This window comes from Ceratotherium simum, chromosome 16 (assembly GCF_057802395.1).
Source record: "Ceratotherium simum simum isolate JZ-2026a chromosome 16, ASM5780239v1, whole genome shotgun sequence".
Classification (NCBI taxonomy): domain Eukaryota; kingdom Metazoa; phylum Chordata; class Mammalia; order Perissodactyla; family Rhinocerotidae; genus Ceratotherium; species Ceratotherium simum.
Genome location: NC_141915.1, coordinates 48595010 through 48655957, shown reverse-complemented (window position 1 = coordinate 48655957; position 60948 = coordinate 48595010). Strand labels below are relative to the sequence as shown.

General features: G+C 49.8%; 1 protein-coding gene across 1 annotated transcript; it reads left to right on the top strand.

Annotated features, from left to right (window-relative positions):
* The first annotated feature begins 2416 nt into the window (after positions 1-2416).
* CACNG5 (calcium voltage-gated channel auxiliary subunit gamma 5) lies at positions 2417-50067 on the top strand. Its single transcript, XM_004432677.3, has 7 exons — positions 2417-2479; positions 38169-38245; positions 40291-40542; positions 41926-42012; positions 42930-43070; positions 46224-46369; positions 46671-50067. Exons 3-7 carry the CDS (start codon positions 40347-40349, stop codon positions 46926-46928), a joined length of 828 nt encoding a protein of 275 aa, XP_004432734.1. The 5' UTR covers positions 2417-2479; positions 38169-38245; positions 40291-40346; the 3' UTR covers positions 46929-50067.
* Positions 50068-60948: the final 10881 nt, after the last annotated feature.

The window sequence follows — 60948 nt, the reverse complement described above, 5'->3', positions numbered from 1 at the left end:
GTCAAGTAACTTGTTCAAGGTCACACAACTAGTTAGGGGCTGAATCAGGTTGAAGACTCCATTTTATCTAATCCAAATTCCTTTTCCCTCAACCACCCACCTTGCCTCAGGCAGAATGACTAGGGAAGAGGCTGTGAGCACCCGTGGAAGCTGGTTTTCCTTTTAAAGGGGGCGTTCTGCAGGCGATGGGTCTGTTACTTCACCTTGGGCATTGCAAGATGACCTGGAGAACAACATCACACAGATGAGAGAGGGGACCGATCTGGGGGTCAAGTGGACATTCTAACCTCTCACAATCCTCCCACGAGGGAGGACACCCACTGCCCCAGCCACTGCGCCCTCAGGCAGTCTGCTCACCTCCCCATCACACACTCTTCAGTTGCCTAAAGACATGGCTGCTGCCCAGCAGAGATGACCCTGCAGGACACGGATCGCAGGGCAACATCTCTGGCCTTTGCTGGAATTATTAAATGCAGACCTGGAGGAAGGCGCATCTCCTGGTTGCTATGCCCGTTTTTCATCTTTTCGTACCACTGAGCCAGCTCTACCAGTGGTTTTGTTTGGTGGTTTTCCCCTTGATTGGACAGCTTTAGTCTTCAGGAAATGCATCTTACTTACATTCGTTCATTCAACAAACATGAACTGTGCACCTACTGTGTGCCAGGCCTTCTGCCTGAAGGAGCTCACAGCACCGTCGGGGAGGCTGACAGTAAACTCACTATTGCTCTACCGGTGAGAGCCGGACAAGAGGCTCCTGGTCCCAGATGAGAGAGGGAGAAATTAATTATTGGGTCAGAGGGAGCAAAGTGAGTAGGACTTAAAGGATTTATAAGAGTTTTCCAAGCAGAAAAGAGGGCAAGCCAAGCAGAAGGAACCAGCACATTTGGAAGAGTTTGGGGGTGCTGGGGGATTGAGAGTTTGAGAGATGTGGGACTCCACCCCAGTTGAGAGATGTGAATACTCGTCAGTGGGGTAAGAGGCTTCTCCATCAAAGGTTTCTGGAGAGTGGGAGGATTCTCTCTTCTCCTGGGGAAGGTAGGAGAAGAGAGAAAAAGCTTGGAATTTTATAGGCTGTGAATGGAAACACAGTGTATCCTTTCCCAAAACCTCAGCCGTTCCAACCCCACGTGGCCCCACTCATGTGTGACAATGTTCTCCCATGAAGCCCAGGACAGGAGGTCTTAGCAGCATTGCGGCTTCTGTGGGGGCTGCTGCATTACAGTTTTCAACAACTATGCTCATTGCTGGTGTCGTGTTATTCGGCAACCTACTTTTTCCCCCAAACATATACACTCTCCGTGTCTTTGAGCACTGCATGATCTGCGGGGACTTTGCAGACCCTCCAGTGGAAGCTCCCATGGCCTGGCTGCTAAGCTTCCATCCTGTAGGCTCGTCCTTGTGGGGCAGCCCTTCTGGTTGATAGTAGAGGACAGCAGCTGCTGGTCCCCAAGCAAGCCACACAAACGTGTGGGTCAGGGCACCATTACAGAGAAATGACATGGGCAAGCATTCAGGCCAAAAAGGGTTAACCGTGGGGTCCCACCATCCAACCTGGCTGGACAGGCCACCCTGACTCCAGCTGCAGCTTTCAAATTAGGCATGGGTGAACAAACGTTTATTGAGCACCTACTGGGTGTCCAGGGCTCAGAGAATAAAGGAGACATATAAACTGAAGACAGAAGAAATTAAAAATGTTGGTTGCTATCATTTATTGCACAGATATTTCCATTTTGTAGTTTAGAGGGACAAACAATTTGTTTGATGACACACAGAAAGAAAGCAGGGCGAGGCTTTAAAAGTGCAGATCCGGGACCCGGACAGACCTGAGCCGCAGTCCTGGCTCTGCCATTTGCCAGCTGTGTGTCCTCAGGCGCGTCACTTCAGTGCTCTGAGCCTCGGTTTTCTCATCTGTAAAAGGGGATCGTTGTGGGAGTCAAATGTGTTGACACACGCAAAGCGCTCTGAACAGCGCCTGGTGCACAGGAAGTGATCTGCGAATACCAGCCGGCGTTGTCCCTGTGTGCTTGTTCTATTATTATTAAGCAGCAACAGCAGCATCAGCTGGAATTTAAAGGTAAGTCTGACCCAAGGCAGGGAGGTCTCGGCCAAGCCCTCTGCGGCCTCCGAAAGCCTTTCCTCCCCTCCCCAGGCCCCAACTCTCCACCTGCAAACCCCACGAAGGTGCTTCCCCCAGAGGTGCTCGCCTCCCGGGGAGGAACCCGGCGTCCGCAGGGTCCCAAAGCCCGCCGGTGGCTGCCAGCGCGGGGGCGGGGAGGCCCCGCCCGCGGCCCCGCCCCCTCCCTCCCCCTCCCTCTCCGAGTTCGGGCTCGAGCGGCGGCGGCGGCGGCGGCGGCCTCGGTCACCGGCGCGGAGCGGTGGGGCCGGACGCGACGGGGCGGGCGCCCGGGGAGCCTGGCGCGGTGCCTCCAGCCCCGCGCGCCGAGCGGGCGACGGACATTCGACCAGGGCGCTCAGCGAGGTAAGAGCCGGGAAGACCGGAGAGACCGGCTCGCCCCTCCGGGTGGGCGACGATCTCCCGCCGAGCCCCGGCCGCTGGCCGGGCTGCCCCCCACGACCGCGCAGCCAGGCGCAGTGGCCCAGGTGCCCCCCGCGTGCACCATCCTGGTCCGGCGCGGTGCAGGAAGGGGCAGCGTGTGTGTGTGTGTGTGTGTGTGTGTGTGTGTGTGTGTCTCGGGGACGTGCGCGGGAGGTGCTGATGCCCCCTCTTTGCGGACGCTGCTGGGCAGTTCTTGTTGCCCACTGCAAAGCTGAGGGCAGACCCCCACGACAGACTGGAACGGGGTGGAAGAAATTATCGGATAATGCGGGAGGGAAAGCCCACCACCACCTGTTGAGCTGGGCTGTCCGTGTACGCGGGTCGAATTCCTCGCTCCTCACAGCCTGCGGGGTGCGCCTGTCAGCCTGCCCCGGGACTCCTCCTGCCTGGCCGCGGGGACGGCAGGGATGCCGGATCCGGCTGGGTAGGAGGAAGTGTCTCTGCCAGATGCCGCGGAGCAGAGATGGACACGCGGGGGAGAAGGGGGTGGCGGCGATGGGCGACCTGCGGGAAGGTGCTCAGCGTGAGATATCAAGCCCCCAGGCGCACGCCAAAAAATTTCCCCAATCACTCCAAAGCCCTCCGTTTTAATTACTTGTTCTGTCTCTTTGCCCTCATCCTAATTTGGCAATTGATGAAGATGCAGTTTGTTAAACATTTTTAAGTGGAGTCAAATTATCACCTCCAGGGACAGAAAGGGATTTAAGAAAATTCCCGGGAACCTGGCTGGGCAGGACAGAGGCTCATATTGTGAGCCCCTCCTCTACTGACCGTGATGCCCACTCACACAGTGCTGGGGCCATGTGGCCTCATCTGCCCCCCAGAGCCTTCCAGGCACATCAGTATCTCCTTGTCTGGTTGAGGAAGCTCTTGTTCAGAGAAGAGAAGCGATTCACCCACTTTGCACTGGATTATCAGCAACTGGATAAGGGCAGGACAGGGTCCCCAACTGGGAGCCTGTCTTGGTTTGACAGATGTCGCTCTCCGGCTGTCACTAGTGCGGCTCCTGCTCTACATCCATCCCAGGGAACACAAGATAGGATCTCCCATCCTGGCCACCTCAGGCCCACCCCTTCATCTCCTCAAACCCCAGGGCTTGATGAATTAACAGCCTGGATTGCACGGGGGTGGGGGGACACGACTTTGGCCTGGATCTGATGTCCTGGTTTCAGGACATCTCAGGAGCACAGGCATTTTGTTGACAGGTTGGTTGCACCTTTCTGCTGACACCACAGCCCGCTCTCACTCCCGGAGCCTCCTGCCTGCCTGAGAAGCCCTAGCTCTGCCTCACTTCTCTGCTAACCTGGCAGCTGGAGGTAGCTGGGGGCATCCCATCTCAGGACCAGGTCCCCAGGGTGCCTAGAAAGGGTGAAATTTATAGCTGTGCTTGAGACACCCCTGCCCGAAACTTCTGCCTCCCTCCTGCGGGGTGAGGTGGAGCCAGGGCTGCCCTGTCCACACATGTCCAATTTGTGGGAAGCCTAGCATCCTGGTGGGCTGCACCTACCGCCCTGCCAGCCAGCAGCAGGCTTGCAAGAGCTCGGCCATTCCCAGGCTGTGTATTGGGGTTCCATGACTTGGGGCTGGTGTGGGGGAGGGGAAAGCAGGGGGGAGGTTGGCTGAATTGTTCACATTTGGCTAGAGGAGGCAGGCCTTATGTCATGGTGGAAAACGTGGGCTCCAACCCCAGCTGGGTCATTGATTAGCAATGTGATGTTGGCCAAGTCATAGAACTGCTTGAAGGCTCAGTTTCCCCACCTGTAGAATGGGGCCAGGGTGTTGTCTAGAGCAAGGACACGGATGTCAATGGAGGTGTTCGGGGATGGCTATCTCTGCTTCCTCCAGCCGCCAGCCTGACTCTCAGACATTGGACTTGAGGGAAGGGCAGTGAGGATCCCTCCTGCCATCCTCCGAGCCGGGGGGAGTGGTGTGAGTTTTTGTGTCAGGGTAGCTCACAGATTGAGCTCAGATTCCCAGAAAGTGAGGATGGAAGATTTGGAACCCAGTCTCCACCAAGCCCTACCTCTGGGGGAGCTGGCGCTTCTGCCTCAGGCTTCTAGCCATCGCGTCCTGGGCCTGCCCCACACAGCCTCCTGGCTCACTTCCAGGTGCTCACTGGAGACGCTCATGCTCTTCATTTCATCCTGGGTTTGGGGTCAGCCTTACTCCCTGGCAGAATGGGAGCCAGCCACATGTGACTTCAGGGGCGCCAGGAAAACCCCTGCCTGACAAATATCGTCCTGCTCCCCCAAACCTAGCTGTCTGCTGCCTGATATTCCACCATTAGAGACTCTTTCCTTTGGCTCATGGCCTTGTACCCAGTTACGTCAGCTAGTAAACCTTAGTATCAATGATTTGTTTAAAAGCTTTCAGGACCTGTGTGCGAGGGGAGAGGGAGATGGCAGAAGAAGAGAGGGGAGGAAGGGGCAGGTGGGGAGAGAGGGAGAGGGAAGATGGTACTCTGCCAGCCTCAGGGTTCTGCAGAGAAAGGCCCAGCCGTGAGCCCAGGAAGACCCCTGGGAGAAGGAAAGGCTCAGGGAGGTGGGGCAGGGGCAGGCAGCAGGCAGGGGAAGTGGTGAACCTTGTGTGGGAATTCTCGGTGAGCCTGCAGGGCAGGTGGCCTGCTGGAGGGGCAGTGTTCGATGGAGGCTTCAGTCCTATGGCTGGGATGGAGCCGCGGCAGCCCGTTCGGAGGTGAAATAGGCCGGATGCAAAAGTATCCTTCCCTTCCACACTGCTCTCCCTTCCCCTTGGAACATGGCCACGTGGTGTTTAATGTATTCTGTAGGTGGTGTTCCCTGCATCTGGAGAGCCTGGGCTAGTCGTGCTGGCTGTTTCAAACTGTCAGTGGTAATTTGTTAGGTCAGCAAAAGGCCTGGGCTGAGCTGGGTGAGGGCAGATTTCAACACCTGTGCCTCCCTCAACATCCCCACATCCCTCCTGTGGCCCTTTCTGGAAAAGAGCAAAAGCAGCATAATTCACTCAGACCTGTGAGTCTCCTGGGCTGCAGGGTGCGGCTGGGATGACCCTGAAAGGCTGGTGGAGGTGGTTCCTTGCCCAGGTGGGCACGTGGTCCTGAGTTTTCCAGCGTGGGGGTGAGTGTTGGGGGTATACGGGGGTGAGAACCGACGGTCCCTGCCGAGGGGACCCCCGGGCAGGCTCATCGCGTGGAGGGGCAGACTGGCATGGGCTCGGGCTCTCAGACCCTGAAACGTGGACCAGTCCTGGCTCGTGATGGCCCAGCAATGAGCAGTTTGCTGCCTGGTCTGGGCGCTGCTTGGGCAGAGCTCAGACCAGAGAGAAGTTACAGGTCACCAGTATGACCTGTTGGCCGTGAACTCCAAAGGACAACCATTCTTTTTTTTATTATTGAGATATAATTGACATATAACATTATACTAGTCTTGATAACCATTTTTAAAGATTATTCTCAACCAGGTCTGTTCTTAAATAATACTAATGATGGCGACAATGATGATAGCAGCTTTGCGTTCTTCATCACAGTGATTTATCAAGCACCTACTGTGTACATGCCGGCTACTGTTCTCAGTAACGGGGATACGACTGTGGCGCTGCTGGCATTTGGGGCCGGGTTATTCTTTGGGGGAGGGGGCTGTCCCGTGCATTGTAGGATGTTTAGCAGCATCCCTGGCCTCTACCCAGTAAATGCCAGTAGCGTCCCTCCTCCATTGTAACAGCCAAAAATGTCTCCAGACATCACCAAATGTCCCTGGAGGGCAAAGTCGCCCCCAGTTGAGAACCACTGGGGACACAGCTATGAACAAAGAAACAAAACTCAATCCTGTCCCTTAGGAGCAAGCATTCTAAAGAGGGAGACAACAGTAAATATGCTCAAGAAGGAAAATAGCAGGCTGCCTGGTGAAAATGCTGGAAAGACAAGGCAGGGTTGGAGGTTTAGAGAGTTGGGATGGGGGTGGGGGTTGCCGTTTTCAGAGGGGGCTCAGAAAAGACCTCACTGGCAGGTGACATTTGAGCAGAGTCTGGAAGGAGGGGAGGGAGTGAGCTGAGCAGAGTTCTGGGGGAAGGGCTTCCAGGCAGCAGGAAGAGAAGGTTAAGGAACAAGGAGGAGACAGGTGTGGCTGGGGGAGGGCAGGCCCATGAGGCCGCCATCAGGACTTTAGCTTCCTCTCTGAGTATAAAGGAGAGCCAGAGAGCACTCACTACCTGCTAGGTGCAAACACCGTCCCCAGTGGTTTTCCACGCATATTCACAGTAACCTGTAAGGTAAGGGTTATTTCCTCACCTCAGGTTTCAAGGCCTAGAAGAGTCAATTAGGCGATTTAGGGGTTACACTTGGGATGTGAACTTAAGCAGTCCATGCTCTACTATCCTACACTGAAACGTGGACTTTGGAGCCACGCGGAAGTGAGTTCAAATCCCAGCTCAGTCACTCACTGGCTGTGTGTGGCCTTGGACTGGTCACAAAATCTCTCCGAGCCTCGGTTTTTGTGGAGTTTTTGTAGGGAGTGGTGTATGGTCCTTCATCCCCTTGTATTGCCTGTGCCATCTCTCGTGCTCCCTCTGTCTCCGTGCACACGCGCCAGCAGGAAGCCAGAGGGCAGGCAGCACCCTCCATCTCTCCCAGCCACAGGCTCTTGTTCTGGATTTGTGCGTCTGTTCGCTGAGCTGCAGCAAGGCCATCTGGTGAGGTCAATGCCAGTATCTCGGGAGGTCAAGGGAAGCTAAATGCTCCTCTCCCTCTCCCTCTTCTCCCTCTCCCTCTCCCTCCCCTGGCCCCTCCCCCTCCCCTCCCCTCCTCCTCCCCCTCCCCCTCCCCCTCCCCCTCTCAGAGAGCTGAGGAGGAGGAACCACCCATGCTGGGTCACCATCTCCCCAGGCCTTTGGGGCCAGGCTCTGCCGGGTTCCTTCAAGGATGCTGCCCTGGCTTCTCCTGGGAGCCAAGCTGAACTGAAGCTGCAGATCCGCCGTGCGGTTAGGCAGGGACTAGGGCAGCCGACACGGTCTCCATTGTCAAGGCTCTGGGACCGCAGAACCCCTAAGACTATAAGTTAGAGTCTCCATTAACCCATTGGCATGTTCTCACTTTTCAAGTGACGCATGTCAGAAATAGGTCCCTAACTGGAAAAGTGAGTTTAAAAATTACTCCAGAGAGTTGAGAGTTGAGAAAAGAGAAACGCTATGGTATCCACAGAAGACCTCCCCAATAATGGCTGCTGTCGAACCCCTGTACCTCTCCCTGTGCAGGGGTGTCTTCCCTGGGGGCAGACTGCAGTGATGGGGAGACCCCACCGGGAGACCGTAGGGCACAAGGTTGTGTTGGTGTGTGCCCCAGGGGGTGTGAGGCCTCTCTCAGGAGGTGTGTGTGTCTGCCCCGCAGTGTGTGGGTGTGTCCCATCTGATACCTAGGCAGGTGGCTATCAGGGGTGGCTCTGTCCTGCCCATGGCCTGTGGGTTCTGGGGATGATGGGATGTCCGAGGTCCTCTGACTTTACTGGGCAGCTCCCATCCAGGAGAGCACCCCACACCCCCACTGCTGGGATCTTTGATTCACCTGGAGACCACGCCCAGTGTGTGGACGGCCCCTTCTGCACCTCCCCCAGACGTCTGCCCAGCTTTCTCCCGGCTGCCCGAGGCAGGAGAATTGTGGAGAACAGCAGCGATGCTTCCTGCCCACAAATCTTCTCGGGGCTGCAGCAGGAAGATCCCTAGCCTGGGGATGGGCGTCAGGAGTACACGGTTCCAGTTCAGTTACTCTTACTGTGTGGCCTTAGGCAAGTCCCCACGCCTCTCTGGGCCGCTAGTTCCCATCTGTTAAAGAATAAGAGGGAGAGAGGATTCATTTTCTCCACACGTGTTCTGGAACACCTACTGTGTGCCAAGGGTCGGGAATGCTTCAGAGAATAACACAGCTGCTCCCTTCAGGAGCCGCCAGCCCTGAAGGCCTCCCAGGTCTGGAGTTCAATGGGGCCGTGACTCTGAGGATAAATCTGGACACAGACACTGTGAGCGGCAGGAGCTGTGGAGACATGCCGAGAAATCAGAGGCTCTCTCTGCACGACAAGCAAAGGCCACTTTCCTGATGTGCTTTAGGGGGGCCCTCCACTCCCCTGACCCCCTCTAACCCCCCACTGCCTGCCATGCCCCCTCCCCACTACCAGATGGGTTAAGCTGGCAGTCTACAGGGGACATCTATAAAATGTACACGTGATTCCGGGCGTGGGGCAGAGGCATACCAGCACAGCAAGGCCAGGACGTGAGATGGTTCCACCACTCTGCCGAGAGAGCCTGACCAAGTTACTTGCTCTCTCTCAGTGTTCCTCACTGGTGAAATGGAGATAATAATCGCGTTGTTGGGAGGGTTTTTTGGTGGGTGTTATTGTTTGTTTTGGATTTGGGGGGGTTACAAATAAAAGAAACTGTACAGATGAGAAGCCCGAGGCTCAGAGAGGCTGAGCAACCACCCATGGTCACGCAGTTAAAAAGTGGCAGAGCTGAGATTTGAACCCAGGTCTCTCAGGGACCGAAGCCTGAGAGTAGGCTCAAGCAGGAAGAATTGATTAGAGAAGCCTCAGGCATGTCTTGGAGCCCAAGGATGGGCCTTGCAGTCCAATTTCACGAGAACCTGGAATCAGGAGCTGCAGAGGAAGCAGGACCCAGGGCTCTCACAGCCCCTCCAGCTCAGGGCCCCCGATGGTGTCCTCTGCAGACCAGGGGCCGCCGGAGCCCCAGGCAGCCAGTTTGACCTTAAAAACAGCATGAGTGTGCCCCAGGAGGAAGAGTCTGATTGGGCCCTCTTAGGTCAGGTGTCCACCTCTGGACCAACCAGCTGTGTGTTACTGTAGGGACCTCTCCAGGGGCAGAGAGGGCAGTGCTTGGAGAATGGGCAGGGGCCCTGGGCGGGCAGACAGGCCAGAGGGTGAGTGGGATAGACGGCCTAACAGTGGGTAGAGTATTTTCTAAAGTACTATCTTCGGTCCCACAAGTCAGGCAAATGGAAAGAGACTAATGTCGGGACATTTCCAGAAGATGGTGGCTAATAACAGCTTCCACCACCTCTGTGGCATCTGGTTTGTCCCTGGTGCTTATTGCACTGTTTCATTAAATCCCCACAATAGTCTTGGGCAGCGGACATTAATGTCCCCATTTGACAGATGAGGAGACCGAGGCTCAGAGACATAAAGTAACTTGCCTCAAATCACGTGGTTGATAAGTGGGAAATCAGGGCTGGAACCTAGGTCTCTGAAGCTAAAGGGGACAGGCCACTCTGTGCCACTCTAAGCCGGCCCCTGAGGAAGTGCAGGCGTTATGCGGGGAGAAAGGGCTTGGAGGGGAATGGGGGGAGAGGACATTCCAAAAGCTGCATTTTGGAAGGAGGGGTACTTACGTTTGAATGACCCTCCTTGTTTGTTGTTTTTACTTTCTTGTTACTGAAGTGGTTCCTGTTTACGGCAGAATGTTGGGAAATGAGACTCATTGTGTGTAATTCCAGAGAGTAGAATCTGAATTGGCAGGAAAAAGAAGTTACCAGGAGTGGCCTTGGTGTAATCTCGGGCAAACTCCTGCTCACTTGGTGTTGTTGCCTGAGGCGGGGCTCCCCATCTCACCAGAGTTCAAGCCTGGGCTGCCTGGACCACAGCCCAGCAGGGATGCTGCAGGTGGCAGTCCTGCTCCAGGGGTCCGGACATCCATGAGCCCTTCCCGGAGGGAGACAGCGTGCCATAGAGTCAGACACGTGGCCAACGGCCGAAACCGCCACAGCTGGCACAGGGCACAGAGGTCGAGTGGAGGGTGCTGCTCTTGCCTGGAAAGGAGCCAGCTACCAGCCTGGCCCTGGTGGGAGGAGGCGGGAGTCCCTGCGATAAGCCGGTGTCAGAATGGCTCTCCCAGTGGGGGTTCTCAAGCAAATGTACAACAGCTGCACCAGGAATTCTCTTCTCTATGGCTTAGCACCAGCGCATGGCTGGGCAGGAAGGAAGGGCCTGACTCAGTGGGAGAGCCGAGGTTGAGGGAGGGGGATGCCCACCCACCCTGGGGTCCTGAGATGATGAGCCAGGCAGCAGATCTGTGCCACCCTCCGAGGGACAGTGTCCTCGGGACCACAGGTCTGGGTAGTTCTCTGGTTAAGAGGAGGCAGCCGGGATGACAGCACAGGTAATAATAGAAGCTAACGTTTTTTGGGTGCTTATCACGTGTGGAGTCTTCCTGCTGCCTAGTCCTTATGAGATGCACCCTACTGTCACGTCCGTTTTGCAGACCAGGAATCAGCCTCACTGGTGAGCTTTGGCCTGGGGACGCAAACCCAGGCTCTTATCAGCAGTCCCCTGTCCCCTGCACTGGGCAGTGGACAGATTGGAGCTCAACCACTCCATGTGACCTTGGGGGAGTTATTTTACCTCTTTGAGCCTCAGTTTCCTTAATTCTAAAATGAAGGGGAGAGCAGTTACCACACAGGGTTGGTGCGATGATAAAATCGAAAGGGAGACAACGTCGTGCAATAACAAGAGGTGCTCAATACGTGGCAGCCACTTGCTTTGTCTTCTTGGCCCTGTGCTCACAGAGCCCATCACACGCTCTCCGTGACCTCTGAAAGAGGTTCTGCCGAAGTCTGTGGCTGGGAAAGAACGGAGCCAGTGGGTCCTTATAGGCCACCTTGTCGGTGAGCCCGGCCCTGAAGCCAGGGTCGAGTGTCAAGGGAGTGGATACAGTGACAGTAGCTCCTCCACACGTCCCCTGCTGGGGTCTCCCGTGCTCACTGACCTTATCTAACTGTAAGGTCATGGTCATTAACCATATTTTGTAGGTGAAGAAACTGAGGCTCAGAGAGGTCAGGTGACTTGCCCAAAGTCACCCAGCTCATAAGTGATAGAGCCAAGATTTGACCCAAGGAGCCCAACTTACTTTCTGAGACCCTTGAAATTTGTAAAAGAAAAATGTAACCAAGTCTCCGGGCACAGGGTCTGACTCTTCCAAAATTCTCTTCTCCTCTTCTTCATTTAAACCCAAAACTTCTCCAGACAGGAACCAGGTGATGTAGTGGACTCAGCTCAGTGTCACCTCCTCCCAGATGTTCACCAGTTTCGGGCCCTTGTTTGTGCTCCCGTGCCGTCGCCTCCATCAGCTGACTGCCCCCAGCGCTGCCAGCATCTGTGCCTTTCCCCTGCCCCACTAGACCAGGGGCTGGCCCGGGGGAGCGCACCACTCTGCTTGTTGAATAGCATTTGCTCCCACTGGTCACTGAAATCAGTGCCCTTTGCTGATCTGCCCTGACCCACGAAGCTCGTGTTTGCCACTGCTGATCACGGCTCCTCCCAGAGGTCAGCTCTCAGGCATTAAAGGCCGGTGCTGGGGTTGTGCCCCTGGGGTCCTGGGCCGCCCCGGGAGGCAGCGGATCATTCATCCATAGTGCGCAGCTGCAGGACCTTAAAAACCCATCCCGCCTGCCTCTCAGGGGTGCAGGACGACGCAGAGTGTGAAAGGGCATGACCGACAGAGGGGAGTTCTCCAACATGAGGGGGCGACTGAGGGAAGCTGCAGTTCACTGAGCAGTTACCGTGTGCCCGGGTCTCTGACGAGCGCTTCGCCTCCCGTCTCCTCTAATACCCTCAGCACCCCCTGTAATTGCTTATATGCATACACTTTCCCTATGCGCTCCTTAAATTGTGGTGAATCGTATTCTGTGATATAAATAGATTCAATCTGTGGGGTTCTCGTTGTGGTAAAACACACGTAACATAAAATCTACCATTCTAACCATCTTAAAGCATACAATTCAGTGGCATTTACATTCAAATGTTGTGCAACCATCACCACTATCTAGTTCCAGAAGATTTCCATCACCCCAAAAGGAAACCTACCCATTAAGCAGTCACCCCCCATTCCCTCCTCCCCAAGTCCTTGGCAACCACTAGTCTGCTTTCTGGGTTTCTCTCTGGATTTACCTATTTTGGACATTTCATATAATGGAATCATACAGTATGTGGCCTTTTGTGTCTGGCTTCTTTCACTTAGCATTGTGTTTTCCACGTTCATCCATGCTGTAGCATGCATCAGTACTTCATTCCTTTTTATGGCTGAATAATATTCCATTGGGTGGCTATATCACTTTTTGTTTATCTGTTCATCAGTTAATGGACATTTGTGTTATTTCACCTTTTGGCGATTAATGCTATGAACATTCGTGTACAAGTATTTGTTTGTTTTCAATTCTTTTAGGTATATCCTTAGGAGTGGGATTGCTGGATGATATGGTGATGGCACCACCAAACTGTTTCCCGCAGCGGCTGCACCATTTTACATTTCCACCAGCAATGGATGAGGTTTCCAATTTCCCCGCATCCTCCCCAAACTTACTTTCCTGAGAACTTTTGAACTATGGTTACCATATTTTATGAGCCCCATGTTGGGGCTCAGAGCAGTTAAGCAAGTTGTCCAAGGCCACACAGCTGCTTGGTGACAGAACCAGAGCTTGAGCTCAGGGACTCTGCACTCTTGACCGCCGACCTCCTCTCTTCCAGTGCTCATGTGAGGCCAGGGTCAGAGGCTTCAGGCTCACAGGAGCTTCGCTGTTCCTGGCTTCTGACCCTGCACCCGGCACTGCACTGCCCGGCACGGCTTGCCCTCCAAACAGAGGCCCCACTGAGTGTGGTGCTGGGAGCACTATCCTGGCATTCGTGGGCAGTAAGTGTTCGTGTGCCAGAAGCAATGCCTTCCCCATGGGGTGATACGTCCAGACACCCCCAGCCGCTGCCTTAGGAGGCAGGTGACTTCTTGCGTGAATCTCACTTGGTCTCAAAGTAGGTGGCTGCTCCCTGGTGGGTGACCTTCACTTGCAGATGCTTAGCCAGCCTCACCTTGCTCTGCAGGAGCATGCCAGGTGCCCTGGGGCTGGCAGATACACAGCACCAAGGCCCGCTTCATCCTTCTGGGGCACGAGGTGCATCTCTGACAGAGCTCAGGGGGTGGGCTGTGAGCGATGTGGTCAGGAGAGCCCCTACCTGTTTCCTGGAAGGGATTGACATCTCCTGGAGAAGGTGGATGGGATTTGCTCTGTGCATGGAAAATGGGGGTTTTTTTTGCCTTCAGCATCAGGACGGTCTGATCACTCTCCTCACCCACCTTCCACTGCAGCTGCACCCTGAGACCACCTCTGGCCTTGCTACTGCCTCATAACAGTAATCTTGACCTTTCTCCTAGATGTTAACCCCGACTGGACCCCACAGCCTGACCCCCCGGACATGCTTCTGTCTAGGTGGTGCTGTGGGGCCGCCGTGAGCTTTGTGGTCTCAGAAGCTGGGCACAGAGCCCACACCCACCTGTCACTGTATGACCTTGGGCCAGTTATGTGTCTGCTCCGAGCCTCAGTTCCGACGTCTGTGAAAGGGGAATGTCACAGAGTAATCTTGGGGACTGAGTGAGATTGTTGTGCAAAGAAGCACCTGGAACCCTGCCGGTCCAGGCAGGGGTTCACATACTGGCTTCCTCCCTCTGTCCCTCCTGGCCTTGCCCAGCTGCTCGGCCTGACCCCCGACACCTGCTGAACTGGGGTGGGAGGGACCCTGGCGCCCAATCCCAGTCTCGTTCTTTCCTCACCTGCCGGGTGTGCTTGCTGCCCAAGCCCCAGGTCTAGATCTGAGCCCCTGTTCCAGGCGAAGCCCTTACCAGCTGTAGACGTTACAGGGGGGGTGGCTGGAGCCCTTTTTGGGCCCCAACAGTCTATAGCATTTGTGGCGGAAATCCTCCCCACCTTCAGATGCAAAACTCTGCAGAGGGAGTTCTTGTGCCTGCCCTTGCCCCAACGCAGCTGTGTGTAGATAGAACCACAGTATCATTATAATCAGAGCAAAGCCGACTGGAGGGCTCCTGCGTGCTGGGCGCAGGGCTCGGTGAGGAACTCACTCAGTCCTCACACAGCTCCATGAAGAGGGTTCCATTTTTATCCTCCCTCTATAGATGCAGAAACTAAGGTACAGAGAGGTGAAGTGACTTGCCCCAGGTCACACAGCTGGTAAGTGATGGAGCAGGGATTTGAACCCAGAGCGAATCTGAAGGAGGCACTGGCTTGTGTAGCTTCTTGGGACAGAGCCCGAGGTATGAACCTGCAGTGGGTAGGTGCTTCCGTCTCTCATGCTTCCTTTACTCTGGGGGCGTTGATTGCCCCCTGAGACACAAAGGAAAGACCCTCTGGGGACTCAGCAACCCTGGACTCAGTTCTCTGAGGGTAGGGGCTGGGCCCGGCATCCACCTGAGTCCCAGCTCTGAGCACAGTGGCAGGCCCGCGGTGGTGTTTGGTGCCTGCTCAGCCCTCTGCACCCTTGGCTGCCGTGTGCTGCCCCTCTCTGAAACCTTCCTCTGGGACATTGCTCCAGATTTCCAGGCACCCCTATGCCCTTCCCTCATCCCACAGGAAACTTCCAGAAGCTTCAGGGAGGAGCAGCTGCCATGTGCCAGAAACCGTGCCAAGCCCCCCACACATCATATTTCATCATCGTAGCCCCTCTACCTGGAAGTATTATCTCAGATTCCAGATGAGAAGATGGAAGGCTTGAGAGATGAACTAGAACATCCAAGTGACAGCACACAGTTGGCAAAACAGTTGTCTGCCAAACAAGTCGGGGGGCTGGAGGGCCAAGGCCAGAGCGTGGCTTTAACAGCAGCTGGTGGCAGTGCCAGGTGTGGGCTGGGCCTGTGCCTGAGTCACCTCACGCACTCCTCACCATGTCCCCGAGACAGGCACTGTTCCCCATAGAGGACAAGGCTCTATAAATTCAGACTAAAGTGTTACTGGCTGATAATGCTAGTTGTACCACTTGGATTTCAGCTCAGCTTTGAAGGTATTTGAGCCCAAGGCAGGTTGGAATTTTTATCTCTGCAGCAGAGATGGGTTTGGGGCTGTGGTAGTGGCCCTGCTTCCCTCCTTTGACCTTCTCCCTCGTCACCCACCCATCTGGTGGCCTGAGTTCAGACCCTGCTGAGCAGGCCCCAGTGCTGCGAGCAGAGATGAGCCAGGACATGCAAGTCAGATTAATGGGCGGCCAGTGGGCATTGATTGAGAACTCGTCAACCCAAGTGCCAGCAGGCGATGGTTGGCCATTAAGGGAGCACCACTGGGTTCACCCAGCTTCAAGATCGATTAATATCAAAACCACAGCCAACATTTTGTTCCACGGGCCTCTGTGGAGGGAGATAAAGCACGGGAAGTACAACATAGAGACATCATTCTCTGTTATTGATTTCCTCTGCTCCTCTCCCTTCCCTCCAGACCAGAACGTCTGTCTCCCTCCTGATGAATGTGTTGTTGTGGGGAGGATGAGAAACACTCATCATCTGAGGGGCCCGGGGGACACCGCACTGGGGACAGGAAGGGCTGTGGAGGGGGGTGAAGTCAGCCAAGGGAGGGAGGCTGGAGGGGCGTGCTGTGCACTTGGGAGGCGGCGAGAAAGCAGTAGCAGGCCTGCGGCCTCGGCTGTTCCTACCCCAGGGAGGAGCAGATCCAGCGTGGATCAGCTCAGGGTGCCCCCGACCCCGAGTCCTGGGCATCACACTGACTGGCCCCAGGGCTCTGTTCTGGGGTCTGCCTGGGGAAAGCACTCTGCCTCTTTGTGGGGAGAATGGGGTGAACACAGGCAGAGGACTGTACCCCAGAAGACACAAGATCAGGTCCCGCCCTAGCCTTCCTGCGTGGCTCATCTCTTTCAGCCTCCGTTTTCTCACTTGCTGAATAGATCAGGCCGTCCATAACGCATCTCCCTAGGCTTGATGGAAGGATCCAGTGAGGTCACAAACCCATATGAAAGCATTTGGTAAAATTTCTTTAATGCCAAGGGTCAAGGTCAATGCAGTCAATCAACAAGCACTCCTGTATCCTGTGATTTCTCCGTTTGCCTGATGACTCACCCGGTTGTTTTCCAGGCTCCTGGGTGTATAACCTTTGTGGAGTCAGATGGTCAGAAGATACCGTTTAGATCACTGTGAAGGTCTAGAAATTAAATAATTAAGAGAAAAGATGAGGAAGAAGAATTAAAACTCCCCCATCCTCCAGGAGTGGGTCTCAGTACAGCTCCCAGCCGGTTTGGCCAGGAGCTGAGTTCAGTGAATTGTAAACAAGCCAGTAGAGGTGAGAAAACAAGTTGATAGCCTTCCTCCAGCCCACAGCCGCTCAGCTCCTGAGAGCAGGCTGCAGGGGGACGCTGCCCACAGGTCTGCGCGTTGTCTTCCCACACCCCCTTCCTGGTGAGTGCTGCTGCTTCACTCCCTCCTGTGTCATCCTTGATGGAATGGGGATGGGGCTGCTCTCTCAGCTTTGGACTGAAATTGACTGGGGAGGGCGCCTGAGGACCCCGTGAATGGCCTGCGGAGCTCCATGTGACTTGGGCATTTGCAGACGGAGGTCAGTTGTCCATTAAGCTTTGGAACTGAGCACTCCACTTAGCCGTATATATGGGACACCGTTAAATAATGAACAAAAATAGAACATTGCAAAAGCCTGGGGCAGGCTAGCTTATGCCCCAGGAAGAAGCGGAGAAGGCCATCCCAGGGAGAGGGGAGGGAATTCACAGTCAGCCTCCCTCTGCCATGAAGCTGCTCTGGTTTAAAATATATATTTTTCTTTATATATAGGTCACCTTTTGTTAATTCTTAAAGTTCCTGGGCACACACACACACTCACACCCCAACTGGAGAAATAATTTGTGCTTGTTACAGCACATTGGGAAATTCAGAAAAGTGAAAGAGGCAGTCTTCTCTCCTCTCCCCAACTCCATAATGTTGGGTGGGCGTGGTAGCGCTCTCTGGTACCACCCCTAGCAAAGAGAAGGGAGTGAAAATTAGGTAGTGAATTAGAGACTTCCAGTTTGGGCAGCACAGTAAACTCAGCTGACGCATACCCATCCAACTACTAGCCCTTCGGTAAATACATAGTTGACTCATAAGAAACACAGAAGTCCTTGAGGAGCTCAAACTCAGAGCATTGAGCATGTGAACTGACACCAAAGAGGACTGGGGGATTTTGTACCCAGATATGGCCATAATAGCTCAAGTCTGGAATCTTAATGCTCGTGAAAGGGACAGGAAGATGTGGCCTTGGGCCCTGGCAAGGCCAGAAGTTGCCACTGAGACCACTCCATGAACAGGCTGCCAACTACCCACCTAAGAAAGCTGCCAGGACATTTAGCTCTGTCCAGATGCTCCAGGTAGGGAGGAAAATGTCTCCCTCAAGAGAAACCAAAGGGCAAAGACTGAGCTACCCACAGGTACAAAGACTAAATTTACAACACCCCCAAGGGGGAGAAATCCTGAGCTAAGAATTTAATGCAGATTAGGTCCTGGACTAATGGAACCCCTAGCTCACCCAGTGGAGTCAAATTCAAAACTGCTTTCCAGGGACTCTTCCAGGACCCGGAGTACAGACGATTCCCACAGGGGAAAAAAGCCCTGCTGAAGATGAGCGCACAATAAAAATTACAAACCACATGAGGACGTGGTTTACCCTGAGGTGAGTTAGCACAGAGCAAATGGGGAAATTAGCACCTCGATTGTAGAACTTGAACTTGATTGTAGAACCATATGAAAAAGTCTATAAAATAAGGCCAGTGTGTTTCAAATAACCAAGGAGATAAAAGAAGGACTAGAAACTGTAATAAAGTAACAGAGCAGATTTCTCTTCCACAACAATGGAATAGAAAGGAACAGCAAAATCCAGAGCTGGTGCTTTTTAAAAGGTGAATAAAATATCTGAAACTATGGCAATATCAGAAAGGAAAAAAGATAAAACACAAAATACTAGGAATGAAAAAGGGACAAAGCTATTTATGCAGTAATAATTGTTTAACACACAAGTATCATGAAAGAGTTTATGTTAATAAGAGTGACTTTCTGGAAGATGGCTCAAGAAGAAATAAAAACTTGAATAGATTGTAGCTGTTAAAGAAATTGAAGCAGAATTAACGTATATCCACAAAAAGAAATAGAGCCACGTGGTTTTACTGGCACGTTTTACCAAACCTATAAGGAATTGATTATTACTGTCCTGTACAAGCTCCTTTAGGAAGCTTTAGGAAGCTAATATAACTTTTAAAAGTATACTTTACGTACAATACAACTTGCCAATTTTGTGTACAATTTGATGAGTGTGTAATCATGGTAGAGAACATTTCCAGCACATCAGAGAGTTCTCTTGTACCCCTCTGCAGCCAATTCTTTGCCCACCACTTATCTGCTTTCTGTTCCTAGAGTTTTTTGCCTTTTCTATAATTTCATGTAAAGGGAATCATACAATATGTAGTCTTTTGTGTCTGGACTCTTTCATTTAGCATAATGCATTTGAGATTCACCCATATCGGATGTATCAGTAGTTTATTCCTTTTTATTACTGAGTAGTATTCTATTGTATGGATAGACCGTGATTTTGTTTATCCATTCACCAGTTATGGACAATGGGTTGGTTCTAGTTTGGGGCTATTATGAATAAAGCTTTTATGAATATTCAAATAAAAGTCTTTATGTGAACATAGTTTTAATTTCTCTTGTAGTCACACCTAGGAGTGGAATTGCTGGGTTGTGTGGCAAGGACATGTTTAACTTTATAAACAGCTGCAAACTGCTTTCTAGAGTAGTTGTATCGTTTTGCATTCCCACCAGCAATGTATGAGAGCTCCAGATGCTCCAAATCTTTGCCAACACTTAGCATTGTCTGCCTTTCTAATTTTAGCCATTCTAGTATGTGTGTGATGGTATTTCATTGTGGTTCTAATATAACTTTGATGATGAAACTAAACAAGACTTTGGGGAAAATTATAAGTCAATCTCACTTATGAATATAAATACAAATATTCTAAATATAATTTTAACATACTATATTATATATAAATATAAATATATGTTATATATATACACATACACACATACATATATACACATATCACAACAAAAGCAAGATTTACCCCAGTAATGCAAGAATAGTTTAACATTAGAAAAATCTGTTAATGTAATTTACCTCACTAACAGATTAAAGGAGGAAAATAAATGTATCTCAATAAATGTAGAAAAGATGATAAAAAGCAATATGATTGTAAAAAATCAAATAACCTCGTAGCAAGCTAGCAATAGAAGAGGACTTCCTTACCCTGATGAGGTATTTTTTCAACAAATATCTGACTTGGTAAAATGTTAGAATCATTCTCTTTCAAATCAGTCCAGCATGTCTCCATTCCCCTTTTCTATGTACTGGAGTTCCTTGACAGTGCACCAAGGTAATAAATGGGAAGTATAAGAATTGGAATGAAAAGCTACAAAACTGTTAATATTCACAGACTATGTGACCATCCATATAGAAAATCCAAGAGTATTTTGTTCAGCAAAGTTGCTAACTATAAGATCAACATACAAAAGTCAATAATAGTGCAATACATTCAAATATATTTAAGAACTTCTCAAAAGATACCATGAAGTGAAAAAAACAAAAAGCTTCAGACTGTGAGAAAATGTTTTAGCACATAAATATGACAGAGGATTAATATCCAGGCTATTTTAAGAGCTCCTATAAATTAATAAGAAAAAAGATGAAGAACCGTAGAAAAATAAATGGGAAGACATGAACAGACATTTCATAGAAAAGGGAACAAGAATGTGACTAGACATGAAAAGATGCTCCATATCACTAGTAGTCGTGGAAATGCAAGTTAAGATGACGTACCCTTTTGTTCCCACCATGACTGACAAAAATTAAGAAATCTGACAATACCAAATGTTGGCCAGAATACGAGGCTATGAGAATTCTTACACACTGCAGGTGGGAGTGTAGGTTGGTACAACCACTTTGGAAAACAATTTGGCATTATGTAGTAAAATAAAACACATCTCCTTGGTCACTGCTCCTATGCCATTTCACTCCTCAATCACCCCTGCTCACAGGCATTATATTATTGTCACCGTTTTATATCTTTACTGAATGAGGCTGAGAAAGCTTAGGTATCTTGCCAGAGTTCATATAAGCTGTGAAGTTTCAGATTCTTCTTTCTACCCTGTTAACAGACAGTGATTCTCTGAGTGGCTTTGGGGCAGGAATGGGACCCTAAATCTGCCCGTAATTGACCCCAAGCCTGTGAGCCCTGTCCCAGCTGTACCTCCACTCCTCAGGGCTGCAGGCTGCACCTCCACAGTCAGCCAGCAGGGGGCAGGTCAGCCACCCACCCTCTTCCCTGGTAGAGCATTGTCCCTCAGCTCCAGGAAGACAACTAATTAAAAATGGGGAAAAGATCATTATGTCAGGGCTGGCTCCATGGCTTAGCGGTTAAGTGCGCGTGCTCCGCTGCTGGCGGCCTGGGTTTGGATCCCGGGCGCGCACCGACACACCACTTCTCCGGCCATGCTGAGGCCGCATCCCACATACAGCAACTGGAAGGCTGTGCAACTATGACATACAACTATCTACTGGAGCTTTGGGGGGAAAAATAAATAAAGTTTAAAAAAAAAAAATTTATGTCATTTAAAGAAAAATAATGTGCACATTTATTAAACAAAATTGGGGAAAAGAAACAGTAGGAAGAATAAACAAATTCATCCATAATCCTACTATCAAAGTACCACTGTTATTATTTTTTTTTTTGGTGAGCAAGATTGGCCCTGCACTAGCATCTGTTGCCAATCTTCCTCTTTTTGCTTGAGGAAGTTGGTCCCTGAGCTAACATCTGTGCCAATTTTCCTCTACTTTGTATATGGTATGCTGCCACAGCATGGCTTGACAAGCGTTGTGTGGGTCTGCCCCCGGGATCTGAACCTGTGAACCCTGGGCCACTGAAGCAGAGCCTGCAAACTTAACCACTACGCCACCAGGGCTGGCCCCTCTAGTAATATTTTTATATTCATCATCCCACATGTTAACAGATTTTTGTATTACGAATTAGCAAACTATTGAAATTTGTATCCTGCTTTTTTTTTGTTTAACGTTATCAGCATTTTCCATTAATAACTACATAATGGTCCATTGAGTGGATAAACCATAGTTCATATAACCCTTCCCTTTCAGAAAGGCATTTTGGTGGTTTTAAACATTTTGCTATCACAAACAACAGTGAATAAACATCTTTGTGCATTTTTGTGCTTATTTATATCTATTTCCTTAGCAGCAATTCCCAGAAGTAGAATTGTTGGGACCAAGAGAAATTAAAATGCTTAACGTGCAATGCATGTTGCCAAAATGCTTTCCTAAAGGGTTGCACCACTTTATAATCTCACCAGCCGAGTATGAAAGATACTGTTTCAGAGGGGAAGTTGTTTTTTCTAATTAAACTTTTTATGTTGAGATAATTGTAGATTCACATGCAGTGGTAAGAAATCATACAGAGAGATCCCATGTAACCTTTACCCAGTTTCCGCCAGTGGTAACATGTTGCAAAATTATAGCACAACCAGGATATTGACATGGACGCAGTCAAGATGCCCGCCATTTCTACACTACAAGGATCCCTCATGTCACTCTTTTATAGCCACACTGGCCTCCTCCCCTCCCCACTCTGGCCCCTGATCCCAGCAGCCACTAACCTTTCTCCATTTCTTTACTTTTGTCATTTCAAAAATGTTATATAGATGGAATCATGAGGTAAAGTTTTAAGGAGAATTATTGTCAAAAAACAAATGAAACAAACTTAGAACTATAGGAAACACATTTTTGAATTGGCTTGTCTCTAGACCAGCACTATGAGAAGTATAATGTGGGGGCTGGCCCGGTGGCGCAAGCAGTTAAGTGCATGCACTCTGCTGTGGTGGCCCCGGGGTTTGCCGGTTCGGATCCCGGGCGTGCACCGACGCACTGCTTGTAGAGCCATGCTGTGGTGGCGTCCCATATAAAGTAGAGGAAGATGGGCACGGATGTTAGCTCAGGGCCAGTCTTCCTCAGAAAAAAGAGGAAGATTGGCATCAGATGTTAGCTCTAGGCTGATCTTCCTCACGAAAAAAAAAAAAAGAAATATAATGCAAACCACATAATGTAATTTGAAATTTTCTATAGCCACATTAAAAAAGCATAAACACATAGGTGAAATTAATGTATTTTATTTAGCCCAATGGACCATTTCAACATGTAATCCATGTTTTAAAAATAATTGATGAGGTATATCACATTCTTTCTTTGTACTAAGTCTTAGAAATCCAGTATTTTGTACTGACAGCATGCCTCAATTTAGACTAGCCACATTCAAGTGTTCAAGAGCCACATGTGGCTAGTGGCTGCCATATTGGATAGCTCAGCTCTAGTCGGAACTGAATGGAAGTCAAACCATGAGTGAGGGGTCTGTACATCTCCAGGTTTGTGAGGATCCCCATGTTGGCTAGTGGCTCTCAACCTTGGCTGCACATTGGAATCACCTGGAATTTTTAAAAAATACTGTTGTCTTGTCCACCCCACTCCTCCCCACCAGAGGGTCGGATGTCATTGGTCTTGGAAGCAACCCAGCATTGGAATTTCTTTAAAGCTCCCCAGGTGATGATACTGGGCAGCAGGGATTGAGGCCCACTGGTATAAGGGCTGGGGTTGTGTCTCATCTGATCCTGTCTGGCTGTGGGATCCTGGGAAAGGTCCTGGGGACGCCATTCCCTTTTCTCCTCTCAGTTCCTGACCTGACCTCTTGAGAGCAGGCACTTTCCTCTCTGGCAATTCCCAGAGCTTTCTGTGCTTGCCCTGCAAAGTCCCACTCCAATCTCTGCCTTGTTCAGTTGGAGACAGTTAGCAAGGCTGGTTTTGAAGTGAGGTGCACACAAGCTCCCTCACCCACTGCTCCCACCCCACCAGCGCCATCTTGTTACCCTGAGTATTTTCCACATTGGGATCAGCCTCCTTGGTGGCCAATCTTGCTTCCTTTCTAGACCAAAGAATGAAGATGAACATTTGCTGAGAGCCCATGACCTACTGTATGTCACAGAATCCTCATGGCCACTCTGTGAGGAAACATTCATTCCTGTATTATTGATAAGACTCTGAGAGGCTGGGTTGCCCAAGGCCCCAGCTCCTCACGGGCAGAGGCAGGACTGGCAGCCACACACCGGGGCCCAGGGCCCCCACTACGCAGCCAGGCCGGCTTGACCAGACAGCCGATGGGATTAGGAACTGAGAGGGAGTAGCGGAGCGACAGCAGGGCCAAGGTTCATGCTTGTCCCGCCTTGGCTGCCTTTTGCAAACGAGTGCTCTTCCGGGTCCAGCGGCTCTGAGGCCTGTGAGGTGGTATCGTTGGCTGAGAAGCAGGGTGGGAAGCAGCCCTTGCCTCCTCCTCCTGTCACCAGCCATCTTGGGGGGGCCTGGTAAACAGTAAACCCCTCCTTCTTGGCCCTGAGTTCCGTTTAGTTGTGTCATCCAGTCGGGAGATATTAAAATCTCTTTAAAAACACCATTAAGTACCTTGACTTCATCTCTAGAGAATTGTGAGGCATCCACTGGGGCACAGACTTGTGGAGTCAGTGTCCACCTTTCAGGGCTGAGAGAGCCCATGGACCTTGGCTCTGCCTCCCATGCGGCCTTGGGTCTCCCTGTCACAGGGAGGGGCCTGCTTAGAACCAGGCCGTGGGGCCTCAGGTTGGCCCAGACGTCATTCCATCTTAAGTCATGGGGACGAGAGGGAGCAGAAGGCATCATGTTGACTAACTCCTCAGAGAAACACATCATCCTCTTTCATGCTTTTCTCTCCTTGTCCATCTAGTTCATGGCTCTCACCCTGAAATGGCAGGCACGTCATCTTCCTTTTTGCACTAACATTGGGAGAACTGGAATTCTGGGCTCGTGGGTGTTGTTCCTGGACCCACAGCAAGCTGTCCAACTCTCTGTATGACCCAGGGCTTGGGACTCAAGGGGACAGGGCTGGGACATGAGGGGGAAGGGCAGGGATACAGCGGGCTGGAGAGAGGGGAGGCTTGGGGGGGTGTGCTACATACCGTTAGAATCCTGAGTTTTGGTAACACATGCTGGAGGCAGGAAAACGGCGCTGGCAGGAGGTATTTATAGAAGAGCATCCGTGCTTTGTAACCTGGCCAGGCCACACCGCCTGTCTGCAGGAGTCCTTGGGCAGCCGCTGCAGCAGTGTTCAGAGGGGCGAGGGGCGTGCCTCCGGCAGGCTCTGAGCTCGCCTCCTTGTGCCGTCTGTGTAGCTTCTCCAAAGCCAGGCTGGGTTTCCTCCCCAGGGTTCCCCCCCCTCCTTCCTCCCTTGTCCCAGAAGGAAGAATCAGCAGAAAAAGAAATGTCTCTCTTGAAACATAAATACTGACTCTAAGCATGGAGGGGGCTGGGCGTAACCAGGATCACTCGGAGTGTCCAGCAGAAACACTCGGTTGCTTTCTTCCCTTCTTCTTCTTCCTCCCCCTCCCTTCCTCCTCCTTCCTCTTCCTCTTCCTCCTTCTCTTTTCAGACTTTTCTTCTCTTCCTCCTCCTCCTTCTCCTCCTCCTCCATAATCACTTTTTTATAAGGAGAACATCTGGTTTCTCCATCCACCCGAGGGATGCAAAGGCCAAGGAGAAAAGGACTTGAAATCCTCAGCCCTCTTATCTTAGGCAAGAGGCTGATAATGTTGAAAAAAAATTAGGACGAAGTTTCCGTTTGACGGTCAAGCATCTCCACTCTTTGGAAGCGAGAATTTCCAAAGTGGGGAGCTGAGCACTCGGTTGACACTCCCTCTGCTGCTCCAGGAGGACCAGGCTGAGAGGACAAGAGGCAGCTGAGCAGAGCAGATACTGGGGCCAGATTGCTGGGTTCAAATCCCAGCTCCCCCACTTTCTAGCTATATGACCTTGGGCAAATGGACTAACCCCCAAACCCCTCATCTGTAAAGTGGGGAGAACGACCATGGTTAAGGTTGACTGTGTGCACTTACTGTGTGCCAGGCTGGAGTTCCTATTTTACGCTGGTTACCTGTGTTAGCTCATTGAATCCTCATACCCCAATGAAGAAGGTGCTGGTATTATCCCCATTTTAATAATAGTGCCTACCACAAAAGGTTGTTTTGAGGATTCAGTGAACCAACGTCTAAATTACTTAGAAGAATGTCTGGCACATAGTCCTGGTCCAAGAGCCTGCAGGAATCGGGGAGGCAGAGTGTCCATAGGTGAGAGAAGCAGCAGACCCTAAATCTGGATCCTGTGGAAAGGAGAAAACCCTGGGTCCAGCTCTCTCCACAGGCTTTTGCAGCCGGGATCTGATAGATGGCCAGTGTCACCAAAATTAGATCAAGTCTGAACATTTTTCCTGTCTACACATATTAAGACACAGGGTAGGAAGCTTTTCTTCATTTCTCACTGGCTGTTATCGTACCCAGTAGCCGCAGAGGCAGTGATGTTACGTGCTCGCCCACGCTGCTGGAGGTGTGGGCTGGAGGAGGTGGCTGCATAAGTGGGCTTTTAATTGCCAACAATTAAGACTTCAAGCCGCTGAAGTAATGTAGTTTGCAGCCCCCATCGCCGTTGTGTTTAAATGGATCTAAAGGAAGCACTAAGTATGCAACTCTGCCTTTTCTAAGGGTGTTTTGGTTTCTGCAAATGCTGCAAGATAAAAATCCCTTTCTGTTGGGTGGAAATTGGGAGGTGGCTCCTCTCATCACGGGACTGGTGTCAAGGCTGGCTGGGACGTCTGCTGGTGAGCTGGAGCGTCTCCTCTGCTGCCGGGGTCCCTGATGTGCCCCATGGCTGGGATGTGACCTGGCGGGGCAGAGGGGAGGGTGTGCCTGTGGTCCGTGGCTGGTGGCGGTGCTAGGAGTGATGGAAGTCACAGGTCATAAGGACAGAAGCTCAAAGGCACAGACACATTTGCTCAAGAACCCACCTCTGTATTGTTGAAGAGTGGAGGCAGAATTTTTTAAATTTGTGGATTAAATGGAGGGGAGGGCTTGACTCCATAGCTGCGTAGGGGGAGAAATGCACAGAGCTTGGGCGCAGGGGGCTGGACACACCTAGGTTTGAATCTAATCTCTGTCACTTACAAGCTGGGTGACCACCATGTCTTCAGCCTCAGGTTCCTCTATGTAAAGAAAGAATAATAATGTGACTTGGCAGGATAGATATCAGAACGAGATTATGGATGCTCAGTAGATAGATGGGCCCCCAAAGTAGCAACTATCATCACTCTCCTCCTCATCATCATCATTGTTTGTCCTGTCCTAACGCTCACGTTCTATGAGTCTTCAATGCATGGTTGTGCCCGGCGTGCATCTGTAATGCTGGCACGTGAAATGCAAATCATAGTTTCTACTACCTGCAGAGCTCCTAAGTCAGTCTTGGTGGTGAGTGTCCTACACACTCCTTCCTTATCAAGCGCTTCCATTCTAAGTGCTTTGTCATGTCTCAGTTCACTGGTCCCCAAAACCACCCTATGAAGAAGCATTACTAGAATCCCATTTTACAGATGAGGAGGCCATTCAAGTGATTCTTTAAGTGAAACCATTTATGAAATCCTCAGACAGCCCACCAAAGTGGCTCTCCCTCCAGCCAGGAGCTGAATCTGAAATCGTTTGATTCATTGAGCCGGGGAGGGAATGGATGGCCAGAAAGAAAAAGGATGGAGGAAATGAAGCCCTTGTTCCATCTCAGCTCCCTGGGGGGCCTCGGCAAGTGGGCTGAGGTGTGGAGCCACTGAGAGGGGGCAGAGACACCCTTAGAGCGGGGGCTTCAAAGAGGAGAGCCCTTTGTGCCCCTGAACCTCCGCTGGTCCGCTCGCCAGCGCAGGCACGACACCCCCCACCCCCCACCTCAGCCCAGCTCCTCTTCTCTTCAGGCTGCATTGAAGGCAGGACCTCAGCCGCTAAACTACCCACGCAGGGAAGCTGTTGTCGTGTTCTCATTTCTGCCACATCGGGTGGTGGATCACGAAGGAGAAACATGCCGATGAGGAAGGAAAGAGGAGGGGCATTTATCTCATTCTCTTCCTCCTCTAAACATTGCCTTGAAATGGGAGTTGCTGCCCTGAACACATATACCTGTGGGATGTAGTCACAAAGGAAGCCCCCCACCTCTCTCACATTGATTCAGTGGGGCAGGTTCTTCTCTCGGCTCTAGATGAACACTCAGACAACCTCTGTGGTTTTCTGGTCTCTCAGTAATGCAAGGTTCTCTGGCCAGTAACTGGACTGTCCAGTCCCAAATGATAGTCAAACCTCTGACCTTATGCAGAATGACAGCAACTCTCTACCCCTAGCTCAGCTCTCTTGTGAAGCCCTGGAAAGAAAAGAGACCTGGCTAGTCTGTCTTCTCCTTTGCTGCCTCCCTCCCCCATGCTGCGGTTTTGGAGGAGGAGCAGGAAGAGGAGTTAGGTGAGGTAGAAGAGTTCTTACTTGACTGGTGTAGTCATGAGATGGCACAGAATCTCTGGGCTTGGGGGGTTGTTAAAGGCTGGGTCTTTCTCCCAGTGTCCATTCCTTGGGTTCTTCAGAGAGACCCCTCCATCCCTAATGTCTTCTAATTTGTAGTTCCTTTCATGTGGGTTTTGCACTCTCCCATGGTTCCTTCCTCAAACTCATGGGAATCCAATGGTTTTCCCCCAGTGTCTCTCTGCTGAGGCTCCTTCACACTTCCTGGCAGCCATCTTGGATAGCAGCCATCTTGGATGGGACCTAAGTCACTTCCATGCCAGTGCTCTCAGGGTTGGCCCACTGGTCCCTGGAAATGCTCCTACATCCCTTGCCTCAAGAAACTCTGGTGGTGCAAGCCAATTGCAAAGCAGCAGCAAACTCTCCTTCACTCCCACAACCAGAGCAAGTAGCCAACATCTCTCTCCTTTTAGATTTTTTAGGCCATAGTCACACACCAGGCCACTGGGCTCCCAGGATGCATTGAATCCTCTCTCACTGAACTGGAGGTTTGGGGCAGGGATTTCCCCCTTCCCCACCCTCTGTGGCATAAGGTATGCTTAACAACTGGGGGCACATCAGTAGCCCTTTCACACATTCCTCTTCACAGATCTCTCACAATCTTCAAGTCAACAGTCTCACCATCAGTGTGGGTGAGCTCTTTAGAAGTCATGAATCCAGTTCACCATCACCTCATTACTCTAAGTCTTACAGGGCGCTCTGCTTGCAATCTTGGAATACTGTATAGTGTCTGCTGTCTTAGGGATCTCTCTCTCTCTTTCTCTCTCTCTCTATATATATGTATATATTTATAGGTAGATATACAGATATATATATATACACACACACACATATATACATATATATAATATATAAAATACTTATATGGTATATATGATTAATTTTTTACCCAAGCGTATCATACTATACTCAATTTCCTAGATTTTTGCATTTATCACTTAATAATTAATCTTGGAGAGCTTTCCATATTGAACATACAGAGCTTCCTCATGCTTAACAGTTACAGAGTATTCATTCTATTTTATGGCTGAATCCTAGTTTATTTACCTAGCCCCCCATTGGTCATTTAGGTTGCTTGTTTCCTCAATTGTATATGGTGCTGCAGGGATCTCCTTCTACATGCATCTTGTTTATTTATTTATTTTTTATTTTTTCCCCCAAAAGCCCCAGTAGATAGTTGTATGTCATAGTTGCACATCCTTCTAGTTGCTGTATGTGGGACGCGGCCTCAGCATGGCCAGAGAAGCGGTGCATCGGTGCACGCCCGGGATCCGAACCCGGGCCGCCAGCAGCAGAGCGCGTGCACTTAACCGCTAAGCCACGGGGCCAGCCCTACATGTATCTTGGTATTGTGTTGTGAATATATCAATACAGTACATTCCTAGCCATGGAATTACTACATCATCATGGAATAGTTGCATTTTTAATTTTGGTGAGTGTCATCAAAAAGATCTGTACACTCGCTTTGGCTAACGGTATTTGAGAATGCCTGTGTCTCACACCTTCACTAGCCCTGGATATTCGTTCTTACTCTCTCTCTCTTTCTAAGTCTGGTGAGGGGTTTACCAATTATACTGGTGGATTTTCTTTATTGTATGCTTGTTGTCTTTTTGTTAATTTCTGCTGTTATCTTATTATTTTCTTCCTCCTATTTGGGGGAGGGGTTTCATCTGCATTCTTCTTCCATCTTCTTGAGATAGGTAGTTAGATCATTTACTTTCAACTTTTCTTTTTTTCCAATATATGCTCTTAAGACTGTAATTTTCCTTCTAAGATAACTTTGCTGTACCCTGACAAGTTTTGATAAGTCAAGTTTTCATCATCATTCAGTTCAATAGACAAGGAGAAAATCTTAAAATTAGTCAGAGAAAGAAAGCCACATTAGCTTCAAAATAATTCTACATATATTTTAAACTCACAAGATAGTATTATTATTCCTTTTTACACTCAGTATTTATTTAGTTTTACCCACATAATTACCCCTTTATTCTTCCTTCTTTTTCGCATTTCTGTGCTTCAGTACTGGATCATTCTGCCTGAAGCATCTCTTTAGAATTTTGTGTGTGTGTGTGTGTGAGGAAGATCAGCCCTGAGCTAACATCCATGCTAATCCTCCTCTTTTTGCTGAGGAAGACTGGCTCTGAGCTAACATTTATCGCCAATCCTCCTCCTTTTTTTCCCCAAAGCCCCATAGATAGTTGTGTGTCATAGTTGCACATCCTTCTAGTTGCTGTATGTGGGACGCAGCCTCAGCATGGCCGGAGAAGCGATGCGTCGGTGCGTGCCCAGATCTGGACCCGGGCTGCCAGCAGCAGAGTGCACACACCTAACCGCTAAGTCACGGGGCCGGCCCCTAGAATTTATTTTGATGCAAGTTTGCTGATGACAGATTTCCTCAGTTTTTGTTTCTCTGAAAATGTTTTTATTTTGCCTTCAATGTTCAGGATATTTTTGCTGGGTATGAAATTCTAAGTTGATTGCTCTCTTCAAGCACTTTTAAAGTGTCGTTGTGTTATGTTCTGACTTTCATCATTCCAGTTTCTAATGTCTTTTTTTTTTTTTTTGTCATAGTCTTATCTCTTGATGTGTCTGGTAACTTTTGGTTGAACACTAGACATTTGTATGGAAAATTTTAGAAGTTCTTGATGGTGTTATCTTCCCCCAAATAGGATTTACTTTTGCTTTTGGCAGTCTGTTAGGTAGCAGAACATGCCTACATCCAGTCGTGAATTGAGCTGATTTGAAGATGGGTTTCAATCTTTGTGAAGTCTGATCTCTTATTGTTCAGCTGAAGTGTGAGACTTCCCAGGTCCTCAGTTTAAAAGGCTGGGATATTTACCAGATCTGTCCTCCTTAGTGTGCTCTAAACTCTATTTTTTTACTCCAGAACATTATGAGTCTTCTGTAAGATCTTCACAGCCTTTTGCTCATCCTCTTGGACCCACACGCCTTATGAACTGGCATATGTTTCAAGTGGAGAAGTTGTACAGAATGTCAGGTTTATGTCAATGCATTTCCTTTAACTTCAGCTCTTGACCTCTAAAATCTTGGTTTCCTTGATTTCTTTGCAAAGTCCTCAGACAGATATTTTACATTTTATCCAGCTGTTCTAGTTGTTTCAGCAGGAGGGTTGGTCTAATACAAGCTAGTTCATCATAACCAGAAATGGAAGTCTAAACTGTCTTTTTATTCCATCGATTGATTTTTTTCATCAGCATCAAACTGTTTTAATTGTTGTAGCTACATAATACACGTAAATATCTGATAGTTCCCACTCAACTATCTCTATTTTAAAAGAATTTTCACGGCTATTCTCAAATGTTGCTTCCTCTAAATGGACCCCAGAATCACATGTCATCTTCTAAAGAGAACTTGTTGCATTGAATTCATAGATTAATTTAGGGGCAGTTGACATTTCTATGGCATTATCTTCCTATCTAAAAACATGATATATTATTTTATTTGTCAGTCTGGTTTTATGTTCATCAGCAGTTTTAAGGTTTTCTTTATATAGCACCAGCACATAACTTAGGTTTATTCCCCTATACTTTACCATTTTGTTGCTGCATAGATAGGAGTTTTTTCCCGGGAATTGTATTTTCCAGCTGGCTACTGTATTATAGTTGTTGATTTTCTTATATGTTATTTTTGTGTCTACCCATTTATCTCAACTCTTGTATTATTTCTAATGGTTTTTTCGGCTGATCTTGATCTAGGCACCCATATGTCTACAGTCTTTCACAAGTGATGATGATGAACCTCAGAAAGTCTCAAATCACCGATGTAAGACATTTTGCTTTAAATAGGAAGCCCTGAAATTTCCTGGAGCATCATCAATAGTCTAGAAACCTTAGTCTTGAAAATCATGTTGATGCAGCAAGGATAGTAATCAGGGATGAGCAGACCCCAGGTTCCAAAGCTTCCTTTATTCTCAGCGGAGATAGGGGAGGGACTCTTTTGACCTGGGGCAATTTGGAATTGTCTGTGTCTATGTAGGGGGGCCTTTGTTGCACTTTAGGTAGCAAGGGTAAAAATGCCTTTGAAACTTTCAGACAAGGCCTGACAATACTTCCAAGAGTGCTAAAATATTTCATTTCCTTTAACCTAGAAATTCTATTTACAGGAATTTATCCTGAGAAAATACTTGCAGATGTTCACAGATATTTAGCTGTAAGGATGTTTATTCATCACCGTTTACGATAGGGAAAATTTCAGAAACAATCTAACTGTTCTGCAGTAAAGAAATGGTTATATCAGTTTTGATATATTCAAATCAGAGAATGTATATTCTGCAGGTGCTAAAAATAGTGCAGAAAATATTGATGACATTAAGGAAAATGAAATCAAGCTATACCATGGAGTTTGCAGTATGGTCACATTTGTAATGCATAGAAAAATTTTAATTTGCATAGAAAAATTCTGCAAAGAAAATAATATTAATGATATAGTTACTATTATCACTACTTGGTTGGTGCTCCCCGGTTAGGTGTTTTCCCACTCGACTTGGTGTGCGTGGCCATGCCTTTGGAGAAACATTGTGGATACTTTACAGGGCATCTTGTTGGACTCTCAACCAAGTCTTGGTCAGCAATTGCTCCAGCTAGACTTCTTTTTCTGGCAAGAGCAGTGGCCCTTGGTGGGTGCCCATGATGCCTCCTGGTCCCCTATGGAGACTGGTCCATCAGTAACCTCCTGCCAAACCAAGAGTGAGAGGAGTTTTCTTCGACACTGGTCTCCACTCCAGGAGGTCTGGGCCCACAGTTTCACAGTCGTGCCCAAGCTCTGCATCCTCAGCTCTGTAGCTTGGACCCCTGGCAGACAGGCTGGCTGTGGCTTTGCTCTTAGTCTTGGGCAAGGAGTGCTTGAAATGCAGAAAGCATACTCCTTTGGTCTTGCTTTGGTCAAAGGACAGCAAATCCTTGCCTGGCAATGCTCACATTCTCCGAAGGGCATCAGTGTTGTGGCTGAGAGAGCTTGGTGGGACCAGCCTGGAAAACAGGCCACTCATCAGCTCCCAGCCAGCAGCTTCTTGACCACTTGCTGGAGTGTCTCCCACTAAAGAGGATTCCCAAATTGGGAGAGCAGGACAGTAATGACACCTAGAGGTCTCCAGGCCTCAGGTGACACACTCCCTTCTGATGCTGAGCCTCTGTTGAGCTCGACACTTAATAAGCACTCGACACACGTTTGCTAATATTATATTTATCTGTGCCTATGGAGATGCCACCGTGCCCACCACGATGATACTGTTTACGTCATTATGCAGAACAGTTCAACTCCTCATATGACCAAAACATAAAATCTCTCCAATCCAAAAGCTTTAGATGATATGGAGGCGAGAGAGGAGATGGGAGAGCTGAAATTTGGCGGAGGTGAAAATGAAGAAAATTTTGCAGGGAGCAACTGCCATGATGAGAGGGAGTTTGGAAAGCTGGAGGAAGATGAGGAAATCTGGGCCATTTTGTCCCTTTTCAGGGACAAATTTACCCTATTAAATCTGCCCTTTGGTTCACTGCTCTGTGAGTGTCAGGCAGTCTCCTTTCTGATTGCAGCATTGTACTGAGATGGCACAAGTTGGCCCAGCCTTATTCAATTACACTTTTATAAATCCTCACCACAACCCTTCTGAAACTCTCCCTGTATTACAGATGAAGAGACTGAGGCTCAGAGTGGTCATGTGACTTGCCCAGGAGTGAAGAGACAACCAGCATTCCAACTCAGATTTGCCTCATCCCAAAGGCCATGTGCCGTTCACTCCCCGACATAGCTGTAAATTCCAGGGATTAAGCTATGATCCTCAGGCCCTCCATCACTAAGTTACATTCTGGAAAATCACACCTGGGATTTATATCATACTTAGGCAGTGAGAAAAAGATGCTAATTAAATGAATAAGAAAATTATTTTGCCAACTTCCACTGCATAACAAATTACCTCAAAACATAATGGTATAAAACAACTATTAAAATTTACTCATAATTTTGTGGGTCAGGAATTTGGGAAGTGCTCAGCTGGGTGGTTCTTGCTTGGTGTTTCTCATGCAGGTGCAGTTAGACGTTGGCTGAGGCTGCAGTCATCCAGAGGCTCAACTGAGGTGGAAGTCAAGGATGGTTTAATCCCATGGCTGGCAGCTGATGCTGACTGTTGGCTGGGAGCTCAGCTGGGCTGTCAACCACAGCACCTTTGCGTGGCCTCCAAAGCAGTGTTCTCCACCAGGGCCAATTTTTCTCCCCAAGGACGTTTTTGTTTATTACAACTGGGGTGCTACTGGCATCTGGTGGATAGAGGCAGGGATGTTGCTGAACATCCTGCAGTACATATGACAGCTCCCCACAACAAAGAATTATCCAGCCCAAAATATCAATAGGGCTGAGGTTGAGAAACCTTGCTGTAAAACATGGTGATCTCAGGGGAGTCAGACTTCTTACATGGGGGCCAGCTTCCCCTGAGTGAGCTCCTAAGAGAACCAGGCAGAAACTGCATCTCCTTTTATGACCCAGCCTCCAAGGTCACATAGCATCACTTATTTCTTCGTTGAAGCAGTCACAAACCTGCCCAGACTCAAGGGGAGGAGACGTGCATGGACCCCACCACTCAATGGGAGGAGTGTTAAAGAATTTGTGGTCACTTTTTAACCACCATAGCATGTAATGGGGATCAGCACAGTGGGAAACAGGCAGAGCCATGGGAGTTGTCCTCTGGTCACCAGCTCATCCTGCTGGGAGCTGGCCACACTGATGCTGAGTCACTAGACCAGCTCACAGGAGCAGCTGCTATAGCTGGCTCAGAAGCCATGTCAAGAACCCCTGCTCCCCAAACCCTTCATCAAGCACTACTGGGGTTTCTCTGGGCTGGTAGGATACTGAGACCAGGGTGTCTGCATTGGACTATCCTTCCACTTTCTTTCTTCTTCTCTCCAGTTAAACCCCGTCCATCCTCCCCAGCCATTCTCTAACTGGGCTCTCACTCACGCCTGTAACCTCACCTACCTCTGAGCACCTAGGCACTTCATTGAAGTCCTTTTATTATTGGCTTGGGCAGGGAAATGTGCCATTAGTGATTTAATCTCCACGAGACATTTCTCCCTAATTGCTAGTCATGGATGATAATTAGTGACGGTTAATTCTGATAATTAACAAGCTAGTACTTAGAGGTCTTGGCACCCGGGTAATCATTTTAAAAGGCTCAAAGCTGCCCTGCTTCAGGGCCCCAAGCCCCAAAGGATAACACTGCACTTTGGCATCTCTAGCCCAGGAGTTAGCTGGGCCCTGCTTTTTTGTTTACAAGAGCAGAGATTGGAGAATTGACAAGTCCAGTCTTTAATTTAGTTTTCTTCTCTGGATATAAAAAAAGGACATGTTCTTTTAGAAGCTTTGTCGAGCACAGACAAGTATAAAGGAAATCAAATATACATAACCTTTTTACCTGGAAGCACCCACCGTCCACATTTTGGTTTATTTCTTCCAGTCTATGAATTTTTTTCACAGTTGAGTTCATGTTAAATAAACATGTGGTTTTACATCCAGCTTTATTCATTTAATATGTTAGCGTAAACACCTTCTCTGGTGGTAGCAACTTATAGAAATGTCTACCTCCCCCATCAGAAAAGTCAAATGAACATTGTAGATGAGGGAAGGGATTTATGGAAAGAAGCAGCAGCCATTTAGAAGCAAAGACTTGGACGAGGGCCTAATTATGTGGGAACCAGGAATTCATTCCCGATCAGTGTGTCTTCAAGGGGACTGCCGTCCCTGCCCCACCAACTGAAGACGCTGGGTGGGAGAAGGTGTACACCCACATGCACAGGTACATAGGAAATAAGACTGGGAGGCAGCGAACTAAGATGTTAATAATGGTGTTGTTTTCAGAGTGGGAAAATACAGGTAATTTCCATCTTCTGCCTTATAATTTTCCATGCAGTACAGAGAAAAAAGCATTGGATCAGCATCAAAAGATTTCCACTTCACACTCTTGTCGGTCCATGGAACTGGCTGGCTTATCTCAGGTCAGTCTCCCCTTTGGACCTTGATTTCCTTATATGTGGTTTGAGGGAGATATTAGTCTTCCTGCTAAAAGGTGGTTGTCAGAATTAGAAATGCTGAGTCAGGGTGCACCTCCACAAAACTGATATGAGAAAATATGCAGGTGACTCCTGATAGTCAGCCCAAGAGGATCAAGAAACAGCACTGATGTAACACCTGGCCATTTACAAAGGCAACCTCCCAAAATATTGTGTCATATGCATTTCTAGGTTCCCTAGTGACCTACTTTGCATGTACCTCTTTACCTCAAGACTTCTTGAACCTGTTTATTTCTTCAGTAGGGAGATGGTGTAGCAGGAGCATGGACTTTGGAATTAGACCTAGGTTTAAAGCCACAGTCTGTCACCCATCTGTGACATCCTATGGGCTACTTAACATCTCTGAGCCTTAGTTTCCCCATCCACAAAATGCAGCTAATACTACCCACTTAAGGGGTTGTTGTGAGGTCCTGATGAGACGCTGTACATAAAGGGCTTTTCAGTGCTCAGTCAATATTATTTATTTATAAATAAGGATGATTTCATAACAGAAGCATACCTACAATTACGTAATGAAGAAGATTGTTATTTTTCTCTCTGTGCAGAGTTCCATAAATTTGTTACGTACTCCGGAAGGGGACTTTTCAGTTTTCCCCAGCTTACTCCAGCCTTCAGCCTCTGCTGTTGTACAGTTGGCAGGCCAGGTCAATTTAAGCCTCTTCTTTTATTTCTTGCTTTTATAGATTCAGATCCAATCTCCTCCCCATTTCATCTTTCCAAACCTCCAAGATCCGAATCTTTTTTGTTTCTCTGCTAAGCTTACCATTGAAATTGGCCGTTCAGCTCCGGCCAGGCATGAACCGTCGTGTTTCAGAAGCCCTGATCCATCTGCTCTGCAGTAAAAGGGGCTTATGTAGCCCATTGTTGCTTAATCATAATTCCTTACATCAGGATCGTGCTTCATATTTTTCAAAGCGCTGTCGTATCTGCTGTTGCGGTTTTTTTTTTTTTTTTGAGGAAGAGTGGCCCTGAGCTAACATCTGTTGCCAATCTTCCTCTTTTTTCTTTTTTCTCCCCAAAGCCCCAGCACATAGTTGTATATCCTAGTTGTTGGTCCTTCTAGTTCTTCTATGTAGGATGCCGCCTCAGCATGGCTTGATGAGCAGTGAGTAGGTCCGCGCCCAGGATCCGAACCTGCGAATCCTGGACCAGCGAAGCAGAACACGCAAACTTAACCCCTATGTCACCGGGCTGGCCCCTGCTATTGCATTTAATCTCCCAGCAGTTCTGTGCAGTAGGCAGGGCAGGTCTTGTAATTCTTCCTGGGGGCAGCATCGTTCCCAAAGTGGATTTCACAGAACAGGACGCCATTTTGTGGACAGATAAGTTTGCAAAATGCTAGAATGACAGAAGCCAAACAGGCTTTTCACATATTCATGTGCAATGTAATTCTTCAAGACCTCGATGCAGTGCTTCCCAAGCTTTTTTTCACCAGAGTCCTTTTTGCTAGAATATTCCATGGAAGTATTGCTCCATGGAACCCACTTTGGAAAACACTGTTTTTGTGCCACTATTTGGCACAAGAAAGGTCTTGAGAATGAGGCAGGGTAAGGTTCAAATGCAGGCACCACCACTTGCTAGCTGAGTGATCTTGGGCAAATTTCTTAACCTCTCTGATCCTTGATTTGCTCACCTGTAAAATGGGGATGGTAATAGAGTTGTAAGGATTAAAAATAGAGAGTAAAGTGCTTAGCAGCATGCCCGACAATGATAAACATTTAATGTGCTTTAGCTTTTATCATTATTCTCTTCCTCCATGTTACCTGGAAGAATAACGGGCCTCAGAAAGCTTAGTGGTTCGACATGACACAGCTTTAGTGACAGAGCTGAGCATAAAGTCTAGGTTTCCTGCCTCTCAGTTCAAGGCTCTTTGCAGCATATGGGGCTGTTACTCATTGGGGCATCTTATCTCTTTGTTCTCCTCTCATTCCCTGACCCCCCCAACCATCCTCAGGGTTCTAATTCCATTCCCTCTGGCAGATGTTGGCGGTTTGCAAACCTCAAATTTAAGTGAAAGTACTTAGTAAACCGCTATAAAATCTTAATTATCATTGTCCACATCACGCCCATCCCACCGATCCATGTAGCCATCTCCCTAGGGCTCCTCCAGGCAGCCTGCCCTGCCAGCCACCTCCTCCTGGGGCCCCAGGTTCCATCTGTTATGACACTGCCCCATCCGTGTGTTATAGTCATGATGCTGCTGTTTCATATTTTTCCAGCTGGTGAACTCTGCAAGCAACAGTGCCTCTGATTCCTCTGCCTCTTCTGCGGCAGTGAGCCCAGGACTCCACACATAGTAGGTCCTTTATTGGTTACTTGTAATCCGATCAGGAGCTAAGCCATCACACTCCGCCTCCCCCTCCACTGCGTAGAGAATGATGTGGCTTGGTGGGGAGGGCTGGCTGTTTTGCATTTCATTTTTCCCTTCTTTGTCAAAGCCAACACAGGAAGGATTGGTTTGGATTAAACCCCTGTGCTCTGCGACCTAGCGGACTGGTGCCTTTGCTTCCATGCACTCACACGCTCCTCCAGGAAGCCAGCGTGGGGCTTGTTCTATAGATCAAACTCTGCCATGGTCAGCTGATAGGGCAGGGCCAGTGCTGTGGAATCAGGGCTGGGATGCCCCACCCTTCTTGCAAAGAGCACCCATTGTCCTCCTCTTGTCCCTTCTCCCCTCCTGCAGCGAGCTCAGACTCCACAGATGAATCAAGCCTCCCGGCTTGAGTGTGGCTTCTGTCCCTTTTCGGCTGGCTCAGCCGGGATACAGCTGTGTCTTAGGTGAGAGATGATGCCATGCCTGGGGTAGGACCCCTGGGTCACCTCCAGGGCTCCAAGCTTGGTGGCTGCACCTCCCCATCACAGGTGCTGTGGCACCTGACTTTCCTGAGCATTAACATCCTCTTTCAAAATTTCTGACTTGGCATTATAGCAAGAGGCCCATGAGAGAGGCGGACAGCCTGGTGGTGTTGCAAGCGTGAGTGGCTTAGGCGAGACACACTGTTTGAGTTGCCCCAGGCCCCACCCTCTTCTAGAAATGGCTCTGCTGCCCCCTCCAGCCCCACTTGGTGACCCTCTTCTGGGCTCTCATCACATCCTGGATTTTCCCCATCATGGCAGTTACGACACTGTCGTGCAGTCACCTGTCTGCTTGGCACAGTGCTTCTCAGACTTTAGCAGGTGTATATCTCACCTGGATCTTGTTAAAATGCAGATTCTGATTTAGGAAGTTGGAGGGGCCTGAGATTCTGCATTTCTAACAAGTCCCCGGGTGATGCCGATGCTGCTGGTCCATGGATCACACTTTGATTAGCAAAGATCAATTGTTCTCAACCTGGGTTGCACGTTATAATCACGGGGAGCATTTAAGATACCATTGCCCCCCTATGAGCCCAGCTGCACCAGAGTCTCTCGGAGTGGCACCCAGGCATTAGGGATTTTTAACTGCTCCCTGGCTGGAGCCGCTCCCTCCAGATTGCAGCGAGGGTTCAGGAGCCCTGAGCTGGGCTGTGGGCTCTGTGGGGGCTGGCATCCGTCTGCCTTGCTCCTCACCTTTTCCCAGCTCTGAGCCCAGTGCCCGGCCCTGGCAGCTATCAGTAGGTGTGCCCGTGGCTCACCTTGTGTAGACTCTTGGCCTCTCTCTTCCCCTGGTTCAGGGCTGGCTCCTGCCAATATCCCGTGCTGAGCAAGCAAGAGGAGACAGTTTCTGATTAGGTGGTTTCAAAGACCTGTTGGACTTGGACTGTGATGGGGCTTCTTTACTTAGGTTGATCCAGAACTACAACTGGAAGACACCTTCCCAAGGAGTCTTCTCTGCCCCTCTGCCTCTTCCCGAGGCTGCTTCCCCTTCTGGATCCTGCTGCTCTCTGCCACTGGATCTGCCAGGGTGCACTTGATCCTAAGTCCTTCTCAACACAGAGAAGTCCACCCCCGCAGAGTTCACACCTCCATGCCTCCTCCTTGCTCCCCGAGCTCTTGGGTAGATCTCAAGCTGCATTTTAATTATTTTGAGGGTGCCTTTGTGCTTCTAGACAGGGACTCTTCAAGGGCAAGGAGAGTGTTGTGTTCATGTTGTCTCCCATGTCAGCACAAGGGGTTGCTGAATTAATGAATGAATGGCCAGAGAGGGAGGGGGAGCCCCTTGCAGTGGCCTGTCAAGAAAACTGAATTCCTGAGAGGGCAAAGGGAGAGGGTGGCATCTCTGTCACGGTGACTTAGCATCCAGGGAGCTGGCCTGTTGGTCTTCATTCATGCATTTAGCTGGGTTACTGCCCAGGGCCTCTCATTTTGTCCTCCTTGAAGCTGTGGCTGCTACTGGCTGCTCACTCTCTCTCCTGCCCCCAGAGCCCACTGCCTGCTGGTGGGACGGCGCTGCTGGCCGCCCACTGACATCTAGGAAGATGAGTACCTGCGGGAGGAAGGCCCTGACCCTGCTAAGCAGCGTCTTTGCCGTCTGCGGCCTGGGCCTCCTGGGTATCGCTGTCAGCACCGACTACTGGCTGTACCTGGAGGAGGGCGTGGTCCTGCCCCAGAACCAGAGCATGGAGATCAAGATGTCCCTGCACTCGGGCCTGTGGCGTGTCTGCTTTCTCGCAGGTAAGGGCGCCTGGGTTGGGGACAGCCCTGCTCCTGAGAGAGGAGCAGCCCCTCCCCCAGGGAAAACCTGCCCAAGAGGCGCCCCGTTGGGAAGAGAGGCCACTGCTGGAAGGAGGCGGTTCACCACGACAATCCTCATGAAGTCTGGGTGGTGCTCCCTGCAGCAGCCAGGACCCGGTCCAAACTCAAGCCCTGACTCGCGGTGTCCATTTGAGCAAGTCCTCCCATCTCCCGGGACCTGGGTCTCCCCCTGAGGGATGAATGTAACCATACCTTCCCCACTCTCCACCTCCCAGGCTGAACGAGCTGACAGCGCACTGGTCTGAACATGTCCTCGCATGCCTTAGCTCACTGAATTATTGATGCCAGGCAAGACTTGTTATTATTTGCACTCTACAAATGAGGAAGTGAAGATTCAAGGAGGTGAAATACATCTCCTTGACTCCACGTCACTTGTCTCCACTAGTTTACAGGATGGGAAATACTTAGCAGTTTCTCTGCTCCTGGTCCATGATACGGCAGAGAGAAAACACAGATGCAGGTCCTTCCGACTCTTCTAGATGGCGCAGGCTTTGATCCTGCTTATGTGGGCCTCCCTGGAGCCTATGAGTTGTTACTCCAAGCGCTCTGTCCTTTATCCCTTTATCACGGCCCAGAAGAGCATCTCCGTGTCCTGCGAGACTGGCCGCAAGCCTGGGCTGGCCGGAATCGCCACAGTGTGGGCACTGAGCTCTTCCTGGAGGCCCTGTAACCTACATGTGCACTGGGCAGACGGAGCACTTGGTCCTCCCAGTTTTGGGGGTTGGGAGTGACGGTTGGCGCCCACCCCTGTTGAGCAGGGAGGACACCTCAAGGCCTGGTGACTTGTTGCGTCTGCTTTGGGAATGGCATCCGACCCTGACCTCTCCTCCCACTGCCCTAGACAGTGTGGTATCGGTCTCCACTTAAATCTGAAGCAGAGTTTGAAGTCGCTAGGATCTGGCTTCCCAAGTGGTTGACAAGGTTTTTGGGGTTCTGCTCCATGACACCCACACTGGGGAATATAAGCCAGCCGTGCGCCGTCATCACCTCAGTCTGTCCCAAAGCAATGAGACGGCCACCAGACATTTTGCTCAACCTTGAGTTTGCAGTGTTGATCGCTTTTCATGTGACTCTTGGTGGTTGGATCCATCCTCACAACGGTGCGTCTCCAAGAAAGATGTGGTGTCAGGATGTGCTCCCCCCACCCCTTGCTATGGGCCACCACCTAGGAACGGGAACCCCTAGGGTTTGGATCCAGCAGTCAAAGATCCTACTAGCATTTGGAAATACCGTTTGAATATACTAACTTCAAATCCATGTTCAGGAAGGACCTGGAAGTGTAAGTGATTCTTATCCTCGTAGGTGAGGAGCGAGGACGCTGCTTCACCATCGAATACGTGATGCCTATGAACAGCCAGCTGACGTCCGAGTCCACAGTCAACGTTCTAAGTAGGTGCCTTGGACTTTCCAACCAGGCCACTGCTGGGCAGAGCAGAGTGGGGCAGAGGGAAGAGTCAGGGTGACTAGCTTCTTTCTCAAGAGCTAATGCTTTTGGACTCGGCTGGTTGTGCTGGCCTGAGCTCACCAGAGCTTTCTCTGCCAATTATTTATCCAGTGGTGGTGACAGGTTGCTGGAGTCTCCCAGTCTTGTGACCCAAGCGAGTGAGAGGGCATCCATACCCAGTGTCTTAGTCTGTTCGGGCTGCTGTAACAAAATACCACAGACCGGGCAGCTTATAAACAACAGAAACTTATTGCTCTCGGTTCTGGAGACTAGAAGTCCAAGATCAAGGTGCCAGCATGGTCACGTTCTAGTGAGAGCCCTCTTCCTGGTTCATGGCTGGTGCCTTCTTGCTGAGTCCTCACATGGTGGAGGGGTGAGGGAGCCATGGGGGGTCTCTTTTATAAGGGCACTGATCCCGTGCATGAGGGCTCCAGCCTCATGACCTCATCACCTCCCAAAGGCCCCACCTCCTGATACCATCACATTGGGCAGCAGGTTCCAACATATGAATTCTTCAGACCATAGCACCCGAGGAACTGAACCAAGCTCCCAGTGAGAATGACTTCATGGCCTCAGCCTCAGCAGAGCTGGTTCTGACCCCCAGAGTGAACTTGCAACACAGTTCTGACACTAGTCACCCCGAGTTAGCACAGATGCACAGGCTAAGGGCTAAGGGACAAGAACCCTGCCAGCACCGGGAGGTCCCAGGCCCCCCAGTGAAGGCATGGAGCCCAGGGAGCTCCTGCAGGGTGGGGGCTTTGCGGACCAGCTGGTAGATGCTGTCAGGAACACTTGCCTCGGGAGAGTGAGCAGTGAGTGAGGCCACTGGGGGCTGACAGCATCCTTTTGTCCCCTCAATTAGAAATGATTCGCTCGGCCACCCCGTTCCCTCTGGTCAGCCTCTTCTTCATGTTCATTGGGTTTATCCTGAGCAACATCGGACACATCCGTCCCCACAGGACGATCCTGGCCTTTGTCTCTGGCATCTTTTTCATCCTCTCAGGTAGGTGATGTTGTTTTCTTTCACACACTCTGGACTTTTGATATTTGACTGCTACACAGCTCTGCTCTGGGGAGTCCTGGTCACGGTGGTGGGTCCACCCCTGGCACCGGAACAGCTGAGGCAGTGCCCTGGGCAGAACTGAGTCAGAGCTGGAGGACACTTCTGATGACCTCAGGCCTATCCGCTACCTCTGGAGGAGGAGAGACCTGACAGGCTCATGCTGGGGCAGAGCTGGGATTAGAACCTGCGGTTCTTTCCTTACTCGCTGCTGTCACCACCACTTACTTTTTAGTTCTCACTGATAGTGAGTATTCCTGTTTTTGAAAAGGCTATGTCTTCGTGTTTTTTCATGAAAGATAAACACAGTCTGCCTTTGGAATAACGGCCCCTCCGCTTCCCAGCCCTCAGCTATCCTCAGGAGACTCCTACTGTCCCTTTCACTTTCCAGTCACACCCCATACCCTGGGCCCTCCCAGGTCCCTTCAACATGGACCTGCCTTCCTGGACTGACACCAGGTTGTGCTTCGTCATTCTTTCTTTCATTTGTTCATTTGTTCATTCATTCATTCATGATATCTACCAAGCCTTATTCTGGGTGCTGGCGTCACGGCCCACAACGAGGTCAGTGTAATGGCAGATATAAACACACATACAAGAAATGTGAAGACAGCTTGGAAAGGGCTGTGAGAGCCGTCAGCAAGGCTGCTCTGGGGGCCAAGAGCAGTGGTTGAAGCTCAGACCAAGAGTCGGTCAGGGGAGACTCCCAGGAGAAGGCGAGCTGAAGGGTGAGCAGGAGTGAGGGAAAGAAGTGTGGTTGGGGTGGGGGTGGAAAGGGATCCTGGAGGAAAGAAAGAGGATAAAGCACTGGGGAGACTACACATCATCATTACTCATTATGGCAGGAGTGTAAGGAGGGATGCATTGGGAGGAGAGACGAGGAGGCGTCTGAGGTCACTTTATGGATTTTGGACTCGTGAGAAGCCTCAGAAGGATTTTAAGCTAAGGAACGATGTGATCAGATTTGAGGATTTTAGAATGCCCCTCTGGGGAGTGGAGGGAGGGAGGGAAGCAGGACAGGAGGCGGGGAGACCAGGCGGGAGGCTATTTGAGTAGCATAGGAGAGAGGGGATGGTGGCCCAAACCAAGGGGATGATAGTAGAGAAGAGAGAAATGAGAGGATTCAAGTGACATTTGGGAGGTAAACTCAAGGGACTAGGACAAGCCTTTCAAGGGAGGAGTCAAGGGTGAGTGCCAAGTTCTTCTGGGGCACTGGGCGCATTGCATCGTTGATCTAGGGATCCCAGGAGAAGAGGCAGATTTGGGGCAGAGATCATGAGTTAGTGTTGGCAATGCTGAGTTTGAGCATCTGGGAGGAGGTTTCCAGAGGCTGCTAGAGCTCAGGGTCTGGGGCTCATGAAAGTGGCATGGACCAAAGATAGAGATTTGGGAGCTATTAGCTTAGGGACTAGGAGAGGGAACCATGGATGCAGATGAGATTACTCATGGGGAGTGTGTAGAGTGAGAAGGGAAGAGAATGTGGTGAATAAAGGTAGGTTCTTTCTCCCCTTCAAGGTGACCTGTGCCTGTTCATGAGGACCGTTTTTTTTTGGAGATAATTCCTCAGGCCAAAGGAGTGACTCTCAGGGCATGTATTTTAGGTGCCCTGGAGCCCTGGACTTGTTGATAAAGGAGGGGCTAGTGAGGAGATGCTCAGATGGAAGGTGGGTAAGTGGATGGCTTGCATAATGGATGGATGGATGGATGGATGGATGGATGGATGGATGGATGGATGGATGGGTGGGTGGATGGATGGATGGATGGTTGGATGGACGGATGGATAGAAAAAGGAGAGGAAAAATAGCTCTTGGACACCAGGTATTCTGATTGCCGCCTGACTCCCAAGCCAGTTTAGTTCCTTTTCCCAGCATTTTTTGGTCAATATAGCTCGGGAGCCAAGTGGCAGTTAGAATGCCTGATGCCCAAGAGCTTTTCTTTCCTTCTCCTTCCATCCATCCATCCTTTCTCCCATTCATCTGTCCATCATTTTTTCAGTCCACCCACCCACCCATCTTCCATCCATTAATCCATTCATCCACCCTTCCATCCATCAACCCAACAAATATTTATTGAGCACCTGCAATGTCCTCAGCCCACCCTCTGCATGGTGATACTGCCATCTAGTCCAAAAGGTACAGACCCAGGGTTAAGCTCTTCGTTTATTTTTCTGTGAACTTCACAATAGTCAAGGCTATACAGTAGCTTCGAGGCACCTGAGGTTTTTCAGCAGTAGGCTACAGGATCAGAAATCTCAGATTGAACTGGGCCACATGAAGTTGTTTTAATGATAACAATAGATTCATGATTAGTGATAACAATAGATTGGGCCGGCAGTGATTCAAATACGAGTTAAGTGCTGAGGACGGCTTGAATCACACTTATTTTCCTTTAACGTTCCTCCTTCAGGATGCCCCAGTTTAGTCATGTGAATGGAATTAAACCTGAACAGCTCAAAACAGAGTAATTAATTATGTCCTGATTCAATTACAGTCACTAATGGACGGGACTGCTGCCTGAGGCGGTCAATTTGCACAGTGGCAGTAGGAGTGTGGGTCCCACTGGCCTCTTGATATAATGCTTGCCAGAACCTGGACAAATTCTCTTTACGTCTCCTGCCTAAAGATCTCAATAGGCCACACCCAGTGGTCAGGCGGGCTGCACAGACCATGGGCCGCTTGGTTTGTTGTTACCGCCCACCGCTGGGGACAGGGATGGGAGCCGTGGCTGTCTCTGCCCAGGGAGCCTATTTTACTCCTCAGTTTAGCAAAAGCCGCTTGCTAGCGGGAGCTTCTAAGACAATACAGTGCCAGGAGCCCCGCCCAGGTCAAGTGACTCAGAATGTCCGCGGCTGCGGCTCAGGCATGTGTGTCTGACAGGAGATTCTAGTGGGCAGGGGGGGTGAGAATCATCGGGCCCACCATCGCTCAGGAGGTGGAGGACAGTTACCTGCAACTATGGCTTTCTAGAAGGTAATGGTCTAAACAGGGACTTCAGGAGGAGAGCATTGTTACCACAAGGCCGGCAGCTTTCTTCCTGAACCCCAAGGGGAGGTGGGTGTCCGGGCCTCTTCGCTGAGCACCCCTTGCCCTTCCCCAGGCCTCTCTCTCGTGGTGGGCCTGGTGCTCTACATCTCCAGCATCAACGACGAGATGCTCAACAGGACCAAGGACGCAGAGACCTATTTCAACTACAAGTACGGGTGGTCGTTTGCCTTCGCAGCCATCTCTTTCCTTTTAACAGAGGTAAACCCCTTCCAAGAGGCTGGATGGGGAGGAGGGCACTGCCTGGGCTGAGAGGGAGGAGGAAGACACTCTACACGCGTCCTGGACCCACCCACTCAACTGCCCTTCAACCCCAGAATGTGTCCCCCTCTTACCCTCCCATGTCTGCTCATCCAGGACATCCCAGGGCCCTGCTCCTCTCCCCACATCCACTTCCCTCCCCCCTCCAGCTGCTCTCATGGCTGTGTCCTCTGCAGACCCCGGCTGGGAGCAAGGCCAGGCCCCCAGCAGTGAGCTCTCCTCTGCTTTCTCCTCACTGTAGAGTGCTGGGGTGATGTCCGTGTACCTGTTCATGAAGAGGTACACAGCCGAGGACATGTACAGGCCTCACCCCGGCTTCTACCGCCCACGGCTGAGCAACTGCTCCGATTACTCAGGCCAGTTCCTGCACCCGGACGCCTGGGTCCGGGGCCGCAGCCCCTCCGACATCTCCAGTGACGCCTCCCTGCAGATGAACAGCAACTACCCAGCCTTGCTCAAGTGCCCCGACTATGACCAGATGTCGTCTTCCCCCTGCTGAGCCTCGCCGCCTCCCTCCCCGGACTCTGGACAGTGGACAGCCCTTCCCGTGCTCCCCTGCTGGCCTGTGAGCCCCAGGCCCTTGGTGAACAGGCCCAGGATGCCCCCATGCTTTGCTGTTGTCACTTGACACATGTCCCCTCCATGCTTCCCCAGCTTAGCTCTAACTGCCCCAGGGTGGGTGGGAGCCCACGGAAAAGCTGATTGGCTAAGAGCCTGGGCGTAGCCCCACTTCTTGAGTGCCAGTCTCTCCGGCAGCTCTCCCCTTTCCTGGGAGAGGTGTTCCAGCTCCTGTTTGTCCCTGCACACCCAACCTCATGGCCCCAGGCCAAGGCCAGCTCTGAGATGCCAAATTCCTTACACAGACCCAGCTGGACTTGTGTGCTGGTCAACTGTCCTGGCCCTCGCATTCATGATCTGGGCCAACGGGCCAAAAGGTGACTCCAATACGGAGGTCTGGCTGGTTCAGAATCGTCCAGGCAGCATTCCTTGTGAAATCCTTTATCTTTTTTTGTCACCCACATCCCTCTGTACAATATGCCTGTCCATGCTCTCCACCTCCCCCTCCACCCACAGGCTGTGACTCTTTCCCCCTGTCCTCTCACCAGAACTCAGATGGCCCTGCCTTGGTCCCTAAGGGGCTAAGGGTAGGTCTGAAGCCACTCTGATGATGTCACAAAGAGGTGTTAATGGCTGGTGGTGTCTTAATATGTATGGCCCTTGGTAACATATTTAACAGGGGTTTTTAATGCCTTAACCCAAAGAAGTGACTCTGACGACGAGAATTTCAGAATTTGGCTGGTCCGAGTTGATATTACCAGGCACTATTTCAGGCCCTGGGGATACTGTCCCTGCTCACATGAGCAATATTTCTGGTCCAAGGCTCTAAAACTCTAATCGTGTAGACAGATGTCTATACCACCTAAGTAGAAGGCAACTTTCAAAGAGGCTGCCTGGGATTTGGAGCTGGATTTGCCAACACCTGGTGCATTTTGAGTCTAAACAAGCCAGATTTGGAATGATCCAGCTGCTCTCCTGAGGATGCCCATGAACATTTGGGGGGTGCCAATTTAATTCTAATATAGGGCAGCATCTGCTCCTAGGTATGGGACATATGTAGGCAAATAGAGGCCTCCAGAAGATGAGGCAGCATGAGGCCCATTTTCCCTGAAGGAGACCTGAGCTGGGAGGTGTGAAGCACCTTCCGTGAAGTGAAGAGGGGACGGTGGAAAGGTCACTGAGGGACGTGACCCCTTCAGTTCTCCAGGCGTCTTCTCAGCTTGTGCAATTTCAGTTTTGAGATTTTGAGTAGCAAAACAATGCTGGGCTCTCTGCTGTGTGTTTTTGCCACACCAATTTTTCTCTTTCTCCTGCTCTCTTTAAGATATCACTAGGTTATGGGTGCATAAAACCACAGTGAGCTCCGGACAGTAATACTGAAAACCATATATGTGGCACGTGCAGCTTTCGGAAGGGCAGTGTATTCATTTGCTCGGGCCGCCATAACAACATGCCTCAGACTGGGTGGCTTAACCAACCAACATTTATTTTCTCCCAGTTCTGGAGGCTGAACGTCCCAGGTCAAAGTGTGGGCAGATTTGCTTTCTTCTGAGGCCTCTCCTTGGCTTGCAGATGGCTATCTTCTCGATGTGTCCTCACATGGTCTTTTCTCTGTGCACATGCGTGCCCCTGGAGTCCAAATTCTCTCTCACAAGGACACCAGTCAGGTTAGATGAGAGCCCACTCTAACAGCCTCATTTTAACTTAATCACCTGTTTAAGGGCCCTGTCTCCAACTACAGTCACAGTCTGAGGTACTGGAGGTGAAGGCGTCAGCGTATGAATTTGGGGGGGACACAATGCAGCCCATAGCAGGCAGGTTGCTTCTTAGCTGGATTATTCCATTTGTTTCACTGCATAGTAGAGGGGAAAGATAAGAGAAGCTGACTCTGGTCACAGTTCAGCCACTATCTCATTGTGGATCCTTGGGCAACCCCCTTCTGCTCTGAGGGGCTTGGCCTAAATTATTTCCCCCACACACACCCACCCCCAACTCTAATGATTCAGCCTCATGTAGAAAGCTCCAGATTGCCCTCACATGTGATTTTTCAACCCTTGCCCATAAACTGATAGCTACTGTAAAGCCCCAACTTTCCATTCCATTGGCACCTGCAATGACCGTCGTACTCTCTGGTTACTGTTTACAGAATAACCCAGAAACCACGTTCCCCCGGCACAGAGGAGTTGGTTAGTGAACTTACAGATCATTAGGTAGCATTTCCAAACTGGACAATGATTTAGAAGTGCTCTACTCCAGTTCTTGTCAATGTAATTAGCTCCTCAGATGCCCTTTGCTCTCCCTAAAGCACTTTTTCTGTCACTGTGCCAGGCTTGTTTTTGTGCACATGGAAAAAATAGAATCCACTCCTGAACACAAGCTGATTGTTGACTGTGACATCATTAGGGCCTTTAGTGCCCTGGATGCTGAGCTGCTAAATCAAGCAGCTGGTACATACAATTTACACTTATCTTTGGGACAGGTTCTGGGTCATTGTCTTCCCTCATGGGGGAGGGGTGAATGTGTCAATAATTGTGCAACCATTACAGTTTTCTTTCTATCTATAAATTAATCTCAGAACTGGGGCCTATTTGCAGCCTCTCCACAATCGAGAGATTTTTATCAGATATTAAAGTGTACAAACTTAACTCAGAAATCATAAATTAGGGCCCCTTCCCCAATACACTTTCTGATCTTTTGTTTCCTTAAGCACTTAAAAAATACATTGATGAGTCTTATTTTTTCACTCTCAAAAGATGGGAGAGGAAACTAATACACTGCAGTGTGATGAATTGTGGAATAAAATCACTGGGGTCACCAGTTGTCGGGATATTGGCTCCCTCCCACTGGGAACTCACCAGCCTCCGTCTTGCCCCAGGAGTGAGTCAATGATGCCCCGCTGCTACCACCAGATGGCTTTCAAAGGGATGGTCTGTTATCAGGGCTGCACACGGAGTTGAGGGTGAGCAGTCGGGGGCCCTTTTGGCAGAGTTAAGTTCTCTGGATCCCACATACCCCTGCGCCGGGATCCTAGAGCTCTGCTCTGTGACCCTGGACAGGTCACACTCTTTCTCGTGTAAGTAAAGCCTGATCTCCCTGTCTGCTCTGAAGCTAGGATTTTCTGCCTGGGTGGCCATGCCCTTGGCTATTTGCATACAGGAGGCCCTCCACCTCGCTGGTTCGAGGGCACCTGTGGACCCCACTGTTCAGAGCCCTGACGGCCCTCGGGACCTCAGTTTTTTCATTCATATGATGAGGGAGTTAGGTAAAATCATCTCCAGCCTCTGTCCCCAATTCTGAAGGCTGCAGGTCTTACAGGCAAAACCCAACCAAGCTCAACTGATGGACCCACAGCCTCTGCCTCCTGCCAGGGGCACTCAGACGACACCCCAAAGAATGTGGAATTTAGATAAGAGAGCAGATACTTGGGGACCCCAAGGAAGAACAAGATTGTATATAGTGGAGTGCAAATGGCAGGCCTTGAGAGTAGGAGAGAGAGAGGGGCAAGGGACCGAAGGCGGAACTTGGCTGCCCTGTTCCTTCCTCTTGGCCACAGGGGAAGAGAGGAGGGGGAGCTTCTGTATTCAGTGTCTGCCCTCCTGGACTGCATCATGGGGAGTGAGGCCCTAGTTCAGCCAGTTCCAGAGGTTCAAGAGCAGGTTCAAGGTCAAGACGCAACATTTCATGCTAGAGGAAAGGCAGAGAGAAGCTTTCTGGCTGCAAGGTACCCAAGATGTGACTGTGTATTTTAGGGGATGAAAGTTTCCAGGTGGAGTCAGGTGAGGGGAGGGATTTGACAGTTGCCTGGAAAAGCTCACCAAAAATTGGTGTGGAAGGCTCAGCCTCAGCCTCGGATCAGCAAGTGAGTCTGTTTCTCTAAACCAGCTTCCAGGTGAGTCAAGCCTGTGCCATGCTCTAGGCTCTAGGGACTGGGTTCCAGACATCTGAATTTTGTTAAAGCTCCCAAGGTGGTTCTAATGTGAAACCAGGGTTGAGAACTACTGGCTTAGATCTGCTAGGATTTACCCTTGGAACTGGGGATAAAGTCCCTTCTCCTGAGTCTAGTTGGGGAGTAGTAGCTTTCCAAGCAAAATGCAGGAAAGGAAGGGGAAATGGTGCTGGATGGGCAACTGAGGATGCTGAAGGCCGAGGCATCCTCCTTGCTCCCTCCCAGCCTGTGCAGGCCCTGCCTCCTAGACAAGGCTGTGCCGTGGGCTAGACGTCTAGTCTGTGGGCTCATGCCCAGTCTCTGCTCCTGAGCCCTTTCCCTGATGAGCTGGTATTCATTGGGTTGCAGCAAGAGCCTGCCCTTGAACAGCAGTGCTCAGCATTCTGGAGCCAGTGTTCTCTCTGCCCAACTGTCAGGGCCAAGGGATGGACCTCTGGCCCCGGGGAGGCCTGATGGATGCTCTGACATGACCTTGCAGTCTCAGGGCTCTGACTGCAGAGTTTAAACCAATCTTCACCACTGGTCTTTGAATAATTCATTTTATACTAAGCAATCATAAAAGGAACAAGGCTTGAGAGCTTTGGAGGTTTCTGATCAGACAATACAGAGACCATGTATCACAGTCTTCTCAGCAGAGTGGACTTGGGTCAATTTTTATCTTAAATCCACCCACATTCATACATCTACCTCCCACCCCATTTCAGATACAATAGAATCTGTGTGGAATCACTATGGAGTCTATTTTAAAAAAAAAAACTATGTAATATATAAAGTCCTCCTCATATTAAGTTATTTTCATTTACAAAATGGTAAAGAGACTAAAGTAAACCCCATAAGAGTCTCCAGGTGAGTGCCATATATTAAATCCAAGGCAATTGTCGGTGCCCTAAATGATCAAGGTTGATGGTATCGTACAAGGTCAGTTGGTTTGGGGAAAATGGATTTGCCGTCTTGAATCAAGATACAGTTTCTTGTGAATGTCAGTTTAGACAATATGACTTCAGCCTCAACTCCAGCAGAGGGTCATCACCAGATGTCAGCATCATCAACATGCTTGTAAAGCCCCATCAGAGTGCTTGGCACATAGCATAGGAGATGCTCTGCAGGCGTTAACTCATTTAACCTTCTCAATCCTATACATAGAAGGACACTGAGATCTAGAGAGGGTTAGCGACTTGCTCACGATCACACAGGTCGTAATATTTGCAGTGTCTGCAAGTCCTGTTTCAAATGTTTGGTATCTGCAGTTCTAAATGCCCAGCATGGCAAACGCACCCACTTGCATGATCAGTCCAGGTTCCCATCCGAAGACAGATGGGGAAGGAAAGGCCTCAGTAAGTGGGAGAGAACAGTGAGGTATCATTCCCCTGAAAGCTCTCAACCTGGTAACCCTGACTCCTTGCCTCACATCTCTACTCATGTTGCCAACTTGTGTAGGGAAGACTCACTGTTTCTTCCTTTACTCTCACAGACACCACTTCTGACACCAGATGTGTGGGGTTTCCCCACACCAAGCAATTCTCGGTGACACCATCTGGGTTTCCTACAATTCAATTCAATTCTGACACTACCTGGAGTTAGAACAGACTGCAAAGGTGGAGGGCACAGTCCCACAAGACTGCCCCCCACTTCAGAGGCCAGTCACAAGATGTAGGTCCCAGGTTACCTACAATTTCTGTCCAAGTTGGCTACAAATCAGAAGTTCCCATGACTCCCTTCCTTGGATCCAATAATTTGCTAGAGGCGCTCACAGAACTCAGGGAAACACTTACATTTACCAGTTTATTATATAATAAAGGACATGATAAAGGATGCAGATGAGCAGCCAGGTGAAGAGATACATAGGGCAAGGTCTGGAAGGGTCCTGATCCCAGGAGCTTCTGTCCCCGTGGAGTTGGGGTGTGCCACCCTCCCAGCATGCGGGTGTGTTCACCATCCTGGAAGCTCTCTAAACCCTGTACTTTGGGGACTTTTATGGAGGCTTCATCACATAGGCATGGTCAATTATTAACTCAATCTCCAGCCCCTCTCCCCTTCCCAGAGGATGGGGGTGGGGCTAAAAGTTCCAAGCTTCTAATCATGGCTTGATCTTTCAGTGACCAGCCCCCATCCTGCAGCTAACCAGGAACCCACCAAGAGTCACCTCATTAGAACAAAAGACACTCCTATCACGCAGGAAATTCCAAGGGATTTAGGAGCTCTGTGCCTGGAACTAGGGGCAGAGACCAATATATGTATTTTCCATTATTTCACACAACTAGTGTTGGAAATGGCTGCAGAACAATTCCAGATTTTCCTGACTGAGGTCCAAGCAATGGTGGAACCTCACCACACTCTCCTTGCTTACTGGCAACTGGAAGAAGACTGACTAGTGACCAGGGGTCGTCTGTCGCATCCCAAGAACCTGACCCAAGCAAAGTGCTGAGGAGTCAGGCTCAGATGCTGGGGGTGAGCTCACCGTGCACTCTGGCCTCCAGGTTCCATTTTCCTGGCTGAATCCCAGAACACCGTGAAGCAAATGGCCAGTGGGAGTGCCATGGGAGGTGAGACCCCGACAATCTGAAGCCTATCAGCTGGAGAGGAAGAAGGAATATTTCCATTTGTTCAACAAAACGTTTACTGAAGCCCCATATGTGTGAGCTCCCATGCTGGCGGCTGCGTCAAGTGCAAAGAAAAAAAAATGTAGTGAGAATGAATGTTACTTCACCACACTTAAATGCGACGTGTCACCCTGTTTTTCTAAATCAAATTAAATCTGACTTTGAGTGCCCACTCGACTTGGGGGTGGGAAATTCAGTGTTCCCAAGGGCTGCCCGGGAATCCAACGGAGGCGAGTGGAAATGCAGGAGCCACCAGGTAGTTGGAAACCCACAGCCCAGCACCGTGTAGATGCTAGTGTCCCTGCAGAGCCAGGCCACCGAGCCCTGGGGTCCAGTGTCCTCAGAAACACCACTCCACCATCCCTCTCGGGCCCTACGAGGGACTCTGGTCTCCATCACTCTAGGAGCCCACCAATTGCACCTCCTTGTTCATTTCCTTCCCCCCCCCAGGCATGGGGACTGTCCCCAGCGTTGGCTGTCCTTCTTGACCTCCCCCAAGGACTTCCTTCCAACCTGCCCCCTTGGGAAGACATTCCATATTGTCCCTCCCAGTGGGCCCTTAGAAACAATGGTGAACTCTCTTTTCTGGATTGAGGAAGACGAAAGAGATGGGAAAAAGGGTCAAAGTACTCTTGATAATTTATACTGTTATTCTATTAATAATAATTAAATTAGTACTAATATATTATTTTGGTTATTACTGCAATTTACTTAGCATCTGGTATATAGTATATGCCAGTTTCTATCCTAGGCAGTGTAACCTACATGATTTAATTTTATATATTTATTCCAAACCCCAGAGTAGAGTCTGAGTTCATTATACTCTCCGGTACGTGGTGCACAGCTGTCATTGATCCACAAAAGGCTTGGCCCCTGATTTTTCATTCATTCATTCATTTTTTCCCTTCCACTCCTACCCTATGAGCAACCATTCAAATGTGTTTAATATATATCTCTTTGTTTACACGTGCTCCTTAAAATGTGTCTTGTTGATTTTTGCATGTATATCTTAAATTTGAATAAACGGTACTGTATTAGATATGTTGTTCACTTTCTCATTGTTTCATTCAGCACTGCTTTTACGATGCTTCTGTTTTGCTCCATGAACATGTAGTCCATTGTTCTAACCACTGCCCAGTACTACACTGCATTGGACAGCCACTGCCTTTGCCTAAATCCCAGCGACAGACACCAGGAAAATGGGATCGCAGGCCAGAGTCATGAGCTCATCTCCCAGATGTGACCCCGATTCCTCCAGTATTTCCCTCGGGTCAGGCAGCCTCCACCTCCCCACCACTCACAAACAGCGATGCTAAAATACAGCCATCTGTCTCCGCTTAGAGAACCACGTGACCATTTCTTTGGGGTATACCACGGAGTGGAATTCATGCATCACAGGACATGTGTGCACTTAATTTGACCAAACAAATCCCAAATGTCACATTCTTTCTTCTGTAAATATTTCACGGTGTATCTGCAAAAACTAGGATTCTTTTAAAATCATAATGCCAATAATAGCACACTTAAAATAGTAACAATCATTCCTTAATTTCATCAAATATCCAGTTCGATGCTCAGATTTTCCCCATTATTATCTAAAATATGCATATGTATCTGTCTTACAGTTTATCAAGATCCATATGATATGCTCACACAGCAATTGCTTTTCAGGTCTCTTACACTGCTTTTTGTCTATAGGTTTCTCCTCCTCACCCCTCATCATTTGAGCCATCGAGTCTCCCACCGCCTAGATTTTTCTGACTGTATCCCCATGATGTTGATGAATATTTTCTTCTGTTCCTTCTATTTGCTGTAAATTGGTGGGTGGCTCTAGAGCTGGCTGGATGCAGGTCTGATTCCGCTGGCAACCACAGTCCTTCAGGAGGCATCGACATCCGGCTGTCTTTCCTGTGCGAAGTCAGCAGCCATTGATAGTCTGGTCCAGGTCCATTATTTGTTGGTGGTTGAAAAACGCTGGTGTTCTAATGTCACCCTTTCTTCATCGACGGGCTGGAATATTGCCGTCCAGGAAACCTCACCTATCGGCTCTCTAGTTTCTCTACCTCGGTCGTCACTCTGTTCTGTAGCTGCACATGCCCTGTTGTATGCATGTGCCCATCTCCAACGGATGGACATTTGGGTTGTTTCCAGCAAAAACATCCACCAGAAACGTTTTGCCAACCCTCCCCCAGAAGCCACTTTTTTATCTTATCTGCACTTTTAAGATGAATCTCTGAGTTGTGAATATTGATGTTATTGTTCTTTCTGGACCCTGTGCTCTCCCTCTGCTCCAAGGACATTAAACAACCACTTCACAAGTTCTCCTCTAAGAACTCTGCCCTGGATAAATGGCTCAGGAATGGCCACTTCTTGGAGGCCCAGAGGAAGGTTGGAAGGCCATTCCCAGGGAGGCTGGGCGAGTTGCAAGTTCAGCCATCACAGTGTGACGTTGCCAGGAGCTCACACCCCCGCTGCTCCCCCGCCCCATACGGAGAGGGGCCTTTCCTGGAGGCCCCCTCCAGCTGTGAGTCACCAGCTCCCGAGCCCCAAACCCCACAGGAAAAATGCAAATGGATTCTGGTGAATAGGGAACTAAAGCCACCTCTGTGTGGGAGAAGATGTTATAATAGCAGGCTGTCGCCAAATTAACGTTATTAAACAAATGCTCAAAAATAGCAGCTGTAGTTACTCCTGTACAGTAGCTCAATCTGGAGCTTTTAGCTCCTTTTTGTGCCCCCCAAGCACAGGGCTGTGGCTGCTCCTGCTCCTTTCGTCCTTCCTCCTGCCCTCTCTCCAAGATGCTGCAGAGGGAAGGAGAGGAAAGAGGCCCCAGGCAAGCTCCCAGAACCTCTTTGTTTCCTTGGGAAAAAGAAAAGGATGAGAACTAAGATTTCTTCATCACCTACTATGTGCTAGGCCCTTCACAGATGGAACTCCATTGAATCCTCAGAACAATCTAATATAGGAAGTGCTGTTATTCCCGTTGGACAGATTGGCAAACTGAGTTTGAGAGCAGTCATGTAACGTGCCTGACAGTCACTGGGCTTGTAGATATGAAGGCCCAGGTTTGACCAACTCCAAAATCTATGCCTTTTGCCCTTTGCTCTTTGCCTTGCTACTCCAATGTTCCTCTGACCAATATCTCCCCAACCTCTCCTCCCCCTCTCTACAGACACCTCACATCAAGTACCTGACCACGGCACCGTGGCTTTTAGACTTGACTCTGTCCCAAGCAAGTTCCGTGTTTCCACGCTCCTGGCCTGTCCACTGCACCAGTTCAGCCCCAGGACCAGGCTTGGGCCAGGATCTCACAGGAGAGCAGCGCAGGTGGGATGGAGGAGGGATGGGGCTCAAGCAGAGGCTGGCTTCCTGGCAAGTTGGCATGAGGACACAAGGTCATGGCAGGCAGGACAGAGGCTCGGGACAGGGGGCCCAAGCACAGATCTGGCCACCAGGCCAGCTTACCTAGCCAAGGTGGCCGGATCATCGTGGGAGCAGGTGCCCTGCAGCACACAGGGCCCTGTGCTCACAGCAGCGGCTTGGTCTCGCTCTGACTCAAGCGGATCACTTCACCTCTCTGAGCCTCCGTCTCACCCGTCAAATGGAAGGAATGTTGCCTGCCTCTGTGTTACAAGTCATGAACATAATACATTACACAAAGGGTGCGTATAAAAGGTGGCCATTAGTCCGGAGGGAGCATAGCGGTTGAGGGCCTTCCCAAGAGCCAAGCTCTGGGTTGGGGCTGAGGATGAAGACAGCAGTGGTCCAGCCCAGATCTTGTCCCTTTGATCTCAAGGAGCTCACAGTTGTGATGATGATGAGGATGACAGCGATGACTATTATTACCAAGTGGGGGACCCTGCGAGCACCACCAGGAACCCCCTTCCATGAAGGACTAGTCATCCTTGCTGCTGGGAGGACTGTGGACAGACCCTCAGCCATCAGCCCCTTCCTTTGGGAATTGCCTCAGCTGCAGAGAACCGCCTTACCCACAGTCACCCCCTCCCAGGGCAGCCTACATCAATGACACCTCCATTTGGGAGTATGAAGACTTGGCTACCCCCGGCCAACTCAGGCTTTCCGGAGGGCCAGTCAGCCGCCACCGCCCCCTAGGGGTGGAGTCTGTGCCACAGCAGAGCTCCTCCTCGGCCCAGTCCTGGGCTGGCTCAAGGACACTCCCCCGACTCCAACCAGCAGGCCAGCTCTTTCTCATTGCGCTTCCGGAGGAGTCCAACCTGGGACGGAGTGTCACTATGATTATACGATTGCTGATAAAATCTCCCAGGGGTGCTTGCGAGTGAGCCTAGCCAACAGGATTTGCAGGCGGCTGCAAGAATGTGCCACAGAGCACATCTTTCATTTTCCTCTGCCCAGCGGCCCGGCTCCCCTTCTTCTGGCCAAGGAGTGGGCAAGGGACTCAAGCTGGGCTGATTACAGTCCCTCACACAGCGTGGCTAAGATGGGGAGCTCCCCTGCCCCACCACCCCACTTCACTGAGGGCGGCTCAGCCTGTACTGATGTCCCGTGCCTGGTGGATGCCTCCTTGTGCAGGCGTCTCAGGCAGCCCGTGCTTGACGTTCCCACCATCACGTTGACTTTTCCCCACAGAGGTGGTCCTGGATTGGACAGCTCAAATAGCTGATGCTCTTTGCTGCACACAGTTCTGTCTCTGCCTCAAATCAATCTACTTCAATCTACTGGTTTTGCTCTGCCCTTAGGAACTGCACCAAATAAACCCTGCTTTGCAGCTTCACATCTGAGAGTAGTTATCCGTCTCCACTGACTAGTCACCTCTTCTCCAGGTGAACTATGTCCACGTCCCCTGCCCACTCTGTGATTCTGGGGTATTTCATCATCCTGGTCACTGCCCTTTGTAGACCCTCTAGATGGCAACGTCTCTATTAAATGTGATTTCCAGAATTGCCTCAAAACTCCAGCACCAAATGCTGGAGACCATCACTTTCCTTGATGTGGGCGTTGTGCACTTGTCTGTTTTGTTTGTTAGGAAAATGACATAAACCTGTAACCTAAAGTGCTTTCCAGGCCTTGAGCCAGTCTCTACCAGCATGTACCTGGAAAATTGGTTTTTGGAGTTGAAAGTCAGTGTCTTACATTTACTTCCTTCCTTTATCAAATTATGCACTTGCCCATTCAACCTAGAACTGGCACCCACAAAGATGCATGTTTTTTTCAAATTTCGAATGCTTCCCCAATTTTTTAAGGAAAAAAGCTAACAACTCTGCCCTCTTATGGCCAATCTGTTGTTTTCCTCTTCTTTAATATACTGCCTTGGAATAGAATGGATCAAGCTGATTCCCTTCGTGGTTTTGACACTGCTTCCCTCGCATTTTCTTCTGAATAACACACGTCCGCTTGTGGAAACGCAGAAGAACCTGTTATAAGGTGGCCGGTGACGGCAGTTTCAGAGCCTGGCTCGTCCACCCCTGCCACCCGCCTACAACGCCTGGCAGGGTGTCGCTGCCCTAGAAGGCAGGAGAGACTTCTGTCCACAGAGCCTCCATGAGGACTGTGAGCCAACCTCAGTGCTTCATATTTTATTTTGAAACAATCTGAAACTTGCAGAAAAGTTGCAAGTCCAGAACGAAGAACTTTTTTCTAAACTAGAGGTTCCCAACTTTTGTGGTAGATGGCACCCTCTGTGTCTCAGTAATGTTTTCATGGCACTCCTAGGCCAAAGAAATAGCTAACAGTTCTACATATTAAGTTATTAAGTAGTTGGGTTACCGTAACCCTGGTCATCGCTCTGTTCTGTAGCTGCACATGCCCTGTTGTGTGGGTGTGCCTAGTCTCCAACGGATGGACATCTGGGTGGTTTCCAGCCAATACCTCCACTAGTAACATTTTCCCAGCCCTCCCTCAGAAGCTACTCTTTGATCTTATCTGCATTTTCAAGACAAATCTCCAAGTCGTGAATATTAATATTATTACTCTTTCTGGCCTCTGTGCTTTCCTTCTGCTCCAAGGGCATTAAACAACCACATCACAAGTTCTCCTCTAAGACTTGTGCCCTGGTTAAATGGCTCAGGAATGGCCACTTCTTGGCCAGCTTTTGGAGGGGCCCAGAGCAAGGCTGGAAAGCCATTCCCAGGGAGACAATAGTCAAAGTCTGATAGATGTTGCTGTGTTTCCCTCAAACTTGAAAATATTCTGCGGCACCCCTAGGAGTTCACTGCAGTACTCTGGGGCTCCTCAGCACACAGTTTAGGAACCATGATCCTAGGTAAGTAAGTTGGTGACTTGATGTTCCATCACCCTGAATTGTTAGTGTGTATTTCCTGCAAAGGTGGACATTGCCCTACACAGCCCCATGCCATCATTGGAATTAACACTGACACATCACTACCATCCAGGTGCCACCATGGAGGTCAGTATAAAGGGCCACAGTGGACTAAAGGAGGGAGCGACCAGGAGGGATGAGGGGACTCTCTGTAAAGGTGAAGGGTGATTGGGAGCTTCCCGGGAGGAAGGGGGGCATTCTACACCATGCCGCACAGATGTAGGGGAGCTTGGCGTGTTTGTGAATGGTGAGTTCACTGAGGCTGGAGCCCAGAGCCTTGATGAAATATGAGCCCAGAGACTAAAGACATAGGCTGGGGCCAGAGACTTAGAACCTTGAATTCCAGATGAAAAATTTTGGACTTCATCTTGGAGGCAATGGGGTGCACGAGGCTGGACTCATTTTTGACAACAGTCTCCCAGGCCACAACTCAGAAGGTGAAGAGGAACAAGGAGGGAGGCTGCGCTGGGAGAGGATTTGGGAGGCTGTCCCCTGGTCCAGCGGAGCAGACTGGAGGCCTAACAGGGATGGAGGGGCGACCCCTCGTAGAACCAGGTCCTGCTGACTTCTCTTCCCCCTCTAGACTCTGCAGATGGAGCCCGGCCTCCCCTTTGTCTAGTCAGCCCCACAGCTGGCCCCACAAGAGGAGGCGCTCCACACACATTCACTTAACGGTCTCAAAGCAGACCTGTTCAAGCGCGAATTGAGAACCTGACTGAAGCGATGTCAAGGAGGCCAGCTCTCAGGAGGCAACATAGCATCTCAGCTAATCCTGGAAGTTCTGAAGCCAGATGGCTCATGTTTGTTTCCAGGATCTGCCAAACTCTCCCTCCCTCAGCTAACAAAAAGATAATAAGAATCACTCTATGGGTTGTTGTGGGGATTAAATGAAGACACCTGCATGAGGTTCTTAGCAGGTGCCTGGCGTGGGGCAAGAGTGAAATAAATGTTAGCTAATGTCCTCACACTTCTTGAAAGATCTGTGTCCTAACAAAGGAGTTGCTTTTGTCTTGACCAATCCAAGGACCCAGAATTTGTTTCATCAGTAAATTCTTAAGAAATAGAATATTGGTGGAGGTGGGGGCTGGGCTCCAGGAACTTGGGATGGAGATGGGAA

What these genes read in the sequence shown, in the direction of transcription:
- CACNG5 (XM_004432677.3), top strand. Translation starts at nt 40,347, where the DNA reads ATGAGTACCTGCGGGAGGAAGGCCCTGACCCTGCTAAGCAGCGTCTTT. An exon ending in GTCCACAGTCAACGTTCTAA is followed by an intron (nt 42,013 to 42,929) that starts GTAGGTGCCTTG and finishes CCCCTCAATTAG; the next exon opens with AAATGATTCGCTCGGCCACC. An exon ending in TCTCTTTCCTTTTAACAGAG is followed by an intron (nt 46,370 to 46,670) that starts GTAAACCCCTTC and finishes TCCTCACTGTAG; the next exon opens with AGTGCTGGGGTGATGTCCGT.